Here is a 71,236-nt window from a genome sequence, read left to right as displayed (position 1 = left end):
TCTGGCTGTCAATCACAATAAATCATGGAGTGCCTTATTATACCAGCTTACACCACTGTATTTTAGCAAGGAAATTGTACTGTGATGATATTAAGCTGGTGTTTTTTTTATACTGCAGTGAAACCCTACACATACCCAAAGATCCCTATGTCATGAGACATAGCAAGAAGCTGAGTTAAGGAGGAGGAAACCACAGAAAAGGAAGTCATTCTTCCGATACAGTGAATTTCTGTGTGTGTTTTAGTAGACTGAGACATCAGAGTGAATAAGGAGAAGGTGCTGATGAGCACCGCAGTGTCTGAGCTGTCCCACCAGCAGTCCCTCAGCCTGTCACCAAAGGGACCGGGAGGTGGTGCACAGGGAACAGCAAATCTGTTATGAAACCATCCTTTCTCAGCACAACTCAGCTTTCAGAAGTTGGCTGCTAGATGCATCCTTCTTGAATTTCTCTAACCACTCCCCAGACCTGTAGACTTCATCCCTCCATTACATCCTGGGGGGAACAAATGCCACTGTTTCATTCTGCATTTCTGCAGGAGAAAAGGATCTCCTTTTGTTTGTGTGATGCTGAACTTTACATCGGGTGTATTTGACAAGAAGTTTGCACTGTCACCTGCCCAGGGGTTTCGCTGTCTGCTGTGGAAGGATGGGCAGGTCCCAGCAGCATCAAGGCGGGAGGCACCAGGACTGTGGCATCCTGCCCTTCTACCTGGCCCCAGCTTTGGCCACATGGAAGCTCAGAAGGTGCTCATCCAGCTCCACGCTAAGCTGCTTCATGGAGCTAGACCAGCAGGATAATATTCACTTGATTTGATTTCCAGCCTAGTGGGAGAAGACAGGATGGCCAAGGCCTGTCTTAGGTCAGTTTTAGGATGCTGTGGAAATGTAACTTTCATTCTACAAATGGGATAATCATTCCCTATCCACTTTTTTCATGCCAGTCACTTTTCTGTAGACTAATATCATCTCTCTCTCACTTGCCTGTGTTCCCACTGGATGCAAATAGATGTCCAAACAAAATTCTTCTGTAGGGACATTGCTGGTTTAACCTCAGTGCAGTGCTGCCAATTTTAATGACCTTCGGTCCCACATGCTGAAAATAGCCTCCTGAAATCAATGGGATTCCCTGCAGAGTCACACTCTCTCCAGTGTTAATCAAGATCTTATTGCAAGTGCCACAAGCAACCCCGGACGTCCGGCTGCATGACCTCCCTGAAGCTGGTGACGCAAAGCCAGGGGTGAGCCCTGGAGCTCTTTCTGCCATCATTGGTGCTGTGCTGCCAGGCTGCATCATTGCTGCTCCAGGGAAAATTTGAAGATGGGCTGCCACATGTGTGTTTAAGAAGCCTCTTGGCAGCAGAGTCTCCATTTTACAGGTGTAGGGGATAGAAAGAACCCAGATGGTTCTCAGTCTCATTTTGAGCCTGCAACAACTTTCCTATCCTCCCCTCCATCTTTTAAATTATGAAAAGAGAAAATCTGCTGTGGAGGTAACCCCTTTTAAAATCACAGGGTGATCTCCCAGATTTCCCAGTCTTTCTCTGCAGTAACTTTGTGCCCCAGAGCTCAGGGCAGCTGGATGGAGAGGAACTTTATGAACTCCAGGTATCAGAGACCTCCCTGAAGCCTGTGTGTCCCCATAGTCTTATCCCCTGGGTTTTTGTTTTTTTGTTTCAGGAGAGTTTTGCCAGATCTTCTGGACCAGGGCCTGTGGTTTTGGAAGAGGAAACATTATTTTCCTCATAATACAGACATCAAATACAAACAAGGGAGCTGCAGTTCCTGGCATGAAAGCTTTTTGTAGCAATTTACTATCTAACATCCTTATAATTAATGAGGGCTATAACCACTATTTTTAGTACAACTAAAATGAGCTATAAGTTATTAGAGAAAGACATGTTGTGTAATATGTGACTAATGCATCATTCTACCAAGAATTTGTATTTGATTGCTGAAAATTGCAGGGAAATGATTTCCAGAGTGTTCCAACTTCTCTGGATGCTCTTTGAACGTACAGTGGAAAGTAATCTGCAGCTTAGCTGGCCTGGCTGGCTAATTATGTCAAAACCTTCAGAAAACTAAATTACTGTAATGTAAATCCAGTCTACATCTTGCCAGAAAGATGTGTCCAAATGTATATTTCAGGTGTGACAAGATTGAAGTCATTGAAATTAATTAGGGCAAGTGGTGGGAAATGGAAATAGAAGATTGCTGATGGCAGAACTGATGAAATAAGATGTTGCCTGCAATGGGGGGGATGAGCCTGGCTGTTAGATCCTGTCTAGGGCGTGGGATGGCCGGGCAGGACCCGCGCTCCACCTTCCCCCCACCCGCCCCGCCGACACCCCGGCCTTGCCCCGGGCATCTTCCAAGGGTGGAAGGGGCGGGAGGTGCCAGGAGGGGCTGCGGAGGTGGGAGGCGTGTGAAACCCGGGTAGGTACTAGGAGAAAGCCTCGGTCAGGGCATACATTGGGTTTGTTCAGCGTAGGTGTCGCCTTTCTGCCGCTGCTGAGGTAGCCGGGTGTCTCGCAGGATTTACCTCTTCAATGTGCCTTTGTTCAACTGCACTGGCACACATTATTTATTCAGCATCAGGTGCCCGTCCTGGAAAATGGAGAGTCAGAAATCCACCTCTCCTGTTGTTTGACCCATCGTTTCAGCATCAACTTCCCAGATACATGCAAAAAAAAAAAAAAAAACCCAACCAAAAAATATCCAACAATCCCCCCCCCCCGGCACTAAGTAACACTCTTCTTTTAAAAGAAGTAGCATATAACTCTTCTGCTCTTCTCTCAAGATGGGGCACATTCTTCCCTACATAAAGATGTTGTTTTCTTGTCTGGCAATGTTGTACACACTGTCACAGCTATTTGCTATGCAATTCATAAAAGTCAGCAACCTGTTGAAGTGATTAGCCATATTTACTTAAGAGACGCCCAGTACTGGAATTGCTGGGAGAGTGCATTACAGGTCAGAGTTACAATATTGACCAGGATCTGGGGGAAGCTTGTACAATCACATTAGCTATTCCTATTTATGACTCCTAACCTAGTTAACCTAAATACAGCTACTCTCAAGAGATACAGGTGGGAAGTAATTCTGTATAAACTGTATACAGTATAAAGTTTATGTGCAGCCAAGCTGAAGATGGAAAGATGGGTGAGTGGATCCTCGAGATGCAGATTACTTCAGCTGCTGAGCAAAAGCACTGGCGCTGGCTGGAGCATCAAGTGTCCCAGCCCAGACATTGACATGTTCTTGAGGGAGTGCTCCAGCAAGGAGTATAAGGTCACCAGCGCTGGCTTGGTGCCTCGCTGCCTGGAGGATTTCCATCAGTGCCTGCAGGATTTTCATCTGCATCTTCCAGGCGCTTCCCAGCCAGGTGGCACAATATGAGGCCAGAGCACGTTTGGCACAGGTGTAAGAGCCAAAACACGCAGGGAATCTGTGTTGCTCTTTACCTTCACCAGAAAATAAGGCAAAGATAAAAAGAACAGGTATTCATTATGGGAGAAAAAAAAGTCTCTGTGATGGTGCGCAGCCCTCAGAACACAAACTGGACAATGGAAACAGCAGTGGGATTTTTCAAAGCGTGAAAGTAGCTTAGTAACATGTGTTTATTTCCTGTTTTAGAAAAGGTGCTATGAAGGCATGAATTCCTAGGAGATGAATCATATATAAAAGACACACATTGTTTAGCTTTGAAATTGCACACAGAATACCAGGGAGATAATTCAGCATATACTCTCCTCCATTCATAAAGACCTGGCATGTTGATCACCTAGCACATGTGCATCTGAACACAGAATGAAGCTGGAAAGTCCTTGTGAAAGAGCATTTAATGTCTTTCCCTTCACATTTCTGTTAGTGGCATAATAAGTAGCAGGAATAGATGCATCTTACAGAAAAGTAAATCCCATCCAGGAGATTATATCAGTAGATGAGAAAAATTAAGTAAGAAATCTCCTCTGTGTTCCTAGTTTAGTAAGTAATCAAGTAATAACCTACTTCCAGGAGTCCAAAATCTAAAGAAGATACTTATTATAGTGTTGTTTCTGTTTGGGAAAGTGTAAAGCTCAGTGATTCAGGAATTATGTTTCAGTGAAATCAAAAGAAAATCAAACTTTACTAAGACAATTGCCAGTTTTTTCTTTACATGAAAACCTTTCTACTTTCACGGCAATCTTCAGTTTTCATAACCGGCAACACTGTTTCTGAAAAAAATCAAGTCCGAGTGGGCATAGTTTTACAGATTGCATTGATGACATCTATTTTTCAGCTATAAGCATGAGATCTTTCATGGTCTTGTGCAAGCTAAACTCTATAGCTCTGTCCATAACCATACAAACATTTTCACCTGTGTTGAAAGATATTTATTGACACTTAGCAATTTATATGAGGTCATCGAGCTTTCAAACAGGTCTCTTGTTGAAAATTTTATTGCCAAGTTACATTGCTTGACTATAAATAATTAACTTTCTACAACATCATTTAATGACACTGCCAAACTACCAACAATAAGGTGAAACAGACCTGTGAGACCTTAGAAAACTCTATCTCCTGCTCATTGAGCTTTTTTTGGAAAAGAAAAGCAATTTAAAAAAAAAACCATGAAAGTATAAAAATATCCTAGTTCTATTCCTGACAGATTTGTATGGTCCAGTAACTGCAGTATCCACATTGCCTCCTAATCTTTAATATATTCGTCCTCCCAACACCTTCGAGAGAGAGTGAAAGGACTTTTTTTCTTTCAACAGATGGATATCTGAGACACGGAATAAATAGGAGTGGACATGGCGTGGACCTGGACTGAACTGTGGGATGCTGCAGCCATTAGTATAGATAAGCAGGAAAATGTTCTAGAAAACAGATCTTGCAGCAAAATGCTTGGGTATGTAACTAGCTTTTTACCCCATAGGCAACAGTCAAATCAACTCTTGATAATTCCTTATTGCTAAGTGGCTTGCTTTCCCTGTCATGGTGATTATTTAAAAAATGCATTTATCTACCCCTGCAGCTGTCTATACCTGGATGTATGTGGGCACACACTTAGTCCACTCACAATTTGCTGTCTGTGGCATCACAATGGGAAACTTCCCTGTGGCAAGCACTTGCTGGAGCTTTGTTGGAAGAACCAAATGCTGCTTATGGATAAATTACAAAGGAAGGAGTCACAGCAGCAATAAGACTACACTAGCAAATTTTAGCAATTGATAAAGAATAAATATGGTACCTTACAGCTAAGTGAGGGTGTGGAATAATGTTCTTTTCAAGATCTCCCGGATGGCTCAGCCTTGTTAGCTGAGTTGAAACACATGAGAAAATTAGGTCTTTTCATGTTCTCCCATTCCTCATAGTTTTCTTTGATAAACCTGTACTTAAAATGAAAACAGCAATTTAGCCTGTCTTTTATATTTACCTTCTCACTTGCAGAATTAATAGCCTGGTCTTAAGTAACAAAGATTCATCCCTCCTTTACACCTTCAGTTTCCCTGTGCCTGGCAGAACATGGGAGGTTGGTTCAGCCCAGGGCAAGAGGAATGACTGTTTCTCTTGTGTCTTTCCTTGCCCCAGGGCTCATGCCATCATGTGTGATGTGTGTCTGTAGCTCTGTATCCAGTAATAGAGCTCAGCAGCCATTTAGAAAATCAATTCCCAGGGATTCCGGCTTACTCAGTTCTCTGCAAGTTAATGTGCACACATTTTCACAGTGGATTTCAACCCAAGCCATTAATGATGGTAATAAATGTCTTCCAATTGTATTAAGTCAGATGTAATTGGGTATTTCAAAGAAACAAGAGAAACAGGACAGATGAGATCTATGAAAACAGGAGATAAATTTCCTCTTTCACTTGTAGCAGCCTTATTTCAGTGGCAGAATTGGTGTCTGGGTACTACTGATTTATATATATCTGTATTTACCAATAAAACAAATATCTGTGCATATATATAATAGACCTTGTTATTTTTAAAAGTAGAGTTTGCCTTGTTCTCGAAGGAAATGGGAATTCACCACTCTGTTCGGACGCATCCCAGAGAGAGCAGCAAGCACCTGGGAGGTGTTCCTCACTGCCTGTGCCCATCACCTGGAGAGCACATGCAAAGTGAAAGCTGCTCTTTTTGGCTGAGTTTAAGGGGAAGCAAATCCAGCTGCAGGCTCCACACATGTTCACAGGAGATGGACAGTATTGCTCTGCCTGTAAAGCAGGCTCTGAATGAAGAAGGCAGCATGTGTATGTGTGTTGGAGTGGGTATTAAAACTGACTTTTGGGTATTCTGGAGACACGCTGTGCCTCCTTACCCTGCCTGCCTAGGCCAGGAACCCCTTCCCAGTGACTAGGGAAAGTTCATTTTTCTCCTGAAAAACGAACTGCAGAGGCTCCAAAGCATGCATGTCTCCCAAGGACTAAAGCATTACTGACGTGAGAAATGAAAACAAGAACAAACGCGTGTTAACTTCAGGGCTGGCAGGATTTTGCCAGAACGTTACAGAGACAGAAGTCACCGAAGTAAAAGCATGAAACATTTATAATATGTTAATGGCAGTATTTCTCCACACGAGCCAAGATGGGATTGCATTTTGAAGGGGAAGGCTAATTTGACAGAATTCAAGAACATTGATATCTGTGCAAATGGAGACAAGGACATGCTCTGTAATCCCACTCAGGTGTCAGAAAAGCCCTGCATAGTGCCACATGCCTATGTACTTTGCAAGAGAGTCACATCTTAGACTCACAGAGCCATCCGGGCTGGAAGGGAGCCCTGGAGGCTGCCTGGCCCAGCCTCCTGCCCAAAGCAGGGCCACTGAAGCATGGAGCTGTAGGTAGGAATAAAGATCTGACAGATCAATAGCTTATTCCACTGAGGGTCCTAGAAGAATTAATATAAATGGCAAGTACAGCATGATAATAAATTATATTCTTTATTAGAATAATTTAAATTATTCAAAATCAGTGAAAGTTGAGAATTACTGAGCTTTATTAGGCTGAAAAATAAATGGAGCAGAAAGCCTGGCTGTTGCTTGAACAAGGATGCTGTACAACAGACTTGCAGATATCATATGCCACTCCACACCAATAACCTGCCCAAGTCTGAGTCCCCTCTGCTTCTGAAAAAGAAACATGAAAGTCAAAAATACTCAAGCAAATGCTCAGTGTAACTGCTGCATCAGTCTGCATGACAGTGAGTTGGAGCAATTGCTTTCAGTTGAACTGGCTGTCTCATCTAAAGGTAAGTCATAGCATCATCAAGCTTCTTTAATGTTCAAGACCGTGAATTATTTGAAAGAGTGTCACAGAAGAAAGTGAGGTTCCTGCAGTGGAGTCTGGACCATCCCCTGTCAAATCTGTTTTAGCATCCCAAGTTGGAAGGAGTTACCATCACTTACATTTTCCTTCAAAAAAGGACACAGGCTGAGGACTCCAGGTAGAGCTTGGCAAAAAATCTGAATGCCTCTAAAGCAAACTTGTCCCAGGGAGTCTAGAATCACTATCATATTCTGAATATCTGCCCAGCCCCTTGTAAGTTTTTAATAATTCAAATGTATTGAACTTAAAGGAGGAAAAGCTAGAAATTGTAGAACTATGGGTTTTTTTCCCCACCTTGCTTCATTTTGACCACTGATTTGATATGACATATGCACCAATTTGAAGTCAATCAATACTGAAGTCCAAAAGCATATCGATTTGTTTGTGCCCAGGATACAAATCCTGCAAGGTCCTACACTGAATGCAGATTAAGTAAAATTTTTGCAGTGAAAGAAAAAAAAAACCTGTAAGGCTGATCGCTTAAAAGACTGAATGTTTTGTTCCTCTTCCTTCAGCACAAGCTGCTCTAGCCAAGAATATTAACCCGAGTAACAAAAGGGATGGCTGAAGGGGAAGTGCAAGATGAGGCTTAACATCCTCCAGGCCTGAACCTAAAGTACTTACTGCAACCAAAGCTGCTGTTGTTGCTAAAGAGCCTGTTGTCAGTTCAGGGACACCGGAGCAAGCCTGCCTACATTGCTTGAAATTCAAGGAGAGTAAATTACTGGAGTTGCAGTGTGAAAAAGGTGTCTTGTCACCAGGGAAGACCCCGAAGATGGTCTGATACACACCTTTATGAAGGTCCATATTTTTCTAGATGTTAAGGATTCACTCCTTAGCAGCAAGTGTCCTTTGAAAGACCTGAAAATGTCTGAAGTTCACACAGTCAGGCCCAGCCATCAGACAGCTGTGCTGTCCAGAGCAGAGCAGCAAGCCTCACTGGCTTGCACTGCCTGGGACAGCTGAGCCTCAGGAGACTGCAGAGCAAAGAAAATGTCTCAGCTTGCACACCCCTCCATCCCCATGGGACAAGAAGTGCATCTTTCCATTTCCCATGGGTAAACTCAGAGCCTTTGCTCAGGCCCAGTTACAGCTTCATCAGTGCTAGGTGAAGTACCAAGCCAGCAACTAGCTGAAGACCTGCCCTGTGTAATTGCCCTGGCATCAGACCACACGGGCATTTGTCCCACGGTGCTCCCATGGTGAGCAGGCAGGGACCTGCTGAAACCCTGACTGAGATGCTGAACACTTCTGGGCTGCTCACAGACCTGCCGAAATGGGAAAAATGGTGACTCATACAAAGAATAGTTGACCCTCCAGTCAAAAAGGACAGTGGTTACCTGGCACAAATAGGCAACCTAATGCATGCACTTTTGTTTCCTACTGTCTGCCATGCACCAAAGGAGTGATTTAAGGCTCAGCAAGCATTTCCCACGAAGGCAGAGGGCAGTGGATTAGTGGCTTCCTTCCTTCCCGGGCTGTGGGCTGTGGGGGTCCCTCGGCCATGCCGTGGCAGGGGATGATGACGGAAGGAAGCAGATAACACAACACAACACACGTCTCTCCTGCACACACCAGGGGGTTGCAGAGGAAGAGTTAGAGCTTGTTAGCTGTGAATATCCGGGTTGGGGAATAAAAGCCAGGTGATATTGATCTCCAGATGGGGCCCAAGCTCCCCCCAAGAGCCACTGCAGGGTCTGTGGGAACTGCTCAGGAGCTGAGATCCTCCTGCCCCTCTCTCTGAGGCAGCGCCTGGCGTCCTGCTGTCCTGCCATCCTGCCATCCTGCCTCTGACCTGGGACATGAGGACAGGCAATTCAGGCTGGGGAAAACAACACAAGTCCAGCCCAGGCTTTAGCAGACCCCTGGATGCAGCAGGGTGGTTGCTTCATTCAGTGTTATGACAGGAAAAACCCAAGCAGGACACAGAGGGAGAAACTTCAAAATTAAGTTAATTAGTCAAAAGATGCTCCCACAAAAAAAAAAAAAAAACAAAACAGCCCAGGACACTAGTCAGATCCACACTGTTTTTCACTCTATCTATGGTTATATGCCTATTAACTATCTTAAAAACAAGTAGCATTGCCATGTCAATGTATTATTATCTTCTATACATAACCTTGCTTCTATGTTCAGCCTTACTATCAAATGAATAGGGAAGCAGCAACAGTCACTGGTTTTGGTGGGAAGCATATAGATTCCCAATATTACAGCTAGTCTTATACTTTAAATAATACAGAGAATAGGAAAAACATAATGCCCACTAAAACTGCAGTGAAAATTACAACCTAAGCATTATTCCAGTATCCAATTACACTGAAGTCAGAAGAAAATGAGAGAACATCTGGGTCAGGTGAATTCATCCACAAGACTCTCATTCACCCTGGTGGCAGGTCTTTCCCCAAAAATATACCAAATTAACCTAAGGTACATCTTAAAAGCAAGGATGAGAAACAAAAGAAAGTCTGTAGAAATGGCAGCAAATGGACAAAAAAAAAGGAAAGCTAGTAAGGTCTTGTGCTTAACAGAGCCTTCCACTGAGCCATAGTTTGGTGTGAGAGAGACGGAGAATATTTTTTTTTGTTATTCGTGTCGCTTGTGGTTCAAAGATGAAACACTGGAAACATCTGTGCTCTGCTCTACCCTGTTTAAATCACTTCAGAATAAATCCAGCTCTGTTTTAAGTGGGTGTAACTCTGTTCAAGCCAGTGGAGTTGCACCTGCTTACACTAAGGCGAAATTTGGCTCAGTTTGGATCCAAATTAACTCAACATTTGGAATAAAAATGAGAAGCTTGGCATATTCCAGCATTTCATCTGGAATCTAATAACGCCTGAGATTAGTTTATCTAATAGATTTACAGCTTGAAAAATATTTTATTTTGCTATCAACTCAGTCCAAAAATCTCCCTCTCCCTGCTCCCTTCGTACTTCCTCCCTCCTCTCCCTGGGCAGAAGGATTGGACCTGCCTTGGCCCATGCTGGCCTGCTGCAGCCAGTGGGGAGCACAACTAATAACAGCACATGCTTTTTCATCTCCAAAGTGCTCCACAGGAGAGAGAGAGATTGTTCCTGTTGGTAAGGCTGGCCCCGCTGCATTCATCTGCCAGCTTCTCCTCAGACCGTAAGGATGTGAGCGTCTGAGGATGAGGGACACTTCCTGCACCGGCACTGCCAAGGACCGGGCCAGCAATGTCTGGCATCACTGGGAAGGAAGAAGTCTGGTTTCCTCCCTTAATTACTAAAGAACTGGTACAGAGGCTTGTGTGGGGAGGAGAGTAATTTATCTTTTTTTTTAATTATTTTTGCAGCTTTGTACATCTATCACATTTCTTTAGGAGTCATAAGGGACAAATAGTTAAGCCTGGAAATCGGTAAGCATTTAAACGGGTATGTCTCAAAGAAATGAAAGCACGAGGAAATGTTGAAGATCCTCCACACCAAATCCACCCATTCAGAAAAAGCCTGAGTAAATAGATAGCCTGTGCAATGTGTTGGGAAAGTCAACAAACTCGGGCTCTCTCACATGAAGAGGGAAGTGAATTCCTGAATCAAGGATTCTCTCCTGAGGAGACCCTGCCCACAACCCTGGGAAGTACAGAATTACAGCCTGTTAATGCAATTTCTTGCTTAGCCCTCCAGAAAGAGTAGTCCAAGAAAGCACCCTAGAGCTTAAGAGAATCTGGCTCAACAGACCAGAGAGTCACTTGTGTTACACTTGGAAATGAGCTGCAAGACAGATTAGTCTTTGCATTATACATTTGTTATGTTTGAACATTGTTATATGTGCATAGCTATGTGTATGATACCCCAGCCTTGCAGGGACAACCAGGTAAGCACGCTGTCATGATCCAGAAAGGGCTGTAAAACCACTAGTAATGTTTGCAAAATTGGTAGGTGGTGCAAAATGCTGCTTGGAGAAGAGGAAAAACGCATGGCTCAGCTGAGAAGGTAGTGGTTTCCCGGATTAAGAACTTGCAGAATCACAGAGTGTCTGAGGTTGGAAGTGACCTCTGGAAGTCATCTGGTCGAACCCCTCTGCTCAAGCAGGGCCACCCCTAGAGCAGGCTGCCCAGGACCGTGTCCGGACAGCTTTTGATATCTCCAAGGTGGGAGATTCCACAACCTCTCTGGGCAACCTGTGTCAATGCTTAGTCAATACTGCCCTGGTAGAACCTCACAGTCCATCATCTCTCCATCTTTCAATCACAGGATTGCTGTTTCAGCCCTGTCTCAGTCTGGCAAGGAAACTGAGCTGCTGCCCTGCCTGTGTGAGATAGCAGGTGGGTCACCTGAAGAGTCAGCAAGGTGCTGGTGCCACCACAGGGCACACTGTCCAATTGCTTCCCTTTTCAGCTTCATATTGACATGAATACGTCCAGAACACAGCACAAACCACACAACGATTAATAATCCAGATTTTCTCCAAGTGGAAAGAAAGAAGCAAATCGAATGGAGGTTTATCTGTCTTTCATTAATAGACATGCTCCTGTCACCTCAGGCTTCAGAGCAGTGTCTCCTGGTAGGTGTTTGAGAACTGGCATTCTTACCACACCTCCATCTCTTATGGGAGGGAAAACAAGCACATGCTACAGCAACACTCCTCATCTAAGCCAATCTCCAGCCAAATACGAGTTGGTCAAGCGATCTACCTTGTCTTAGCTTATATGCTGCTTTTGTCACTGTATGTTTTTTACAAAGACTGTTTTATTAAGCCTTTTTTATCGAGCTTGTTGATAATATTGTCCGAGTCAAGATAAGACTGAACACATTATATGTAAAACAATGAGGTCTGGCTTTTCTGAAGGAAACTGGCAACAGTTGCCATTGAAGTTGTTTGAAAGAAATTGCTATTTTCCTATAACAATTTCATTGTCAATGAAGAACCTACTTTCAAACCACAAATAGCAATCAGCTCACCTTCCAGTTCCTTCTTGAGTCTTTCTATTTAGAGCACACTGTATTATTTCCTAGCAGCATGCAAATAACAGAGCTTGGATCAACAACAAGTTAAAGAAGAGCACTAGGAAACAGAGGACTACACCACCCATACAAGGGCAGCAAGAACCAAGAAACCTTCTATTAAAGCAGATATAAATCCCTGTTTGGTGAAAATCAGTGCTAACCTTGCCATTCATTTCAAATGGCTACAGTCTGATCCATAAGAGTTTGAATCTAAACACCAAAAAAAATATAGTACTGACAATTTGGACACCAAGGAGAACAAGATAAATTAGTTCATCAGCAGAAATGAGATATATCTTTTTTGGCTCTAGTTGAGATCTTTTGGAGGTGAGAACTTTTATAAGCATACTTGCTGTTATATTTTACTTTATGCAGGAAACAAGCTAGTTTTTATTTCTCCTTCAAATATTTAGAAGTGATTTTTACACTCAGTCTGCATTAAGAAGGGATGAAAAGTCAAGTCTGTTGTGGTGTGCCTTGGATGGAAGGTTAGCAAGGATCAGGAAAAAAATTTTGAAAAGCATTATCACATTGTTGATTCTATGATAAGTCATAACTGGGAACTAACTCCTGCCATCAAGAAATGAAGAAGTACCTCTTATTATCAGTTATTGTAGCATCTCTGATTTTTCTCCCTATCACATGGACAGGTGGCAAGATTCAGCCAGTGTAACTTGTAACAGTGACGACTTGTGTCACACTTCTTTACTGATATGTACAATCTAGAAAAAAAGTTGTTCATCTTGGCTTCTGATGGCACTTGTGTTGGTCATGTCATCTAAGTTGAGTTTAGGGTTTTTTTTAATGTTTCACAGAATCAAAATATGAAATAAAGCCACCAAGTTTCTCATGTCATTGGAGTCCAGGTTCCATTGAAACCACATATTTCCAAGTCTGGAATTTACCCAGAAAGCAGGACTAATTATGTCTTTCCTGCAGATGTCTGTGGGACAAGCCTATCAATCTGTACAGTTGCTTGTGATTCCACAGGCTTGTAAAAATGAGCAATTCTCATAGTTGCATGTGGTAGTTAATTGGTTTGTTTTGACTTCGTCTATTACTTATTTTCTTTTGTCTCCCAGAGAAAAATAAAATTGCCGATAAACAATATTACTGTGTGATATAATGTATTCAGAACTGTGAATGACAGAAGCTTGCAGGGAGGGGGAAATAACAGAGGGTAATTTTATTGTATCTCTTTGACCTGAAGCAATAATAAATGTGAAGTCTGTATGATCATGGGTGATGTTTTTATATACGTATCATATTTTAGATTGGTTTGGGAGAGAAACACATAAAATTGATTGACTGGTGATGTGGCAGTAATTATGCAAATAGAGCAACTTGACCATAAAACACTTTAAAGGGGAGAAGGTAGCTCAGTAACAAGTAAGCATAAAAAACATGGTTATTGTATCTGTCCTAATGCCCTGACGTATCTCCTGCCAAAGCACGCAAGGAATGGATGTTGTGTAACGAAATTAAAACTTTGTAAAATGTCAGATGAAGGTCATAAATAACTTGTCCTTATAAAAAGCATGTCTTTAATTGTCGACTGTGTCTCTGTTACAATTTTGTTCAGTCTTGGGCAAAGTTCAGTTTTATGAGACCAACCTTGTGCAGCAAACACACCTTTGCTCTGCTGGTTTACTGCAGTGTTAATGGTTCGTTTGCCTTTGGGGGTAGGGGAAGGTAAGCGCTGCTGTTCTAGCCTTTACCTTATGCTGCTCAAAAGAAAACCATTTGGTAAAATGAATTCATTGAATCATTTCATGAATTACTCTCAACTGCTGTGATAGCAAGGAAGAGCAGAGTATCCCCCCCACTGCCCATTCCACAGTCCCTGTATTTTTGCAGCTGCATGAATCATAAGTGTGGCAAAATGGTGGATGCTTAAGAAGGAGAAAAGAAAAGGAATTATGCACATTTTCATCCTGATTGCAAATGAAGCCTGAATAAAAGTACTGTCTTTTCATTTTTTTCTTTCTTGCCACTTGCTTTCTTGTGTCCAAGATATTTTGACCCTACACAAGGCCATATGTGTCTCTATATGTCATCATGACCCCAAACAAGCTCAACCCTGGTCTGCAGTGCATACACCAAATCCCCGCAGCCCTTCCAGCCTTCCTCAGCATCAGCCATGTGCTAGTGGCATTCTCCTTGGGGAGGAAGGTTTAGCTAGCAGCCACCTCTCAAGCAAGTCCCTGGCTGATCCGTAGTGATACCTGCAGTCAAACAGTTACTCCATTTCTATGGGCTTACTATATTTGTATTTGCCCCAGTCCTACAGGGTCAGGCAGCTGGTCAGAGCCTGAGGCATCTCTACCCTTTAGAAAAGAGCCTGGACCATCTTTGAGTGGAAACCAGGAGGCAGGGGGAAAAGAACACTCATCTGATCACAAATTTTGCCTTAATTTGACCTAGATTTGGGATGTGGGTGAAGAACTCTCCAATACCTGGGAAATCAGAGATGTTTGTCTCGAGGTAGCCATGGTATTAATTTTAGCAAAGCAGAAGCTGCCTGCAAGGACAGACTGGTGAGCAGTAAGCCAAGAAGGAGATGCAAACTTCTACAAACATGCAACACAACAGAGAGGGTGGAGAGCATTTCCCAGCACACAATTCCACCTAACCAGAGCTATCAGGATATAGCTGGGGATCCTGGAGAGATCCTCTTTTTTCGACTGGCACTTTGTCCAGACAGAGTTTGAACTACTCCCACACCAGCTATGGCATGCCCTTGGCCAACTGCCCTCCACAGCAGCAAGCCCAATGCCTTTGGACAGGTTCAATCTGTAGGACAGTCTTGCGCCTGTGCTCTTGGTCTGATGTTTTTGGATCTCCCTGAGAGACCTGCTGTGCACAAACAGTCCAGTTCTGCAGCACAGGTTTCCTTCTGGACAAAATCAGTTCTCTCCACTTTCTATCGACTAACTCTCTGGAGCTGAACATGACCTTTGTGTGTACCGCTCTGGAGGATGACCTAACACTGCATTAAGGCAATCATACTCCTCTCAAATACCAATAAGCAGTGTCAACACAACGTGGACAGCAAGCTGTTGGGGGATCCAGGTTCTGAGATATTAGAGACAGTCATTTATCAGAAGTGGCTTACAGGCATCAGCTGTCCACAGCACCCTCAAAAGATGACCTAGGGACCATCAGATGAAGCTAATAGGAACTAGGTTCATGACAAGCTTTGGCTTGAAGAGTGGTTCTTCTTGCAACAGGTGCTAGATCTGTACAGTTTCTTGTCAAAGGACCTTGTGGGTGCACACGGTTTACATGGGCTCAGGGGGGAACAGGGCAAGCCCTGGACAAGAGACCCATTGAAAGTTACTACGGAAATAAACTGCAGTGGCTAGGAAAGTCCAAAACATTCTGAGCTGAAAACGGTCAGAGTGTGCAAGGGAATTAAAGGAAAACATTATACATACTTGCCCTGTTCTCACGCTCCCTAAGCATGTAGTCAGTTTTTTGTAACCAGTTTTAGAGACAGAGTATTGGGCTAGAAGAATCTTTGGTCTGAACCAGTATATTTGCATGGATGTTCTCCCTACAATTGGACTGCTAAATGCTTTTTTGCCATCTAGGTAGGACATAATAAAAATACAAAATAAAAAAGAGGGATTAAATCTTGAACCTTTTACTCTCTTGAGCAGAAAGTCACTCCCACACCCACTATTTCACAACTAGTTATGGAGACTAGCTGAAGCCAAGATTGAAAGGTGAAGGTGAGGAATCTCAGCTGCTCTCAGCAGTGTTTTAAGGCAAGACCATAATCATGCTCGAAATGGTCATGATCATATAGTCCAATAGTCAGAATGAAATTAACAGATGTTGATTTCTCCCATGTGTAGAAACAGTGATTTTCATACTGTGTGATGAGGTAAATAGGTCATCAAGCAGAAAACACCATGTCATGGCTTGTGAAGTTCTATCTGCTCTGGGAAACCAGGAGCTCCTGCTCTGTACAGCTTTCATGGTGACTGTGCACACTTTTTTTTTTTTTTTCTCTTATTTGGTTATTGTGCAGGTTTCTGGAGCGCTTGTCAGGCATGAAGTCCCACAGACAGACAGCCACAATGGTAACAACTTCCATGGCTCCAGTAAAGACAATAGCTTAGTGTTATCAGGTGAGATGAACAGGACTTAGTAAGGCCATGCTTTGTAGCCCTAGTGTTGGCATCGGCATTTAGTCCAGTGTCCAACTGGACTAACACAGAATTAGCTAGAGATAGGAAAGATGTATTTATTCTCTAATACCAATAGCTGGTATACCCAGGAAATAGTTCTTCAACACTGGACACATCAGACACCAAAGAAAAGGCAACATTTCAGCCCATGTCTTGCAGCTAGCACAAGCACAGAAGGATAATTCCTGCTGGGGTCATTTAGCACTTAAAGGTAACTAGTAGGCAAGTGAGAAAAAAAATGTCCATCTCTGATTCAAAAACAATGCTTGAACTTGGCACAGCAGAAACAGTAGGCTATTTCCCAAGTGGAGATCAGGTATGTTTATTTTACTGAAATATATGGGTTTGTGATAATCAAAAGCACATGTTCATTAACAGGCAGAGGTGTAGGTAGGTTTCCAAAGCATAAAGCATGAGGAGGGCAAAGAGGCAAAACATACAATTGCTTGCACCTGAATCTACCCATCTCCTTAAATCAGTTTTCAACAATGCTTTTTGATTTTCATGTTTTTAAGTAAGAGCCATGGATGCTGCTCCAGCTAGCCTTACGGAACAAGTACTTTGGAGATGATTTTGATTCTTATTTCAGGATATTTCCCCTTTGTCTGCCTTTAACTTGACCTGGGATCTGGAACTAGATTTGAAATCTGATGTCTGAAGATGTGCAGAGCTGAGAGGCTTCTTTTATAACCCACTGCAACCTTCGGTCTGGAGCCAAGTTCCTTCAGAGCCTGTGTGTGCTCAGATCCCATGTTCGGTACAGAGGGATCCCCATGGACATGTTACTCTGTATATAGCTATTACGTGTCTCCTAACAGTTTGAATCTCCCTTGCTGGAGGTGAGTGATGTCACACCAGACCAGGGCAACCTTATTTCAAGCAGGAACTGTCAGCAAAATCAGTGCAAGGTCAGCCGCTCTCCTTGTTCCTTTCAGGAAACTACTCCTCCTACAGACACCCTTACACTAAACAAACCCCCTTAAATACATGTGCTGTAGCATTCCTCCATTCACTGGCGTCATGAAGACTGGCAAAAAAATGCCATGGCAGCAAATGTTAGCAGACTGCCAGACCAAATCAAGCCCCATTTTCCCTTGTACAAGGACAACTCCAAGATAACTTAGCAGTTGGCTGAGTTTCTCTTTCCAAACAGTGCGGCGGAGTATCAGAAAAAGAAAGTCTTGGGAGTGCTTCTGCCAGGGAAATTGAGGGATGGGACCTGTAACTCTATTCAACACACCAGCAAAAGAATTATTTTTATCAGCCGACCTTGAGCATGCCTGTAAGATCATGGGTTTTAATTTTTGCCTACAAGAGCGTCTGGACCACAGTTCCAAACCAAACTGAGATCTGCAAGTTACAGATCAGTCACTTGAGTGCTTTAAAAATTAAGAACAGACAAAAGAAACAGGGTGAGTTTTGACTCGTCAAAATTGCCCAAATGGCACTCTGCATTCACTTTCCTTCATCAAAAAGCTTGAGACACCTCTGTCCACCCACCCACGTGGTTCATGCTCCCAGAACACGTGCTCTCAGACCAAGATGGATGGTTGCCCACTAGACTATGCGGCCCACGAGTTATCCTCACTGGAAATCTTCATGAATCCACCTTGCAAACCAACTCTGAAGAGGAGGGGACCCATCGCCTCAGCTGCTTTATTTCAAGGATAATGGTCACAGTAGCAGAATCCTAGTCCTAACTCCTGCAAAAACCTTCCAGCTATGCAATTATACAACATATGATACCTTGTACATAAAAGGTAATAATATTGGCTATCTGAAGTGATAATGACTAATTAGAGGTCTAAGGCTGAGTCTTTGTTCTCATCATCAGAGGCTCCTGGGTTCCTGCTACCCTGAGAGGGAGGTGGCAGAAAGAAGCTTGAGGACAGCCTGGATAAGGACTCCAGGGACTCCAGTGGTCCAAGGAGCTCCTCGATGTGCCCCTACACATGGTGCAGAGAAGTGTTTTGGCAAGGTCAGGGAGCAATGGGCATGTAGGTCATTTGCCCACACCTGGCACAGACCTCGAGGCCATATGAGTGGTAAGTAGGTCTATCATCCACATCCACAGGGGATGCAGGAGATGGAGTTCGAGCTGCAGGGAGATCTCTGCATCCCCAACTCTGTTCTGCTTCCATTACCTAATCCCTGCACTGCAGACCATGGGACGGGGATAACAAAGTTAAAACAGGTAATCGACACCACAAACCTTATTTCACTGTGTTATGAAAAGTCACACAGGGCAGTCTTTATTTCCCAGGCTCAGCATTCAGAGCAAACACGCTGCTGTAATCTTTAGCAAATACATTTTTGCTTGCACAATAAATCTGTTCAGAAATCACACATTTCCATTCAAACCAGTCACTAAAGAGTCACGTGTTGGGGCCTATCTCTGCTTTCTGCTGACACTGCATAGGCAGAGAATCACGTGCCTTCATGAAAAAATATCCCCAGTCTTAAGGCAGGACTTGGCTCAGGGTCACATAAGACTCATCCACATTTCATATCATGTTTCCTCTTCTTTCTTCACCAGCCAGTCTTGAAATATGTCGCTTCTGTGCAAGCAGACTGACACACACCACAAACACACACCAAGTGGCTGTATCTATGCTGGGAAATAAAATGGGCCAGGGAACAGTCAAAGGAGGAGTACATAGCCTATATCCCTCCAAAGCAGGGGGGCAGCAATACAAACCAGGAGCAGTCCCTGGCCCAGCTGCTATTCCGTAACCACAGGCAGCAGCTGGGAAAGTGCTAGGTGGTCCCGACCAAAACCACGCCAAGAAGTCACCAATATGAGATGTCACACACCATTGCCCATGTCCTGGCACTGGTGAGATACTGCCAGAGTTCACCAACTGGAACATCACCTGGGACCTGGAAGACACTCATGAAATGCCTTCTCTATGAATGACTCCTGTGAGATTTCAGAGGCTTTCTCATTCCTGATTGATCCATAAAATGGGGATAATAAGCCCTACCATATATCTCAGTGGTGGAGGGAGGACAGCATTTTCCACCTTGTGTAGTAGTGGGAAAGCATGTGAGTACCCTGGCTGTACAACTGGGTTTATCCCATTGTGTTTGATAATTTTCATTGCAACTAAATACTGATTTAAGTGGGTCTGATTCCTAATCAGAACAGAATTTTGGTCAGTGCTTTAAATTACAAATTAATCCAGTTATCTGCATTGGAAACAGGCATATTTGAGGAAGACAGGAGTACATACATTCAAAATATAAAGTTAAAAATATTTTGCCATATTCTGAAATGAAGTGGTTTGCATTTTATTTCCTATTGGTATATGTATTTTTTCTTCTTTCATTTGTGTGAGTGAAAGATAATTATCCATTCTATTTCTATGACTTCTTGCTGTTATCTGGAGTGATACCACTACCTGAACTTCAGTAAAGAGAGGTTACCACTTCCTTATATCGAGGAACCTAATAAATGGGGTGGAAAAAAAATCAGGAAGTGGTTTTGTTCAGTGCTGTGAATTTAAAGATTTTTCCAATCCCTCAGTTGTCCAGAAATATATGGGAGACAGCCCTGTAGCTGGAAAGAAACAAAACAAAATGCACAGGATGAAACAGAGGGAGAGAGGGAGAAAAAGAGAAAGAGAAAAAGAGGGATGGAGAGGGAGAAGAAGGGAGGCAAAGCAAGCAAGAAAAAGGAACCATCCACATTCCACCGTAGCATTTACAAGGCTTCAGCTCTGCTGGATACAAAGCACCCCTGATTTTCTGACTTCAGTGCTGAAGATCCTCCAAATTTTGGAGCCCATATGTAGAGCTACATCGAGAGAGTATGCTTGAAATGCATAGTTTAGCTACAGTTCTTCCAACCTGCCTGGCCTTCCCCTTATACATACAGTAGATCTCCATTTAAAACCTGAAAGGTATGTGCCATCTATATTGCCCAGCCAAAGGCTGTATTTCCACTTCAGGGAAGGTGTAAGTGCGAGGGAAGCGTGGTGGAAAGCTGTTATTTTCTGAAGAGTTCACCACCCCCAGTAGGGCTTTACCTCTGGGTAATGTAGTCTGCATAGGTGTAGGCTCTCCTTTGAAATTCATGCACGAGACAGTCCTGTGAAAAGGGTTATGTGCAGCAGCAAGAGTTTTGCAAAGGCTGGTGTATGAAAGACTTTCAAATGCGTGGTCGTGGGAAGCCATAAATGCAAGACTACATCCTCTGCTGCCATGGGTCCACAAAACTGCAGTGATGCTGGTAGATGGAGAATGCTTGACACCAGGTGAGGGTCAACTGCAAAATATCTGTTTTTCCATGTGGAAGAGTTAACTGGAAAGACGGTTAAAGAACAGTATTCCATGACGTCAGTGGTGTTTATGACATGCCCTTTAATTACCCTTACCAGTAAATCAGCGTGTGCACTTTAGTACCACAGAGTAGGGCATACTTCAAAGAAAATAATAGCTCTGTTGCTTAGCTAATGAATATGCTATCAGAGAACTCAAAGAGCCTTTTTGCTATTGCTCACTTTAAATAATAATGCTAATTAAAAACATACTTCATGCCTCAGGTCCACTGCTCAACTTTTGAAACAATGGAACTCTTACATTCATTCTTTCAGTTATCTGCTCTGTATTTATTAATAGAAGGATGATGTCCAGTTCCCTGGCTACACGTTTCATTCATAGAATCACAATAGTACACACAGAACAGAGGAGTGAATCTAATCGTATCTGTGGTTGGAAATGAACCCCCCTTCTTCATAGGGCTGGGGAAGCCCTCTCCACACTCTCTGTCCAAGCCTTCAGGCGTTCACGTATCAGGTGCCATCCTGCAGCTGAGGGTGACACGCCAGAAATACAGCATTGGTGGCTTCCTTTTTCCCCCATTCATCCGCTGATGAGGCTGAAGACAACATGGTTAATGAAGTGATTAAGATAGTCACTGCTGTCTCTCCCTGGTGCTTGTCTGCTTCCATAGTGAAGTCCCCTCTCTGCTTAGAATGATTTTACCTAAAAGATCCACTTAATCTGGACTGGTTTTACCCTACACATCTCTAAACTCATATAGACTTTATGGGCCAGGTTCTGACCTTCTGGAGGAGTCTCTCTTGGCAGCAGCTGTCTTCAGGACAGCATACAGCCACAGTGTCTGTGGGTGCCTGTAAGTATTCTCTGAAGCAAGCAGAGCAAGTGCAGGCCATTACTGCAACAAGAAGTTTAGCAAATTGCAAATTTCCCTTAGTTCCACTAAGAAGTTTGCCATCCAAAAATGGCAAAAATTCTAGAGCATTTTCTCAATCAAAGAGGCTCTGCAAAATGTTTGTATTTGTATTAAAGAAGCTTGTTTGTGATGAAAATGAAATTGTTTTGAAAACCAGATACTTTCAACTCATGAAATAAGAACAATAAATGGAATTTCTTAGAAAGACCTTTGTTGAAAAGACTTGATCTTCTGATCACACTACAGCTTCTGGTTCATCCTGCTTTTCTCTTGTGCTGCCGCTGTCCTTAATCTTAAATCTTCTCCTTAAAAAGGTATATTCCTACAGCTTTCTGTTGCAATGCTTTTTATTTGCAGAGCTCCATCTGACTGTTATTACCTTGCTTTCCTCCCACCCATGCTGAGTAGGTAACACACACTCATTTTTTTTTTAACCACTGGGAGTATTTGTTCTCCTTTAAACAGGCCATTTTTGCTCAAGACAGAATTTCTGGGCCCAAAGTGCACGCTCTCTCAACAGCATCCCAGGTAGGCACTGCCCTCCTGCATCACCACTTGGGTGGTAGAGGTGGGAGTGTGATGCCTGATGACCCAACAGCAAGGGGTTGACGTGCCCCCCCCCCAGGTACAGGTGGTATCCTGGGCTTTTGATGGCCAAGATTTCCTGATAGCTCTGGCACCTGGCAAGCCCCTGAACCACAGGCTGCCCTGCTCAAACTGTCTGGGAAAGCTAGCTGAAGCCTGTCCTGAATTCCTCTGCCTTTTATGAGGCTCCTCCCAATGGCTGGGGCTTGATGTAGGTGGCTGCCTTAGGTAGTCTCATTAATTACAAAGGTGTCAAACACATACTCCTTGCCTTTGTAGCTAACACAGCTTTTACGTTGAACCAGACAGCTTGCTGCTTCCCATGCACTTGCCTGCTTTAACCAGCCATCATTTAGGGCTGGGCTCATCTCTTTAAAAGGTCCTTATAAATCAGAGTTCACCTCTGCCACTGAGCTGTGAGGAGTTTCACTCCTGACTGCAAGGGAAGAAAGAGCAGGTCTGGGGCTGGGACAGATATGGAAAATCTCAGCGCAAATCTGCAGGGATAGAGAGGCAAGGTTAAGATTTCTCAGAACTGTGTATGGCTGAAACCTCAGAGTTAATGTTTCACTCCCATAGGTTTCCCCATCAATGGAGTACATTGAATCACGAGTGAAGCATCCTGACCACCTTTTAGGTTGCCTGGAACAGGGAAAGCAAAATGTACGTCAATATCATAGCACCTCAGTACATAACAGGTGTGAAATACGAGTTTCAGCTTTTCCCTGAGTTTTTGATATGTGGCTCATTTCAGAAGTGCTAATCCTTTGCTTTAGATAACAAAGGGGTTTGCAGTGTGACAGATTTGACCCTGTCACACAATCCTGAAGCAAGCAGTCCAGCTCATACCCCTAGCTACTTGCACAAAGGACACATTAAAAACAGTGCGATCAGGACCGGTTTACACTGGAGAAGGGGTACGGCACATGGCTGTCAGTGCCTATCCGGTCTTGCCTGATGAACTCAGCCACAGAGAAATGGTAAGATACTGCTGACTTGATTATAAAGCCTGAGTCTGCTGGGATCTGTGCTTGAAGTTTCTTGCTTTTGCTGAAAACTGATCATGGAGACTTAGAAAGACAAGCTGTTTTTCCTGAATTTCCTGCTTATACAAAGCTTTCATTTAGTCCCAGGAATTTTATCACTACTCTAAGCAAAGCATAAGACTGGGTAATAAAGTAGGAGCTCTAACTTTAAAGATACCACTGGCCTCCTTCTGCCTAACACAGTTAATCCTAACAATGCTTTGGGAAAAATTATACCTTTTTTAATTTTCTGAGAGTCACTAAATTGTACAGAGTATAATTTCTCCATGCCTATTCTGACTGTATCCACAGTTCTTTTAAAAACCTTGAAGGAATCACTTGGCGGTTGCAATGAAGAATAAACATTTTGTCGGTCAAACTTTTAAGCAACACTTTTTTCCCATTGGGTAAAATAATAATGTTATTTTCCAGTCTCCAGGCTCTCACCTTGATCTCAAAAAAAAAAAAAAAAAAAGGCATGTCAAAGTTACTGGAAACTACAGGACATCATCTTGTTATAAGGAAGGGAATATTGCTGTCTTTGGGAGCCTGTTCCAGGCTGAAATGTTCATAATATTTTAAAATAAAATTAAATGAACCTTGTGACATACTTCATTGATTCCGTGAAGAACAGAGAGTATGGCTCATTGCTTGTCCAAGCCATGGAAATCCCAAGAGGTTCCCCTGCCCTGGTGTGCGCTGTGCCGGGGTAGGTGGGTCTGTCCAGACCTCACAGGTGCTGCTCCTCACCTCTGGCACTGATCTGGAGAAGGTCCATCATCTCAGCACTTCTTTTTGTAATAAACTTGGGTTCAGGTTAAATGGAACAAATATAGGTGAGTGTGGGTTACAGTAGAAGAAGGACAGAAGAGTAAAAGATCTAACTTTAAGAAAATTAAGGCACGTGCATAGACACACACACACATGCATAGAAGATGGATGTCCCCAGCCTGCCAGAGGTCCTTGCAGGCTCAGTGAAAGCCAGTTTCAGTTTCTTGATCCTCGGGCACCTCAAGTCACAGTGAGCAGAGGCTCCCCAGAAGCAGCTCCTCATGATGCTGCTACAACCCCGTTGCTGGAGTTGAGGCACAGCAGATCTCCCCTCCACCAGGCCTCCTTCCCTCTCCCCTCCGGAGGCCTCTGGCCAAATACACACACCCTCTCCTGTCAGCAAGGCCACTTCTACCTCTGGTGCAGGAGGCAGAGGACACACGTCTGCCAAGCTTATGCAAAACCGCTTCAGAGTGTGAATGCTCACCAGGATCTGCCCAGCTGGTCTTCAGCTCCTCTGTACTGCAAATACAGATAAATGACCAGCCAAATATACAAGGCACATCCTCTCCCTTTCGTGCCACAAGACTGGGTCCTCTGTAAGCAAGGCACAAAAAGCAGCATTATATTTTCATATGTTATTTATTCCCATGTGAAGAACAAGTACGATTTGGATCACAGTTGGGGTTCGGTGCACTACAGAAACCTACCATTGCACCCTCTTTTTTAAAATCATCACATTTGCATGATCTACATGCCTCTGTTCATTCTTCACAACATCAAAAGGTCACAGAGAGAAGACCTGCAGACTGCGGTCTTCAGAGGTTTCCTTCCTGCTTCTCCAAGAGCAGCAAGCTGCTTAGCAGCCTCTGCCTGTGTGCCATGCTGTAAGAGGTGACAGATTTTCAAGTCTTGTTTGTTCAACTTTGAAACACAGCCTTTTCTTCTGTGGAACTCAGGATGTATTTAACAGGAAACAATAAAGATGCAGGACGGTTTTGGAGAGGAAGTAGGACATTTTGGGTAGGCAAAAAATAATTACATATGCTGTAACTGGGTCAAAACACCACAGTGTTTACCACGGCTCTCAGGAAGAGTGCCATGGGGTTTTTAATAACGACAAAAATTCAAGATCTCAGCATTGGGTCTCATCCCAAAAAGCAATACGGTTTCAGACCAAATGGAAATTAATCCAACCTATAAATCACGATGCAGCAAATGTAACCCACTCAGTTAGAAGCCAGTCACTTTTTGTCAGTTACAGTTGATCTTCCAGCCATCTTTGTTGCAAAGGCATCAAGAGATTGAGCACTCATCTGCATCCCTTGCTATCACTGTCATCACTAATTATGTTCATTGTTTAAGCTGAAGCTAATTTATCTTTTGAATTAATCCCGCTTCACCGTCGGGCTGCTAGATCTTTTTATGTCTTTCTCTGCAAGGTCAAAGGCCTGTTAGTACCTACTGTTTTCTCCCTGTGAAGGGACTTATTACACCAGTCACCTTTTAGTTTTCCTTTGGATACTCTAAGCGGACTGTGGTCTTTAAATTTGTCCAGCCCAGACATTTTAAATAATTTCTGTGGTTCTTTTCCCTACCCTCGCCAATTTTTCAACATCCTTTTCAAATGTGGATGCCAGGTCTGGGTGCAGCATCCCAAAGTAAAATTATCTCCTTACTCCTACTCAGTATTTTCCTGATTATTTATTCAAGGAGTACATTAGCACTTTTGGTTACTACATTGCTCTGATAAGTCTTGTTTGACTGCACATCCACCTGGGCACCTAAATCTTACTCCCCTCCTATATGTTACACCAACTTTCATCAGCTATCTTTAAGGAAATATTAAGAAGTGATTCCAGAACACATTACAAACATGTAACAAAGACCACAAGCCTTTTGCAACATGCAGAGCAGAAGGCACTTGAAACTGCTCCTCAAGCCCTCAGTTTCCTTCTCAATGGCCCACTGCAATAACCCTTGCCCTATATTTTAATACTGAATTCAGTGTGTTTGACACAACCCTGGAATGTCCAGTGTATACAGATTTAGGAACTGGAGGATCTGTGAGGAATGAAGTTCAGGACAGCTGGATAAGGAAGAGCTGGAGCTGTGAGCACACAAGAAAACTTGAAGTCCATTTTGGGTTTCTGCAGCCTGTGCTCAACTAAGGCTCATGGTAGCCAGGACAGGGCATCACTCCTAAATCCCTTCTTCTCTTGGAAAGGATCGAAATTATACTATTTTTATGCAGGAACAGACAGTAAATTACCAAAGTTCTATAACGCAATTGTTACAGGGCTGGCGTGTGGTTGTCTCTAGCTTTGCAGTAAGAAAACCAAAACAAATCATCTATTTTGGATCCTCACTTCACACCCAGGTCCTTGCCTTCTGATCATCCACATGTAACAAAGCCCACCTGTGGTTCTGGAAACAGCCGGGCACCTCTTACTACCTTTGGGCAACCTGTTCAAAGCTGGTTCTCTCCGCTTTACCCAAGTCAGCAGCCCAAGCCCAGCTGTTGCACCCTCAGGTAGCTCCACAGCACTCATACCCCACCAGTATACACCCTCAATGCCATGCTGAAAAATACCACTCTGGACAACGGTAGGGATCTCAACTTATTTCAAGCTCTTTGAACAGAAATAATATGATTATGGGTGGGGGTGACAGAAACACTACCAAAGCAAAACGGGACCTAGGGAAGACTGGAGACCAGGGTAACACATGTGTCCAGGAGCAGTTTGGTCTTGAGGAGCCACCCAAGCAAATGTAAGCCTTCTAGTATTGCTTGGTGGGGAAGCCTGAAGCAGATGCCTTGAGACATTGTCTATTTAAATTCAGCTGTTTCCGGAGAAAAGGTGCTAAGTTGACAAGTAACCATATGCTTTTTTTCCCCCCAAATGTCAACTCTGAAGCTTTATTCTGGTACTAGAGGACACTCTGGGGTCAATCTGGCTTGCTCAGCCTCTATAGTAACCAAGACCCATGGTCGAACTCGTTCTTTGTTCTTTCTCAGACCATCCCAGGGCCTGTCACTGAAGAGAAACAGGGGTGAGGAAAGCATCTGGCCAGGCTGTCCATCAGTATTAGTACTATTGATGATGTATGAGCCAGAGCAAAGTCCAGCTCACACACTCAGAGCTGTGCCAGCTCAACAGGACTAAAAGGCAAAATTTAAAAAAAAAAGAAAAAAAAAAGAAGAAACCTTTATTTTGTCGAGCAGTAGCAGCTCCAGCAATCAGTACACTTGGAGGGCAGTTTTGGTGAGTAGGGAGGTACTGTTCTTGCAGTCTTTTTCTATGTAAAATCATAACACAGAACCTAACTTTGAGCTCCTCAGCATCTATACAGTAAGGCAACATGGTACTGCACCCTCCCTGCCTCTTGCAGAGGGATGAAAACCTGATTTAGTCCTGCTTCTGTTCCAAGGAAGTAAAGTATTTCATTCCTGATGCTTTTGCTGATAAGAAATAATGGGAAACACCTTCCCTACAAAATATTGGGTTTTTCTATTTTTTTTTCTTTCTTATATTTTTCCTGATATCACCTAAAAGAGCATTTTCAGCCTCACATCCAAGCGGAGTCTTTTCACATAGGGCATCTTTTTATGCCCCCTGAAAGACTTATCATCTACAGGAACCGCTCTAAGCCAGACCCCGGGTTAAGGTGGTGTTGGGAAGGGAGCAGGGCCTCCCGAGAGCCCTCTTAAATTGTGCCACAGCATTTCAAAGCAATGTGGCCTTCCACAGACCGCTAGCAAGAGCTTCAGCAACCAGCTGACTTTTTCTGCTGGGTCAGCAGCCCAAAACTAGGACACGCTGGTCTAAGCCTCCTGTTTTATAACTCTGAGCAACACAACTCTGACATACTCAGCAGTGAGTTTTGCGCTAGGCTTTTCAGAAGTGGTAGGCCAAACTTCACCCCTGTCAAGAAAAAAGGAAGAGAAAGAATGCCAACCCCAGCTAAGACTGAACACTCTTCAACACCAGTTGGCAACAGCTTTTTTATCCATTTTAGCGTCAACACTGGAAAATCACAGAAAAGGTCATTTTAGCCAACAAATGCTTCAAAAGGAAAGATATTCACCCTTGTCTCCACACCTTTTGCTTTTTAAACCCAGTGTTTCTCTGTGTGGCTCAGATTGCACTTAGATGGGGATTTATTTTTGTAAATCGCAAGATTCAAGCCCATGTGGCCCAAAGGCTAGCAGAGCTGTGGTAACTGGCCACATCAACCCCCAGGGACCAAGAACGTGAGGTGTCCCAGCACCAAGCCTGGTGTGACAGCCCCACCAGGAAGGGTGAGGGGTCCCCATTCCTGGCTGTATGGAGCAGCCCAAACCCCAGGTGAGGCTTGGACTGACCACTTTTTGCTAGAAGACGCTCCCCTCCAAGGGCTGTGCTGCAGCGTTCATCCCACGGTCCTCACAACACCCCCAGTGTAAGAAGGTGGCCTCAGCTGTCAGGGTTGGAAAACCAAGGGGCAGATTCTCAGCTGGTGTAAATCATCATGGCTTCACTGGAGGCCAAGTTCACCCCAAATGAAGGTCTGCCTCAGAGAGGCGAAGAGATGCATTGCAGCCACTCCACAGGTTCCTGGGTATGGAGGTTGGGCATCTCAGTTTCCCCGGCCCAACCGTTCTGTCGACACAGCTGGAAATCCCACCCGGTGGTAGGTCTTGCTCTGATCAGCCAAGCAATGCAGACGACTCATCCTCTGAGCCAGTGAAAGGTTTTCCACTCTGCTCCGTAGCTAAAATTCACCGTCTTCTCTTTTCAGCAGCAGCGCTTTGAGTTTTTGCTGCCCATCACCTTTGGCCACCAGAGGATGCCAGCAGGCATGGGATGGCTCTGCCACCCAGTTGGCCTTATGCAGTTATGCCTGCAGTGGGTGACAGGCAGATATTTGCATACACAGGGAACCTGGGTGAGACCCTTTAGCTATAGTGTGACGGCCAAGCTAAACCATAACAGTCCTCACAAGACACAGGATCAGTTCCCCAGACTTTCATCAGAAAAACCTTCTGCCTGCCCATGAGTGGCTTGTGTAGGTAGGTGGACGCCCTGGGTTTACACATCATCAGAAAGCGTAGTGAGGGGAGCTGCAGAAAAGCCACACGCAATGCAGATTTAGATAGCCAGAGCAGGCACTTCAGCTGGAGACCCTCGTTGCAGCCATCAGACATGCTGCCCGTATCAGATACCTTTTCATAGCATTTAATGAGGCTTAGCAATTGCATTGGAGGCAAAGGAGAAGGCACAGTGTACAGGAAAGAAGTATATATAACCCAAAATGATACCCTTTTATTTGTAAAGCTCTGATGAAATAACTTTTCAAATGACATCCCACTTAAAAACCAATGGAAACCAACCTAACTATGCGTCAGTCACACTATACAGATTGCATCCTACATTTTCAAGATGCCTAAATATCTTATGGAGTATTTACATATGTATCAGTTAGGTAGTAAAGTTTCATTACAATTTGTTTCTTTCCAGCACATACTTATTCAATGTCAAAAAAACCCCTGGGGATGCATTTGCATTTTTGTACAACACTTCCAAGCAAACAGCTAGGGCAATTTTCCTGAGAGAAGGCTTGTTCTTTGAAACTCTTGCTTTGACAACTGGAAATACAGAAGGTGGATGGGGGTTTTGTTGCACTAAAAAGCCTAAGGATGCCTAGTTAAGTTTTTCTTTTAAATTATTTACGTACCATTAAGTTAAAATGTTTACATTCATTCATTCGTATAAAAACTGTTGTTAAATCTTATGCAAATGATTTAACACTGATTGCTGCAACGCAAATTGCACTTCTTTAAAAAAATTATTGTATATATGGAAGAAAAATATCTGATTGCTACCCTGTTTACAAATTTCGACTGACTCTATACAGTTCAGCCAGAAAATACGAACTTTCATAAACCTCAGTCACAGTGTACTTTAAAAGTTATATCGCAGTCTTGCAAAGTGAGTAAATATTTTAAACAAAAAAAAAACAAAAACCAACCAACCCCAAATCACCTTCACAAGCTGAGCCTTGTGACACTTGTACCAAAAGTTGTGATTTCTTCCAGGGGCATAGCTGGGCTCTGAAGAGCAGAGCAAGGCACGCTGAAGATGGAGGGCGCAGGAGGAGAGGACCGACAGGGCAAAGACATCAAATGTTCGGTGCGAGACATCTGTGCCGACTCAAGCAGTATGCACTTCTGACACTTGTTAAAAAGTATCTCACTATCTCTAGTAATTAAAGCCTTTGGTACTCCCTCCCTGACACTTGACGACTTCTGCCAAATTCTTGGGGAAGAAGGCAATGAGAGAATGAAAACAACTATACAATCAGAAAGGCAGCACTGCTGGGTAAGTCGAGGATGTACTTCTGAAATCTATCAATACATCTAGGTTTCTCTCTTCTTTTTTTTTTCCTTTTCCTTTTTTTTTCTCTCTTTTTTTTTTTTTTTTTTTTTTTTTTTTAGTTTTCAGAGTGTAAGGCTGCATTAGCTATCCCCCGGTGGGCATTTTCTTTCCCTATATTTTTCTTGCATAGATGAGGAACTGGATGCTTTGACAGAGCCTCTTTTGGAAGCTGAAAAACACCTCTGCCACCAAGGCACAAAAACAATTTCAGAGGAATGGTCTTTGCCAGCACTCTCGCTGCCGCCACGACTGCTCCGCAAAAGAAACCACGCGCAGGCGTCTGGGGGCTGCCGCGCAGCGCCGGGATCCAGCTTCCCTCGCGCCAGGTCACGCCAGAGCCAGGGCACACCAGGGATCCTGTCTCACAGACGCCGTCACTTCGGCCGTGGAGGTCAGGCTGACTCCTGTGTACAGCCCGTCTTGACCTGAATACTTAAGGTTGCTGCTTTCGGGACTGGTGCTCTCTCCTGGGCCAGACATCACCGACGAGCTCGCCTGGAGAAGGGGGAAGAGCAAAGAGATATTTCATTGAGCAGATGAGCTTTGCACACACTGGGGTGTGAGTGGGAGCACAGTGGGCTCAGGGCACAGCCACTCTCCCAGGATTTCTGTGGAAAGCCAGGATTTGCTCTCTGCTTGCCCCTGTGCCTCAAAACCCTGAAACTGAAAAAATGTCTCAGGGACAGCCCACTCCTTCAGCCCTGCTGATGGGGGTGATATCCACATTTGGAGATCATCACGTGGTTATCTTCACAGCAAGATGGAAAAGAAATCGTGTCATGTGCAGAAAAACCTGGAAATTTGACCATGATGAAGGTAACGTGCGTGTGTCCCACTGCCCCCTACTGAAGGGGCACAGATGCCACCACCAACAATGTGATCCAGGAGTGGTGGCACCTTGAATTTTTCTCCCCCAGTGGAAGAAGCCAGATACATCCCAATTCTCCAGCAGGCTGTGGAGCACCGCCTGGAAATCGGCCTCCTTTGCGTCCCTCAGACTTTGAAATGCCTGAAGTCATTCCTCATCCTTCAAAACGCTAGCCACAACCACTTCATCCCTGTCAGACTGGCCACTAAAGGAGATGGTCTTTTCATCTCAAGTCGAGAAACACTATGCCTTTGAACCAGGAGCCTTTTTCTTCCATGACCTACATGCAGAAGACAACACACAGGGGAGCCTTGGTAGACACAAAGATGAACCTCTGAACCACCCTGGAACCAGTCCATATGTTTTAACAGAGAAATGGAGAGTTACAAAGACAAAGAAACAATCATTTTTTCCATGAGACTGAGCAGATCCACTAAAGAGGAAAAATTCGCAGTGCCAGACAGAGAAGGGGCAATGTTTTCACCTGATAAAGGAAATGTTTAAGAGCTGACTTCATACAAAATTAACTCTTGGATATGTCAACTTTAAAAAGTTAATTTACTTGTTAATGGATAGTCTTCGGATGAGATTCCTTAAAAAGAGAAAAAAAAAAAAAGGACTATCCTAAACTGTGACTGCAGAAGCTTCCTGCCTGCTGTTTAAGTGAAAAGTATACATATTTAATCATTTTACAAGAGTAGAGCTCTTGGCTCTCCTGGAGCTGTGCCAAACTAGCAGTCCTGACATAGGAAAAGCAAGATTTCATTTCTTCAAAGGTAATTTCCAAATGGTGCTGTGCAAGGTTCTTGTTGCTTTGCTTAACACAGGGAAAACCTCACCTTCTGAAAGAGATACTCATTGCCAGCAGTCACTTTTGTCTGAAATCACTCAGACTCCAACATTTTCTTTAGCTTTTATTAAAATGGTTGATGGCTGCTATTCTTCCACCCAGTCACCAATCAGGATCCTGCTCCATCAGTTGCAACCCAGAAATGCAGAGATGGAAGGAACAACTGCTTGCCACCCAAAACAGCTCTAAACAGAAGAACCATATTTTATAGCTCTCTGAAATACACAATTGCCAATCAGTGACAACGAATCTCCATATCCTCTTTCCCTGTGACTACACACAGAGAATTCAATGAGGGAGGTTTCATGCTAAACTTTGAGTCCCATTTGGTCTTGCATCAGCCTAGTTTTTCAAAAAAACTTTTTTTATTTCTAATACATCAAATAGACTCCTGCTAGCACAAAAGATATAATTTTTAACAGCCTGCATCTCCCCACAGTGGAAGAAGGGTTTAAATTATACTTGAGTGGTGTTTGCTCAACCTGAGCTAAAAATACTAGGAGCTGCTTTGAAAGGTTCCCGTTTGCCCATATTTGCTGCTGTTGTTCCGGTAGGCAAATATCTTATCGCTACCTGTTTTTTCCGGGCTTGGAAAGTGTAATTCACCCTTTTCCTGATTCAGCCCTACAAAGGTGGGGCACAGGGACCCGCGGTTTCCATGTGGGGTTATCGGCTACCCCTCCCTCGGGCACCCCAGAAGGGAGGACGCAGAGGCACGTCCTGTTTGAAGACTGCCCATCCCTGCCCAACCAAGGCCGGATCCTGGCTCCATTGAGCCAGGCAGGCAGGACTTGGGCAGGACCGCTGGGCCTGGAAACCCCACCCCGGTAATGTCACGACAAATGCAGGCAGCTCAGGCAGCTCCCAAAGTGAGACATGGAAAACAAACTTTAGCTCACAAAAAGGATGCGGCTGAATCACAGCTCTGCTCCTGAGCCTGCCTATGTCTGCTCTTACTTCTCTAGGTTTAAGGGATGAAAACCAACAGAAGTTACAGTTAGTTATTACAGGACATTTGTTAGCTGGAATAAATAAGCTGAACAATGCTGCCGAAGTCAACAAGCTCTTCTAATTCACAACAGCTGGCTCTATCAATAAAAAGGTAATGGATTTATTTTTATTGCTGAAATCTGATAATAGGATAGATAATCAGCTGAAGGTCAGCTTCCTGGGGAAAAAATGAATGAAGCCCGTTGGGAAGAGCTTGCCTCCCAAACAAACAGAGGAAGGTTGTGTTTGTATCTGCAAAGGTTCTTTTTACCCAAACCAGCAGGAGCTGGTCATGGGGCAGCCTGCAGGCAGGCTGTCCAGATCAGAGGTGGCCTTTCTGTAGAGGACCTGCCTGCCACACTCACCGGGAGAGACCTCAGCCAGAGCCACAGAGGAACTTAGACACCTACATCATACTGAAACCTGCCGTCACCACCCTGGAGCCAAATTCACCCCCACTAAAGCTAGCCCGGATCAAAACCAGGCTGCTCAGCCTGTGCTGGCTAGCACCTGGGGAACAGCACCAGCATCTCTGGCTGAAGGACTCCTGCTTTCTTCCAGCTACTCCTTCCTACACAGTCTGCCCACCACAGAGAGCGGGGAGAGGGGAGGGACACCTGCACCCTGCACCATCCTTCCCTCACACCTCCGCAGTCGAGAGGCAAAAGCTCTGGGCAAGGACTTGTGCTAAAAGCTTGAGTGAGTGGCAAGAGGCCTTGAACTAGACCTTTGCTCTATCAGATAGAACTTTGCTCTACCCACTTCGCAGGTTCAAAATGCTCCATGAATTTTGGACATTACGTTAAGTCTGTAGTAATCTGAGTCTCAGCTGACACTCTCTTCCTCCTCAGTTAGCCTCGTTTAGTTTTGCTACACTTAAATGATAACCATAGTCAGCTGAAGCACACTTGAAAAAAACTTCTTTTGCCTATAAAGTGTTGTGGCAAACTGTGGTGAAGTCCTTTATTTTCCAGCCTCGGCCTCCCTGGCATAACTGCCATCCCCATGAAGAGCACTTTCTCCCAATACTGTCACTCCCTGGTTTCTGAAGAGCAAGTCTCAGCACTGCAAAACCACAGATTTTTTTTCTGATTTAGTGACCCTCTTAGTACGCAAAGTTGTCATTTCTTGTTAGTCAAATTGATCCATTTGTTTATATTGCAAATGTGGAAGTTTATATATCTTCTAATCTCTGCTTTGTATTATAGCAACATAAAACTGTGGTTAATACTTCATTTATTTCCTAAGGGAGGCAACTTCCAGCGTGGCTTGGGAAAGCTGATGACCCCACTGCTGTCAAGGTCTGTATGAGTAATTTGCTTTATTGCTTTGACAATAAAACAAAACCAAGAAAAATGTATGGGTCCATATGCATATAGAAATTTTGGGTAGAACCAAAAATACTCTTTTTCCTTGTTTTTCGCTACTGAAATGAAAAAGCTGGATTGTTTTGTTCTGTTTGATACAAAATGAAATGCTCTCTTTAGGGTACATGTACATGGAGCAAAGAAAATAAAAGACTGAATGTATGAAACAAAGTGGGGAGAAGAAAGCAGCATCTTATTTTGTCCAGGAGTGAGGACTAATGCAAAAGAGGTAGGAGACCAAGAGAAGATTTAAATTGGAGTATCAGATCTCCCAGCATAATGCCCTGACTACCAGACTATTTGGTATTTTAGGTTGCCATGTTCCTCATGCCTCCTGTTGATCTTATTCCACCTGGTTTAGATAAATATTTACTCATACCAGGACTGAGGCACTGTCCCATTTTCCAGGTGAAAGTCCTACCAATCATGCTGGTGAGCCTTTCTCATGGAAACTCTGTCCCAACGGCTACGGAATTATTACCATCTGAAATCTTATCATCAGTAGTCTGAAGGACCCTCAGCCATTCAACTTTCCAATATCCATGTGACTAGGAGATTTCTTTAAGAGTTTGAATCTCTGATTCATCCGGACTCTGGGAGATACTATATGGAGGCTGATTCCCCTATAGCCTGCAAAAATGTCCAGGTTGTCAGGCATTCTGGGGACAGCTGGAAGTGCATTTTCCTGTTAGCTCACCACCTGTCAAGGCCATTTCGGTCAGCTATCTCGCTTTCCACCCTTCCACTGAAGAGCTGGTTCTGAACCACTTCTCAAGGTAAACCTCCAAGGGAAGTAAGCTCTAGTTTTACCTGCAAGGCAACTATCCTAAGTTGTTCTATGGTGTCTGATTACGGTCCTGAGAAATCTCCAGACTGGAGGCAAAGGGCACGATAGAGTCTTCTGGAAGAAAAGCTCCCCTGGTGCTGCTGAGCCTTTATTGACATCAGCCCTGGCTCAAGGAGCCTCCATGTCCTGCCATAAAAAGCAGATTTTACAGCAGTTTTCATACTGCCTTTTATCCTAATAAGGGAATAAAACCCTTCTGGTAATCACACTAGTTGGAGCCCCTGCATGAAAATGGATGGGTGTGCACTACAGCCCTTGCCCTTCGTTTAGCAACTTATTCTGTGTAGCTTTTCTCTGTACAGTTTCAGCAGCATCAAAGGGAGAGCAGGTATAGATGCAGATGCAGGCTGTCTGAAACCCTCAAATCTTCTTTTTATGGGGACGTAAGGCAACTTCATATATCATGCAGCTGGACCTTTTCCATATTAGTAACACAGGACACCCAGTACTTACACTGCTTAGGAAAACAGAAATAGGCCTGAATTCTAGGTCCAGATGTGAATTTGGCAAACAGCCCCTTTACAATGGGACAACGGAGTATCTCCGATCCAAACACTTCTGCATTTTGAGATGTTTGAAATCAACTTTGCACCCACAGCAATTCATTAATCATGTCTTTTAAATGTTTAAACTTCAACTAGAACCTAAAATCAGCATTTAAGGTTCTTGCTAATTTGTCTCAAAATTGGCATCATATAAGATTCCCTTCATGAAACGGATAGTCTCAAAGACATTTCCAAGACTAATCGCTGCCCTTCTCTTTTTCTGCCGTCCCCCTCTTTATTTTACTTTAAAAGAGATAAAGAAAGGTAGGGCAAAAAGTGAGTATTACTGACAAAACTGAATTCTGCTGAATTTCATTTCCATTAGATTTCTACATAACTGGGAACTCTTTTGGCAGCCTCCCATAAAGGGCATAATAAATTGCTTTTGTACCAGTAGAGGAACTCATTTTCTCTGTTTCTTTTAGCAACAACATTGCTGTGAATTTCAGACCACAGTTTCTAAAACGTCATCATATTTCTCTGCCTAATGTCAATTTGGCATTTTTCCCCGCTTCACAGAATAAAGGCTGGAGAAGTAAAAACAGAACAAAACAAAAACAAGTTGCCATGCCAGTTGTGTAACGTGCGGGGAATGAGCCAGGTTCGCTCTTCCAGCAGGTGCTCGTGTTTCGGCAATGTCACCAGCGCCACTGGCAGGAATTGACACCATTCTCATTAAAGCAACTAAATGTTACAGAGGCTGGATTCATCCACCTGAGGGTTTTTCCATCCTGACATGGCCTGGAGAAGTTTATCCTCCTTGTGCAAAGCCATTGCCTGTTCTAAGAATAAATACAAACCTTCAGGCTATCGATGGGTCAACTCAAATGTGGAAAAAAATAAGTAAGGAAAATAGAAGTCTAGCAGAGTATCTTTGCTTCAGCATGTGATCAGATTACAGGCTACCTCGTTCTAAAATGCTGACATCCCTTCACTCCTGCAACTTTCAATGGCCCTTATGAGTGCTCAGCCCCTCCCACGGGATTTGGGCCCATAAGAAATTATTTCATTTCCTTCACAGCTAGTGATCATGTTCCCAAATGATGTTTGGGGCAACAGGAGCCAGTCTCAACAGCCACCACTTTCTACTTTCAGCCTCCAGCCTCCCCTGTCCCCAATCCATTGAATTGCTGGTGCTTGGGCAAAGCCAGGAGCCCAAGGGAAGGATGTGGCCATACCCACGACATGCCCTGTCAACAGCTCCCCTGCAAAATACCATCCTCATTTACATACATTTGGGGCTGGGGTGCAGGGGTGGGAGATCACCAGCCCCTCATGTAGGTGGAGGAGAGTCAAGGGGATGCCCACATGTCTGGTCACTGCTGCAACCTCCCCGCTTCAGTGCATTTCACAGCCTCTCTCCATCGTTTCCCTTCATTTAAATTTTTCACAAGAGGAAATTTGCAAGTGCTTTGCATATGCAGGGTACATCTGATTGAATCATGGTGGGGAAAAAGGCTATGCAGATGTTACTGTGCTGCCTGCTGGATACAAGGGGACAGATTTCCCTGGGCCTCGCACAGGTATCCTCTCCCAGCCTGATCTACTATGGAAAAACCAGGGAGAACTGAAGTCCTGGCACTGGGGGATGCCTTCCTTTGTGTAATTAAGAGCAGCCTCAGGGTCTCCGGGAGTTGCCCTTAGTTGCTAACATCTCTCAAACAGTTTTTTGGCTCATGAACTGCACCCCGCCCACTCTCCTCTGGTAGCCACACAACTCCACCTGGCAAAAATATATTACAAAGGGTACTATTAACATTATAACATGAAGATTATTAATAAACAGGTTTGATATACTGTCCTAGGGAGAAAGGCTACAGAAAGGAAGACAGGCTTTAGCCAACCAAGAAAACAAGGGCATAGGGGAAATGGGATCTCATCTATATGGCCTCTCCCTGCCCGAGCAGCACACAGCTGTGCTGCCTCCAGCCTACACTGCTGCCTTGGCTGCAGCTAGGATTGTGCTTCTAATTCTGTCCATTGTATAAATCTCACAACATTCCTCAGGTAAGTAGTCCCACTTAGGGCAATCTAAGGAAAATTTAAGGAAAATCTGGCTGCAGTTTTTCCTTTGCAAGTATTAGGGGAGAGCCTAAAACAGTGCCTAGTAGTTCACTGGGGGAAGCCTGAAACCCAGTAACAGTTCACTTTTGGTTAACGTTCCTCTTTTTTTTATGTGATCTGTTTATTTTATTGGACTGACAGGGTTTTCTTATGTCAAAGACAAGCCCTTTTAGTAATATCCTTGTCTGGCAGCATCCAAACCCAAAACCCAGTGCCTCTGAAACTGGGTGGCCCTGTCAGTCCACGAACAATCGCATTTGCTAAAAATGTTTTTTTTCCTCCCCTTGTACAATGAAACTTTGTACGTCAGGAATTAAACTATTGAAAGGAATTTGGATGTGGGAACACCGAGACATATTGAAAAATAGTTATTATAAACAATGTCTTCTTTTTATTAATAAAGGAGTAGAGAAAGCCACATTAGGAAAGCTTTTCAAAGAAATGATGTGGCAGATTAAAGGATACAGAAGGCCTGAGGAGTAAGTGTGGATACAGATATGTGTAGCCAAGGGGTTAGAAATTAATCTATGTTAAGCTTCACAACTTTAGTGGTAGTATTTGTTATTACGCATGCTAACTGAGTGAAGGAAGGAAGTTTGAGACGGTTTGAGTACATGATGTAAAATAAAGATCAAAACTAAAGCAGGGGATGATCAACACTCCTCTGGGGCTCCTCTGGAGCTCGGTGCTGCCAGATGCTGAGCATCTGGCCCCTGAAGAGCCCCGTGCAAGAAGAGGGCAGATCCCCTACACACTGCAATCAGTGGGGTGCCCCAGCCTGGTTTCAGCTGGGTCTGAATCAGGGCTTAAAAGTGCACATCTTAGTTTAAAACAAAAGCCTTTATGTTTCCCTTCATACAACAGGATAACACTTTGCTGGAGTTTACCAGTCATTTGGGATAATGCGTAAAAATTCATATGTATATTAAACAGCTTTTGAAAAACGTGAGAGCAGCAGTGCCTTAAATTATAAATTCTTATCAGATCATTTCAGAAAAAAAGGGGTACATGCACAATTGTTTCTTGAAAGGAATAATTAGGCATGATTCATTGTCTTTGTTCCAAAAGAGAACCTTTGCAATGGAAGAACCTGAGCATTTCAAAACAAAATGTCTGGGGTTAAGCTATGGTTAACTTAATCATAAAAATTATATAGATCTTAATTAAGAGGTTTGTAAAGTACTTCAGCTTGTCATTCTGTTTACAGCTATATGTAATATCCTCCGAAAATCTTGTTCCAGTATCAGCTAACAAAACTGGAAAGTTTGTTTAGATTATTGTTCTGCTAGATAAGATAAAAGCTGTGATAACATTGCACAGTGATCTGCCTGCTTACAGATACGGACAGCGGCTTACGGCTTACCCCGGAGGCTGCAGGCTGTGTGCTGGGAGAAGCGGTTTTGCTACAGTCATCTGAGTTAGTAGAAGACGTGGATGTTGGAGTCATAGGAACCGCAGTAGTACTGTTACCTGAAAGATTGAGAACTGGTATTAAAAACAAATATTTTCCAGCCAGGTGAAAAAACTCTTGCAGCTCAACTTTCTTATCTTTTTATATTTACCAGAGCATGCCTTTGACTTATTTATGTTCTTAGGTTTTCGCTTCCTGGTCTGAATTCCTTCTTTTTTCATAGCAAGAGGTCGGGGAACCTGAAAAAATTAAATTTCCACACCAATCAGAGTTGTATATGTACTCTAATATCAAAAATCAAAATACACTACAAGATCAAATGGTGATGTTGAAAACGCCTGTACAGTGAGTCAATTTTTCCTGTGTCACAGTATCGATTCTGAAAAACCTTTGCATTTTATTTGGGCAAAGCAATGGGTTGTTTCAAGGGGAGTTTTAGCTGAATAAAGAAAGCAGGGGAACTTTTTTCTTGTTGTGAACTGAACAGTTTTTCCAACACCTCAGTCAGTCCACGGGTAAACAGCACACATCTAGGGAAAAACAGCCCCGTTTGGCCACACATCACATGAAATTAAATTGGATGGGGTATATCTGATCCTGGATTCCTTATTCTAGTTGGTTAGGAATTATCTCCAGTGGCTGATTCTGGAAAGTAATAATGCATATGAGGGGAAAAAATACTCCTCTTTCTGTGGACCAGCTATGCAAACCAGATCATCACCGGTAAGTGTCTTAGGACAGAAGCTTTAGGCCATAATCAACTTACTTAGTATTTGTTCTTATAAGCAGTTCTGCCTGTGATACAGCTTCATAGTATCCAAATTTATATTTATAGGGAAAATGTTCTCAAAAATAAGCTTTGTGTTTTGTGTCGTCACAACAATAGCCATGATAAAGAAAACATTGGCTTAAAATATATTTTAACTGAATGATAACACAAGTTTGGGAAAGACAATTCAGGCGTATGCTTACTATCATTATGATGTTTAAACCTGTAATATTATTTCTTTTTTTCTTGAGGACTAGACCAAGTCCCAATCACTCCTAATGCCTTCACTCTTCAAACACTTGTGCTTGACTGTAACTTAATCCACAGGACCATAACAGGCTCCAAGTCTCACCCAAAACATACTCCATCACTTTCAGGATAGAGCTATTTTCTTCCTCTATTATTGCCTAGCAAAGGCTGAAATGACATTTAAAGTTTTGCTGGCACAGCTATGTCTGTCCATGAAAAACTGTCTTATTAAAGGTCTAGGGTTTTTTTTTCCCCACTGAAGAGCTGGTTTAAATCCCAGTGGCAAAAACACCTGTACCACTCATCCAGAGGTGGTTTATTTGTACAAATCTGTCGGGAGAACTAAAACACCAAACACATAACTTGTCAAAAGCACAAAAGCATAACTTGCTAAAATGGGATAGCCATTTTCTAATGGCACGCATTTTTCGGTCATTTTATCCATTTTGTTCACCATTTTTTAACTCCGCCATCCAAACCATGAGCCAAGATCGTTAGCATCAACAGAAAGTTGCCACCCCCTGAAGCCACCGGGCGCCCACCATCAGAAGGACCACCCCTTCCCCAAAGGAACATCAGGGCCAGCGGGGAATGTCCCTCGGCAGAGCAGCTGCTTACCCCGTGGAGCTTCATGTAGAGGCCGCAGGCGTTGCAGACGGGCTCACCCTCCGCGTTCCTGCGCCACAGGGTGGTGGTCGTGGTGTGGCAGTTGGCACAGGACAAGCCCAGCCGTCGCGACGAGGGCTAGAGGCAAGTGTAGGCAAACACAGGCGTAAACAAGCTCGCAGGAGCAAATGATTTATGTCTTTACAGTTTATAAAAAGTACTTCAACATGTAGCGGGGACGGTAGGAGGGTTTTTTAATAGCATCTATCAGTGACATCGCAGAATTAAACCAAGATTGTCCTCATTTCAGAGACTGGAAAGCTGATGTGAAGAGGTACTGTGAGTCTGCAACTCTGGGCAGTCATGGCAGAGGCAAAATTCACATTTGGAGCTGCTGGCCTGGGTGCCTCTGTTCGGACCACCGGGCACTGGTTGTCCTCCAGCAGGACAGCTAGGAAACATCTCCACTGCAGCTCCATCCAGCTGAAGAGAAAGCACATCACTCCTGTGCTGCCTCTCCAGCTGGTTCAATGACCTCTCCCCTGTGCAGTGGGCAAAGAAGCAGCCACTGATACTCCTGCCCTATTGGAAAAATTAGCTGCTTTAATCACCTGCCCTCAGTGACACCACAGCTAGGGAAAACTTTCCCGGGCATCCCAGGGGTAACATGTACAACAGCAGCATCTTTGTAAAAAAAGTCTTTTTATCATCACCCATTTTATCCTTGTGTGAAGAACAACGTGCCTCGGGAGTGTGTTTTACAGAGCAGAGCTTCCCCTCGGCCAGCAGAAAAGCTGGTGGGTAACAACAAGGTCCCCACTGCAAACAAGCCATTTATGACACTCTTCCGTGGAGTTTGGAGCCAAGATGAAGCAACCTTGTATCAGAAATAACCATATAACCCAGAGCTTTATGGCTGCAGGCTGTATATCATAAGTGAAGGCAGTCCTCATAAACATGTGAAATGAAGGTGAATGGGTTATAAAAGTCCCTGTAACAAGTGGTCTCTTTTACGTTCATCACAAGCAAAGAATTCCAGCTACATCATAAATCTAGTCTTTTTCAAAGTATCGCATTGTCAAAAAAAATATAAAAAAATCTGTGCCTAGCTCTGTGTCTGGCAGCTGAACAAGTTTACATGCAGAAGTCAGTTTTAGAGGATTGCATTAATCTTATTCTGACTATAAAGCGCCCATAACTGAAATTACTGACTTAAGGGTACAATGCCCTTCCTCTTGAATCATTTACTGTTGGGCTGTTAGAAGTAACTCGGTCACCTTTGATACCTCAGAGCTGCCTGCCACTTGGGAAACCGATAAAAGTGTTTTGAGAATGAAGAATATTCCAGAGTAATAACCAAGTTTCTTGAATTTTATCTGTTCAAGTTTCTTAGCAGTAAGCCGTCATCTTACACCACAGCTCGGAAAGAACTCCAGATTAAATACAAATTTTGTAACTTTGAATCAGTAATCCATTATTAATTGCACAGCAAAAAAAACCCAGCCAAGTGTAATATAGGCTGAAGTACACACGTATGCTTTTTATTCTTAAAAATCCAGGTCTCATGAAAACAGAATTTGTGACCTGGTTATTAAATACGTATGCACATAGCGTCCAAATTGCGCTCCTCGATTCAATACAAGTTTTACATGGATTGGGTAAAAAAAAAAGCTGGTCTTAACACATATGCTTTAGTTTTTTTCTTTGCAAGTGAAATGCTGTCAGACATTTCACTCTGTTAAACCTTTCTTTCTTTTGTATGCAGTCTGGTATAAATCTTCATATATTTTATTTCAGTAGTTTTTGCTCATTCCCGTATCTAAACAAACGGGGGGTTTTGGCATGTTTTGGAGCTAAAATGACTTTTCTGCTGCAGGAATTTTATCAGAAACTTCGGGGCAATCTAAACATGTTTAGCATTTTTAAAACATTTTCCCTTCTCACCTACGTATTTCCAACTGTATGAACACACAGTCATGGCTGATTTATAGTTATGGCCAGGGTACTCGGTAGGGATTGTTACGCAGAGCTATTTCAGAGTTATTTCACCGAGGTGTCAGGCTGAAATCAGGCTGCAGTTTGACTCTGTTTTAGTCTCCTCACCCCCACCCCTCCTTCAAAAAAATAAGAAAAGAAACACAGAAATGCCAGAGCCAGGTATCAAATACTTGAAATCTGCATTGGGCCAGGGTGCCACAGCCAGATGAGCTCTGACACTTCAGAGAAGCGGCAGATCTATCCAGTCTGCTGCATTTGTCCCCGGTAATGAGATAACACCTCGTGTCATGAAATTCAGTGGACAACCAGATAGAAAAAACGGGCACCCAGCAGTAATTAACCTCTGGCTTAAATTAACTCTGTTTTTTTGAAGAAGGTTTTTAAGAAGAGGTGGGGGTGGTTCATGAGCACTTACTGTCTGCTCTGATCATCGCGCATTTGGTTTTTGGTTGTTTCCCCTGCTCCCGTAAGGGCATTAAATTCAAATGGTTGTGAAATAAAAGAATGGGACATGTTTTAACACTAGGAAAACAGGCATGGAGCGAAGCAGCTGGCGTGATCGAAAGGGGCTTGAAAGGCTGATGGTTTGATACACTGTCTCCATACACAAGGGTCCAAACATCAGCTTGGATTATACCGGCGTGATTTATTGTGGCTCGCTCAGTAACAGCCATTACTGAAGAGCATATTCTTTCTCTCTGCTGACCTCCACCCAGATTTGCTAAACATAACGCGCAGTCCCAGCTTGTTAATTTTCTCCTTGCCTATTCAGTGCCAGCCTGAGTTATAAACAGGGGTTCTGGTTTGTACTATTTATTTCCCCCCCTAGTTTTAGGAGTATATTTTTAGAAAAATCACCGTTCATTGCTTAAGAGCAAAACAAAACAAAGGCTATTATCATTGTTTAAACAATTGGTTTTCTTTGAATTATATACAAAACTTGCTTACATTCCCAAGGATCGAGCTCTCAGCAAACAAAGCAGGTCTGGAGAAATTCCTAGCTCTCTGAACAAACACTTTCCAACCTTGATTTTTTTTTGTTTTGTTTTTTGGGGTTTTTTTGGGTTTTTTGTTTTCTGTTGGAAACGTCCAACAGCAGCAGCACAAATTTCTTCCAAGCCACCAATGCCCCCTCACCAACGAGGTCCAAAAAGCCAGGCTGGCCTGTGCCTGGTGAGCAGCTCACGGGGGACAGAAGGCGATTTCACCAGTGTAGGGCTCGGAGGTGGGCCTGAAGCTGCACCCAGAGAGCTGCCAGCCCTGTCGCCCCTCACCGTGGCCTGCAAACCTGGTCAGGAGCCCCACTTTGGTTTTGCAGCCAGGGGAACAACTGGGCTACAACGCTCTGGTCGCGCTCCCTCATCCTTACTCCTGCTTTCCCCCCGCGGCCAGCGCTGACTGGGGTCTCTCGGGGCGCAGCTTCTCTCGCCCCCCTCCTCCCTCCATCCCCACTCACCACTCTCTTCTGGGGCTTGATGAGGGGCCGGCTGAGGCCGTTCATTTTTGTGTAGAGCCCGCAGGCGTTGCACAGATAGTTGCCGGTGCCGTCCCTCCTCCACAGCGGGGTCTGGATGGAGCCGCAGTTGACGCACTCCCGGCTCTCGGACAGGTCCTCCAGCAGCTCTGGGGGGGCAGGAGCAGAGGGGAGAGGCGGTGGGGCACGGCCGCCGGTGGGCGCGGAGCCCCGCGGAGCGCTGCCCCGGCCCCGCCGCGCCGACAGATCGGCCCCGGGCGAGCAAACAACCGTCACTGTTCAGTCCTCGGAAAAGCAATTCCCCAGCGGTGATCGCGGCCGTGCGGTCGTTTTTTACAAAATCCTATTTCTTTTTCTTTTTTATTTTTTTTTTTCTAATGTACCAGACTCGTTGCCGGCCCCGGCGCAACCTTTGCTTTACAAAGCAGAGCGGAGCCGGTGCTGCCTGGGACGGGCTGGGGGTACCGGCCAGACGGAGCGGTGACCCCCGGCAGCACTGCACTCACGTCGGGATTTGGCCCTTCGGAAATCTGGCTGAAGCCCTACACCCCCGTCGTGGTGTCCACCGAGGGGACGGGGGGGGGGCACTTGGCTTTGAAAGGGGGGCAGGGGGGGTTAGGTGCCCTTTTCCAAAGCCACCCTGGGAGCCGGACCCTGGGAGGGAAGGTTTTGCCCCAATATTGCCCCGAGTCGAGGTTGGGCAAGGAGTTTTTACCCCCGGCTCTCATTTTAAATGCCTCGCAACTAGTAGGAACTTCAAATTCAGGGACAGCGTTTGGGACGCTGGTGTGCCAAGGCAGCGACGGCGAGCGACCACTTCGCCTCGGCTATTTGGTCAAATTCGAGCAGGCTGGTAGGAAACGGAGGAAATGGAAAAATATGCCGTATTCTGCCTCCTGCTCTCATAGCTCCTGAACACTGGGGAGGGAAAAAAGGGTCTAAATGCACGGCAAAAAGTATAGAGAACCCACCTATAAAAGCAAATGCCTTCACCCCTGCAAGTCCTTATATTCTTGTTCTGATTCACCTCTCCACGTTTCGGGGAGAAAAAAAAATAAATAGGGATTTCACATATACCGTGCCACGTTGTGCAGAAATAATAAAAGGAGGTGTTTGAATTTCTACAGCAGCTTTCGAGAGGAGGCTGGGAAAAGCTGTCTCAGACTCAGAGCTTCGCTAGTGATTTTTTTGCTCCATCCATCTCCTCCGCTGCCTGCCTTAATTCATCACTGGGTTTCTCTTTTACCTTTCGCTTAGCACCTTGGCTCTGTAAAGCGAAAGAGCTTGTAACGTCAGGCAGCTTTGGGGAGAGCGCTGCGACGACACGGAGGGCACTGAGCTCAGAAAGAAACGGCCTTTTGGTCCGCACCCACCGAAATACATTTCTCTCCTCCCTGCGTTTGCAAATTATTAGGAGCTGAACAGGCACACGGCAGAGTCCAGAGAGCACAGTTCAACTTACGTTGTCAGCTTGTAGCTCTTAGCACATCGCTAAGATTTATTAATCTTTGCACTAAAAGCGCCACTGAAGACTGTAATCAGGAAAATGCTTAGGGCTTCAAGGACGCTGGAAGTTAAACAGTTATTTGTCTCAGCTATTTACTTTATAACATTACCTTCGTGCCTGCAGAAAGAAATTCTGCCCTCACAACATTTCTCGGGCATTTAAAAATATTTTTCCCCTTAGTGCGCGAGAAATATATTTATCTCCAAGGCAAGCAAAACCAAGTTTTAATTTTAGATATTGTTTTAGTAACTCTACGAGTAACGTTAAGAAAGCTGGATCAAACTGTCTAATGTTTTGCTATAAAAATATATCGCGGCAACAGTTTGCAACTCCTGACCGCTGACACGATTATTTGAAACGGGAACACGCGTGGCTTCGGCTTTGCTGCCGCCTTTTGCCTTGCAGGAGCCGAAAACTCGCGTGGCCCGGGAGCTCCGGGTGGCTGCTTTGCCCCACGTTACAAGGCGAGGCGGCTCCTCCGGCACACACACCCCCCGCCTCCCCGAAGGAATAACCCCTGCCCCGCCGCTTCCCAGCACGGGGGGCCGGAGGCACCGTCCAGGGAAAGGCGAGGAAGGCGGGACAGCGACGCGGCTGCCCGCGCTGCCTGCGCCTTCCCAGCCGGGCCGAGGCTCGGCGGCCCCGCGGGGAGGGAGCGGGAGCGGCCCCAGGCACAAGGCTGGGCGAGAGACCCCCGGGAGCAGGGGAATCTGCCGTCCCCCTCCTCGGCTGGCTTGGCTCTCCTGCCCCAGCCTCCTCCGGCGCCCTGCTCCTTCCCTCCTCAACCCCTTCTCCCCCGGCCCTCTCCTCTCCCTTCCGTGAGATTCTCCAACTCCACTCTTCTCCCGAAAAAAAAAAAAAAAATAAACAAACAAACCCAAACCAGGATTTTCTTCCTCCATCCCCTAGTTTTACACGGTAACTTTTGGAAATTGAGTTAAAAAACTCAACCTCCATGTCGCCCTGAGACGCGGCTTCTCGGCTTTGCTCTGCCCTTCTCCTCCCGCCACTACAACTGAGTCTTCTTCCCTCTGTCATGTTAGTAAACACCAAGTGGGAGGCTTAAAATGCCTAAATCTACCGGGAGACGGGAGAAGCATCGTGTGCACCCCTACAGAAAGGTGTAAAACCATCGCGCAATTTTCTGCAACACTGCACAGAAAGAGAAAATCACGGTGTATATATAAAATATACCTACCTGGTGGGTAGCTTATGATTAAAGCAAATGCTGATCAAATGTGTGTGTGCGCGTGTGTGTATACATACATATATTAAAATACATATAAATATACACAAATATATAAGTATACACGAATGTATATAAATATACATATACACGCACACCTACCCCCGGACACACACCTTTCTCTACATCTGTATTTATATATACATACATGTATTCTAAAACCGAAGACACTGCAGGAATCGTTAATCTTTCTACCTCTGACTAAACCATCGGAGCTCATCCTCCACTTCTACAATTAATTTAATGACACCGAGAATTTCCTAAACTAAAAAACAAGGATGGGACACCTCGGAAGCGAAAGTAAAATCCCATCAGGAGGTGCCGCATTTTAAGAGCGGTTTATAAACGGGCTTTCTCGTTCATACCCGCGGTTTTGTTTTGCTGCTTTTCTCTTTTAACGAAGCAGCGGAACGGTTTGTAGTTGAAATAATCCAACATGGGTTAAGCGAGCCCCTGTAATTTTTCCCTACGCTACAAGAAAGGTTAATTCGCGGTGAAGTTGTCACCATTTCGAGGCTCGGGAAGCAGGAACGTACGGAGCTGGGAAACTGAAAAGCGAGGCTTGCAGCGGGCCGTCCGTTTTGGGAACGGCCGGTTTGCAACCCCGATCGCCATACTCCGAAGCACGCCGCTTTTTTGGGGCGCGCTGTTCCCCTCCCCGCAATCCAACGTAAACGACGAGAGCCACCTCCACTCCAGGAAAGCTGCGGGCCCGGGCCCGTCGTCCTGCCACCGGCACCGGAGCCGCCCCCGGCGAAGCCCGCTCCGGGGCAGCCCCGCCGCCGCCCCCCCCGGGCCCCCCGGCACCCCCGCCAGCGGGCATCCCCGGCATGAGGCGGCCGCCCTGCCTGCCCTGCCTGCCTGCCCTCCCCTCCCTGCCCGCCCCCCCCCCCCCCCCCGCGCCCCCGGCGGCGGGTCCTACCTGCGCTGGGTGCCCGGACGGGGATGGGGGCGGCCCGGCCCTGGAGGCAGTGCAGCATGGAGTTCTCGAAGGGCGCCGTGGGCCAGGCGGGGGTGAGCTGCGGCCCCACGTAGGACGTGTAGTGCCCCGGGTAGGAGCCGTTGAGCGGCCGGGCCAGCGGGCTGTACTGGTCCCTGGCGCCCAGGCTGTTGCTGTAGGCGCCGGGCTCCCGGGAGGCCCCGTTAGCCACCGGCGGGCTGGGCGAGTAGGGGAAGCGGCCCGAAGGGTGGGAGCCGCCGGCGGTGCTGTACGAGGGGCTCTCCGCGGCCGGCTGGGACCAGACGGCGTGGCCGCCACCCGGGTGGCTGGGCTGGGCCGCCCCGCTGCCCTGCAGGTACGGCAGCGTGGGCAGCATGGAGCCCACGCGGGTCGTGGGCACGTAGACGGGCGAGCTAGGCGTGGAGTGCATGAAGCCGCCCGGAGATCCGTCGTAAGGCGTGGGGCCCTGGGCGGCCGAGATGGCCAGGGTCTGGTACATCTCCTCGGGCTGCTCGGCGCCGAGGGCGCTCAGCTTGGGGCCGCGGCTGGACCAGATCAGCTTGTTGGTTTGGTCTAGATCCGCGAAGAGCAGGATGTCCTCCCAGCTGGAGGGGTGGGGGGCTCCGAAGTGCACGTAGGGGGCGAGCAGCGACCTGCTCTCGGCGGTGGGGGGCGGCGGCGGGGCCGGCCGGTGGCTGCCGTCGGGCTCCGGCAGAGGAGTCTTGGAGGAGCCGCGCTCGCCCTGGGAGCCGCCGCAGGAGGAGGAGGAGGAGGAGGAGGAGGGCGAAGGAGGAGACGGGCGCGGCTCCCTGGTCGCGAAGGGGCAGGAGGAACCGCCGGCGCCCGCAGCGCACCGCTTCACCGTGCACCAGCCGCCTTCAGCCACGGCCATCCAGGTCCCCTTCTAGCCGCTGGGTGTGGATGGGGAAGGGGGAGGAGGAGGAGGAGTGGAAGGGGGGGTCCACAGGGCAGGGCGGGGAGGGAGGACACAAAAGAGCGGGAGGGGCGGGGGGGAGAGAGAGAAATAATAATAACAAAGTTAGCAAACAGGACAGCCCGTCTCCCTCCCTTAATGAGATTCATCAGGGCTTATCTGGACCCTCTGAGCGCTTAATCAGTCATGTCGCCTCGGCGCTGCTGTCCCTCGCCCCGGCGGAGTGGGATCAGGCAGCCCAGGTCAACACGGGCTGGGAGCCGCCGGCCGCGCAGCGCGGTCCCGCGAGGGAGGGCTGGGGGCTCCGGCCCCGGCCCCTCTCCCCGCGCCGCCGGCGGGCTGCGCTCCTCTCCCCCCGCACCCTGCGCTGCGGGGCTGAGCGAGAAGCACGCCTGGGGAGGGGGGGGAAGGTGGGGGAGAGGGGGGCGAAGGGGGAAGAGGGGCATTTTTCCCGGTCTGTACTAAAGCCCCTTCCTTGGCTGCTGTCGTTGTTGTTATGATGATGATTATTTCAATGAATGAGTCATTTGACTCGGTTCCACCGAGAAAACAATTAGTAAGGCGATCCCTTTAAGGTTACTTCTCCGGAGAGCGATGTTAGCTTTTCCGTACATCGCCTCGCTCGTTTGCTTATTTCCAGCCCAAGGTCACGGAAAGGAGGAGGAGGAGGGAAAGGCACCCGCGAGCCGGGAGATGCGAACGGGCCGGGCCCCGACGTGTGCGCGGCTGCACCGGGACACGAGGCAGGGGCCGGGCCGGGGGGGCTGTGCCAGTCGCGGGGGCTGGTACCAGCCGGCGTCCCTGGCCGGGGGGGCCTGCCCGTAGCCCCAGTACACCTCTGCGGAATGGCACCCATCCCACAGCCAGCCGGGGCTCCCGCCGAGACCGGCCGCATTCCGCAGCCGCCAGCATAAGAGAGGCCGGCCGGACAGACGGACACAGAGCCCCCGGTGCCCAGCCTCTGGGAGAAGGGGCAGAAAGCGAAAGGGGACGCAGAGAAGTGACAGCAAGGGAAGCGGGCGGCGAGGCTCCCCGCTCTCAACCCACCTCGGGCTCTCCAGATAACCACAGGCACATAAATAAGGACACACACAGAGTCCCCCCCTCGCAGATAGGCACCAAATACGTCTCTCTCTCCTGCGAGATAACTGGGAGATAAGGCTCCGGCAGATAAGGGCTCCAGGCACCGGCATCGGATGTTTGCCCACAAAGTCTCCCTCGGGCTCCCCCAGGCAGGCGCAGCCGCTCTCCTCCCGGCGCGGCCGAGGGCAGAGAGGCAGGAGCAGAAAAGCGGGGAGGAAAAAGGGAAATCGCGGCGGTTGGGGGGGGAAGGAAGGAAGAAGAAGCGAGGGGCCAAACCTGCTGCCGGTGCCCCGCATGGGGCCGGGGCTCGGGGCCGCGGCGGGCGGTAAATCCAGTGCGGCGGGGGCGAGCGGCGGCGGCGAGTCCGGCGGCTGCTGCCGGCGGCTCGTGTATAAAAAGGAGAGAGGAGGCGCCTCTCGCAGCCCTGCCGGAAAACTGCAGGCAGCCGGCCCTGATTGGGCTCGGCGAGCCCTAAACAAACACGGAGCTCCCCGCAGGGGTGCCAGTCCCGGCGGGCAGCCGGTCCGCAGCGCGGCCGCGCCGGGGGCGGGAGCGGGAGCAGCCCGGGGAAGGGGGCGGGGGAGCACCTCGGGGTGCCGGCAGCGGGGGGGCGCCGCACCCCCTGCTCGGGGAGCGGGGGAGAGCAGAGGTGGACTCACCCTCCCAGATGCCCGAGTCTTTTCTCTCTTTTTTTTTTTTTTTTTTTTTTAACACAGAAATAATACACAATTTCCCCCGCCCAGGATAACATCTTCTTTCGGGTGAATATTCACCTTTTATAAGATGCTTTTTTTTTTTTTTTCTTTTCCCCCCTCAAGTCCCGGCCTTGCAGCAGACGGCCTCTGGCTCGGGAGGATGCGTGCCTGGCTCTCGCCCTAAGCAACCAGGTGAACGTCTCACCCCTTCAATGTCCTTATTTTTTGCTCGTTAAAATCAGCTATCCGAGGGGAAAAAACGTGGCTCCTCCTTGAGTTGCCCCAACCATCAGGTGAAGTCAAAGCAAGCTGTGGGATGTGTCCACCCCAGCAGCAGGCGGTAGGCATTTTTCCTCTGTTTCTTTCTTATTCTTCCCCCCCCCCCCCCCCCCCCCCCCCCCGCCCTCTTATCTCAGCTGTGTACAAACTGATATGGTACTTAGCAGGAAAGTGACTGGAAATTAAAATAACTTCGTTCACCAGAGGTTATCAGCTGGATATCTGTCATCATCAGTTTGTACAGAAAGAGTCATCTGCGGCAAAGGGCTGGACTAGAGCAGAACCCGGCTCTCGGCAGCCGGCAGACATAAGCCCGCCCGACAGAAACCGAGCCCAAACCTGCTGATGCGCCGTACTGTCGCTCCTGGGATAGGCACGGCTTTTCTTTCCGTCTTTCCAGGCAAGGTGAGCGGGAGGTGAAGTATTTGCAGTGCTGGGGGTACGGTAAAACTCCGGCTGGAGCCATCCGCTCCGCCGGCGTGGGCGAACCGATTGCGACCTCGAAGTTTTATTGTGCTCGTTAATTTTTGAGGTATAGCGCGGCAGGGATTTGATCGGAAAATAAGCACTTTCCCGAGAAACCGTTTCTCTATTAAATTTTATAATTAAAGGCGATACGTCTTTCTTGTCAGTTCTCTCTAAAGAATATTGTTCTTTTGGTCACCCTGCCAGGTTGAAGTACTTTTTTTTCCTTTTTACTTCCAGATGTATTTTAGTGGGTGTAATATTAAACAGAATATAAGCTTTTGCAAACGAGGGCAGCGATTCGTTGTCTGTATACGCCCGCTGTGTCTTCCGACCCGAATTTGAAACGTAAAACGTTTTCCTGCGTTTTTTACCTGCAAAAGCGCGGCAAGAACAGGGGAAGCCACGGGTGTCTATGCCCACGCCGCTTCTTCCCTGCTTGGGTGGTGCCACTGCAAACTTCTGCGGTGAAAAGCGCCGAACTATCGGCTCTAAACCCCTCATTTCGTTTAAAACTTTTGGATGTCCCTTCTCGAGTGAAACCCGAGGGTATTTCCAAGACGTGTAAGGGTGGATATAATGCGAGAAATGCCGTGGTTTTGGTTTTGTTTTTTTTAAGCGACAGGCTTTGCTGGCTGGGAGGGTGGTGTCCGTGCCCATGTGCCCCCAGGGCGGGCGGCAGAGCCCTGCCTGGGCCGGGGGGGTGCCTGCCCGAGAGGTGAGGATGGCTGGGAAGAAGAACAGCCGCGCTGGCCTGGCAGGCGCCTCTTTCGCTGGCTCCAAAGTGACCTGTGTTTTACACTTCAGGCGCCTCGGGTTTTTTCTCCGCTGATTAGCCTGTTTACGTTATAGCCGGGCTACAAGTTTCATTTTATTTCCTCCGATAAACCCGATAAGAAAACCCGGCTTGAACTGGGACCGGGGTGGGAAACCATTCCCAATCACCCCTTTCCTCTCCACTCCTTTTCGTTTCAGGTTTGCGCCCGAATCGCTCAAATCATACAGCCTTCGGTTCCTAACTCTTCATGACGTCACTCCCTTCCCAAATCCCACTCTTCTGGACGTAACTTTCACCCCGGGGCCCTGGGAGCCTCTCGGGTATCTCCTGCCCCGGGGCCGGGGTAGGCACCCGGGGAAGCATCTTCAGGGGGAGTGCAAAGGCATTTTTGCGGAGAAAAGCCGGGCGGGGGGATCTGGGGAGGTGGGGAGGGGGTGCCAGCGAGGTAACTGCCGCTCCTGCTCGCTGTGGCCAAAGACGGAAGGAGGCAGATTGGGGAGGGGGGGGGGGGGGAACAAAAAAAAATAAAGGTTTGTATTCAATTAAGGCAAATTCCCTCATGGGCACTTCAACCTCCCAAAAAAGGGTTGGGGGAAAGCCGTGTGCTGGCACAGGGTGGCTGCTCCTTCCCCCACTCCCGGGTCTGGGGTGCATTAGGGAGAGGGGGAGGTCGCACCCCCGCCGCCCCCCCTCTCCCCGGCTCAGGCAGCCCCGGGAGCCCCGGGCATCGCCCGCCGGGCCGGGCCCCGGTGCCCCCGGGGCGCTGCGGCCGTGGGGGCTGGCGGGCTCGGGTGCGCGTCGGTCCGGGGGGTCACTTTGGTGACTATCGCAGGATGGAGTGTATTCTTTTCCGAGCCGTGTTTATGTAACTTAATGTACTTTAGAGCTGCTGGGGAGTTTAGGCCGGGCTGATAAGCGTAGCCGTTATTACCGGCGACGTGCCGGCAGCTCGCCCCCCGCCTTCTCCCGTTCGCTTATCCGCGCTACTTAAAATATACTTTTATCAAGGCCACCCCACTATACGGAGTGTTTCCATTCCCCAGTGGCTGTGACATTGAAGCGGAATTATCGATCGGGGCACGGGCAGCGCTCAGGCGCGTCCAGCCCAGCGGGGAGCTGCTGGCCGGGCGGCTCCGCGCTCCCCCGCGGCTGCTTGCCCCTGTCCGCCGCGCAGGCACGGGCAAAATCCGCACCAACCGGGGAAAACGGGATTTCAGCAGCAGCCGAAGGAGAGGGGCCTTTGCCACCTCCCATCACCTCCCCCTCGGGCCGGGCGCGACAGTCTCGGGAGCTGGGGCAGCGCTTCGTGAAACGCGACCCCCCAGAGCAGCAGGGTCCTGTATACACCAGAGCAAAGGGGTCGGGCACTGTGGGGGTGCCCTTTGCCAGCGATCAGATGTGTCCCGTGGTGAGAGGGGAGCCCCCAGTTCCCAAGATGAGGAGGGATTAATTTTTCTTTCCCCAAAACTCCTAGAGAAGGGCTGCCCGGGTGCGCAGAGGCACTCAAAGGCACTCAAAGGCTCCAGCCTTTCTTGCTGGTTGCAGACGGCAGGCTTCGGGTCCCCCCGGCTGCCCCCGCCCCTGGCAGAACCCCCAGCCCCGGCTCCGGGGAGCCTTCCCCGCTCCCGCCGGCGGCTCGGCTCTCCCCCCGATTGAAGCCGTGCTCGGCGGCGAGGGGGAGATGGGAGGTTATTCCCCCCTGCAGTAAGCGGCCTCCCCGTCACTGGTGACCTGCTGCCGCCGTGCTTTTGGGTGATTTCCACGGTGTCTTTCAACCCTTGACGCTCAAGCAAGCAGCAGGCAGCAGAGAGCCCGCACGGACTTTTATGCAATAGGTGGCTAAGAGTGCGGGGTTTATGGGCTTTTTGGTTTTGGGTTTTTATTTTAAATAATGATCTGCAGCTTCTTTTTATTTGCCCTTCCTCCAGTCTCCGAGGTCCGCCTGGTTAATAATTTCAGCCTTAAAAAAAAAAAAAAAAATTAAAATCAATGAAACGCGCGGAGGAGAGGCTCCTCTTGCCGCATAACCTGACTCCCGGAGCCGGCGCTCCGCCGTACCCGCACGGTGAACCCCGGCGGGGCGGACAGGGCGAGGACGATGCCCTCCAGCTCTCGGGGTGACCGGGAGCAGCCGGGACCCCCGCAGCGCCCTAAGAAACACGGTTACGATTTAGCTGCTTCTGTCCAATGGGCGCGTATGCACTTTGTCTCTTCCCAACACGTACACAGAGGCGCTGAATATGAGGAGCTATGGTTTTATTCTCCGCTTTTTTAAAGCTTTTTAAGGGCCGGTGACTAAAAATGGCCTAATTTTGATGCTTTTACTAACGGCTACCTCAATGCCCTTGCTCCGAAGAGGTGGGGCTGTGTTTCATTGTATTCCTTGTGGTGACGAACACTATATTATCTATTATTTTTAACTGCAGGGTGAGGCCAGAAGGAAAGCCCCCTCGTCCCCCGCAGGGCCCTGCCGCCTCACCGCGGGGGACAGGGCCGCGGGGGGGGGGGGGGGGGGGGGAGCCGCCGCCGCCCGTGGCCGCGGGGGGAGCCCGGCGCCCTTCCCGCCGCCGCGGCTCCCGGCCCGAGACCGTGGGGGACCCCCCTCGCCCCGGGTCCCTGGGTGCCGGGGAAGGTTTTCAGGGGTTCCTTCTGCTGGATGGGACACGGAAACCCCGGGGGAAACTTTCTCGGGCTTCTTGCTGGGAGAGCCTGTTGTGGGAGAGAGCTGGAGCCGGAGTGGACGGCGGGGCCCACCCCCCACCGCCTCAGCCTCCCCCCCGTCCCTTATCTCGGATGTTAGGCAATATCAAATCCGATCTGCAATTAGCTATCCTGCCTCCGCCCCCGTCCCCACAGCAAAGGTTGCAGAGACTTCATTCTTTTTCAATTAAAAAAACCCCACAAACCCCACATAGGCAAATTCCCGCCCCCCCCCCCCCCCCCCCCCCCCAGTATTCTCTGGGCCGATTGTCGCCACTAGCGCGCACCATGAAGGAAATACCGTTTTCTGCATCAAAACCTGCCGGACAAAGCACCTCCGCGTATCGTTGCCTTCTTAGTTCTCTGCCCAGGAAATAAAATAAACCATCAGAATGGGTCAAAACCTTCCAGCGAAATGTTTTCCACAGGGCAACGTGAATCCGTCCTCCTGGAGGCATTTTGCGGGAGTAGCTCCGTTTCACGCGTGGCCATGCCGAGCTCCGGCGGAGCCGCACCGTTTCTCCGGGCACCGTGGCAACCCCCTCTCCTTCCCTTTTGAAACCGTTTTCCCCCACCATTTACCTGCCTTACCGAAATGTCTGAGACCAAATTAAAAAAAAAAAAAAAACAAAACAAAAACCAAAAACCAACAAAAACGAAATTCCCAATCTTAGCTAAGCAAAACGCTTCCCTTGATGCGAACTCATAATGTTTTCAGTGCTGCTTTCGTGAGAAACGACAAAATTTGGGGACTTTGTTCCTGCTTGGGATGAAAGTTGATTTTAAATTTTTAAAATAATATCTCCCAGAGCGAGTCTGACCAGTTCTGTAAATGAGAGTCCTACCGGATTGGAAAAACAAATCAAAACAACCACATCACAGAATTAGAGACATCAGAGTTAACAGCTCGGAGTAATTAGATAGCCTATTAATAGCCTCGCTCCTCACTGCTGTAAAAAGGAGGTGGATGGCTCCTGCCTCAGAAGGTATGCGCAAGCATGCCAAGCGAGCTAGGGACAGAGACCGAGGATTCTGACTAGACGTGGGGGGCCCCACCGACAGGCAAAACGCGTGTACCCCCCGCCTTTGCTTTGCCTGCCCCCCGCGGACGCCAGCCTTTCCCTTCATTTGCTATATGGAGGGCTGGGAGGGAGCCGCGGAGACAGGTCCTGGTCAGGCGGGTCCCATCCCCACCGGCCCACAGATAACAGATGCTGCTAAATCACCTCTGAGGAGGCGACGCCTTCCTTCTCTTTTTGCTTTTCTTACCCTTTTTGTTGGTTTTGGGGTTGGGTTGGTGGTGGTTTGTTGTGGGCTTGGGTTTTTTTTTTTTTTTCTATTTCCCCTCGCTGTTAATGGCTTCGCGGACACAGCCCTCTATTTGCAGTTAAAAGTATAAATATATACGTTCGCCGTGTGAATACCGCAATTTCCATTTCGTTCATGTAATCACTGGCAGTGTTTATCCATTTCGCTTAAGCCTCCAGGACCGCCGAGGCTGTGCAAATAATTCACACTTTTCGATTACTTTAGGAAAAGGTTGGTTTTGTACTGCCGTTACTGCTGCCTAGGTTGAATTTATAACTAATTATTAAAGGTATTTTGAAACATTAAAAAGAACAATTAAAACGCTGATTGTCCCGAAAGATGCTCCTAACTAGGTGGCTATACTGCATTGTTTCACTGCTCTTACTGACCTATTTTAAAAGGTCACAGATGACTGAATTTTAAGGAGTCAAACGACTTCATTTTAATTCCGATTAGATGAAAATAGGCAAGAAGTAGTGTAGTCTGATATACATAAGGATTTTTTTTAATGATGTAATAATTTCTTATGGGTTTTTACATACATACATCTTACACACATAATTTCTTAATTTATCTTCCTTGATGGGTGTAATAGTTTCAGTATTTAACGATGTAACACAATAGTAGCAAAGTAGATGGGAGCAATCCCAGTTACTGTTTGCTGGGGTTTTTTCGGTATTCGTAATATGGATAGAGTTAGCAGCCTTTTTCTGAAGAAACTAATTCTCGGAGTAAATCAATGTGATGGGAGACTCTAGAGAAAATAAAAGGACCTGGGCATTTTCAGTAAACAACGGAATACCATGAAAGAGGATAACCTCAAGGATTTGCTGCTAACATCCATCAGTAACCAGGATGGTATCTGGATCATGCATTTAGCATTTACTGATGACAATCAAACACACGACTGTGAAATAATGAAAAGAAAAGGTTTCACTGTAAACTTACATATATTATTTGCTTTGCAGCAGTGCATTTTCACTGCAATATCACTGTAGGTGGGTTTTCCCCATAATGAATCACACACAGCTTCTAGTGTGGGTGAATCAGTGCTTACAACGAAGTGCTTCTCTGTCTCCACTCATTTATTCAGATCCTAAAATGGTCTAAGGCTACTCATTCAGCTGGAATTTGTCCTCGTTCACGATGACCCATGAAGAGCCAGTTCCACAGACCTCCATGGAAATACCTGGTGAAGCAATAAACCTTGCTAATGGATCAGTTCTGAGGTTAGCAACAAGAATTGCCACTTGGCCCTTCAAGTCCTGACTGCATCTTAACCAAACTGGCTTTAAGCAGATCCTGTCCCAAAAGCTAGGTGAACATTTGGACAGCTAATGCAGAGCTTTCTGCTGTCACAGCTTGGAAGCTTTTGGTCCCAAACAAACCCAATCAGCCCTAACTCATCAACTACCATAGTTCCTGTAATGAACCTGACAATGGTAAAGGTAATGTAGATGCTCTCTGTGTTTTATAGCAGGCTCTGTCAAGTTTAACAGCATCTCTTTATGATGTACATGCCATGACATTGCCACTAAAGATGACATTAAAGATGGCAGATTCCAGCCCCGTGGCCAGCACAGCCCTCTAAAACTTACATTGCACTTACTTCTGGGGGCTGGTGACTGCAGCAGAAAGGCAGACAAGAGCAGTTACAGCAGTAGCGTCTCATGGCATCACAGCTAAATCTAACAGAGACAGACTATCAGAGCCCTGGGAGTGCTGAGAGATGAAAACTCAGCAGTGCTCAGCTGGCTGGAGGGCTTTTCTCTAGCTATTTTCTGCTTTCCCCCAAATGCCCCTAATGTGACACCCTATGCAGTACCACTCCTCACAGGCTACCAACTGGTCTGTAATGACCACAGCTTTAGGTAAAATTACATAAATCAAAGTGTTTCAGCTTCTACACTAAGCCAAACTCTTTCACTCCAAAAATGTTCATATCCATCAAAACATTTCCTTTTATCCAAATTAAAGTTTTACACATTGTTTTTGAATTATTTAACCCTTTAAAGAAAAAGATCAACTTGGACACAAATTAGCAACAAGGTTGATCTTGAGAGGGCAGACAAAGTGTTTTGCATTTTCCTCTGTCTTTCACTTTGGTAACGGGGTCACACATGATGTGGTAGGAAAGGTCTGTCACACCTGGACCAGAAGCTATGATCTCAGCACCTCATCCCTGCTCAGCTACCAGAAACTGCAGCAAAACCTCTTGTTTTCTACCTCAGCAGGGTACAGAGGAAGCAGTAGCCCCTGAACTGGCTTAAACTGCTGTCTGTGCTTTGGGTTTAAGGTTTTAAAATTTTTCTATTGGAAAAGGTAGGGGCTAACATGAATATGGTCCAAGATATTTCACTCATGGAACCGGAGGAGGCTGTAATTCAGCCTAAAACCAGAATTTAAGCTATAATCTTATTCTAGTTCTTGCTACCTACAAGAATAGTTACTATTCATCTCACAAACTGTGTCTGTGATATGTGCTGTTTTCAAATCTGTTTGGTTTTGCTTTTGATAGCTGCAACAGAATTGTCGAATGACATTTCCTTTAGCGGGAGTTTTCCAAACAAATTAACTTCATTTCTGCTCGCAAGAAATGGAAAAAAACATATTTTGCTTGAGCCTGCTTGGAACTACATGTGCCTCTGAGGTCCAGAAGGTGACACATCTTCCACGAGTGTTTCCTCTAATAAGCGTAGGGAGGAGAAACTAATGGTTGTGAGCTGTAGTTACTAGAAGGTTAAAAATATTCTGTACAGAAATATGCTAACCATAGCTCAGCATTTGGAATTATGGAGCATAAAGCTGACTAGGATGAATTTATGGAGAGAATCAGAAAGCAAACAATTAAACCTCAGCTGGAAAAGGATGTCCCTGAATTTAACAGGATTGGACCAGATGAGCAGGACTGGCCCTAGAAGAGCTTGGCTGAACGTTAAATGTGAGTATTTCGGCTGAATTCTTTACGTTGTCTGGGCATTTTGGATACAGCCAACGTTATTACAGGAAAAGCAGAATATGTTAGCCATTTTGTTATGACTGAGGATAGAATTGGAGAGAAATGTTAAGTGGATGGGAAGGGAGGTGCTGATGGGGACAATCTCTGTCAGGGCTCTGTGACTGTTTTCAAGTGAACAGAAGAAATACCAGCCTGGAGTCAGCAAGTTGGTGCAGCAAGCCAGAGCTGTGGTAACAATGTGGGGTGCCATTGCTCAGGTGCAATGCAAGGGGAGAAGGAACTACCCACCTCCTTGCTGCCTGGAAAACAGAGTACACACCCCAGCCCCTGCACCCTGGGCCAGCAGCAGGGCCCAGGAGGTAATAAGGCCCCCAGATGTGCTCTTCCTCCACACAAGGAAGAAGTGCTGTCCTGGGTCCATACTCCCAAAGTAGGCACGGAGCTGTGGCCAACCACCCCATGGGGTTTCAGAAACTGGCGCTGGCTCACAAGCTGCCTTGAACCCACCCAACTCTTTGCATAAAAGCAGAATCCAGCACACCTAGAATTACACTAAAAGGAATAACAGCATATGTTCTTTATGGTATTCAACATCACAATGTTTCCCAGTATCTGTCAGTTGGAATGTCAAAAATACACAATTTAATGGATTAAATTATCTTATCAATCCTCTATTTGGAAAGCAGAAACCTGCTGTCTAAAGCTCAAGAAGTAAATAACGTCTAACGGTGAAGGACCAAACTCCAGTGGGAGTTTTGCTGGAGAAAGGCCTGTGCAAGTTGACCTGTTTAATTAAAATGCAATAAAATACAATTTCCTTTACATCATTACACTCTAGTGTCAACCTTAGTGTCACAAATTTGTTAAAAGCTGAGCAAAGTGGTTCATCCGTGGTTACCTCTTGGTAAAAAAAATGCAAAAAATGCCTTTAAGGAAATGTGTTAATAATTAAAAATAAATTTAATGGTCTAAGTGAAGAATACTGACAGTATTAAAAAGGGTAATGACTTAATTATTTTTGTTGATGTCAGTTATTCATTTGTGGGCCATCAAGCTATAAACCAGAGTAATTTATTGACTGCAATATAAACTGGATATGTGCCATATTATTCAAGAAAAACAATACACTGCAAAAACAATACAGAGAAGAGGTAATTTGTACAGAGTTCATGAGACAATTATATCATCTAATTACAAAACAGACTCACTATGCCCTTGGCTCTATTTATTAGAAGAGAATTGAAGGACATACTAAACATACTGAAAGTCTAGTAATTTAAATTTAAATCCTGCCTGTACACCCAAGAATCTAGGAACTGGTGCAATCCAGTGCATGGATCAGGAGTCCTGAAGGAGGATGCCTTGATTTGGGACTCAGGATACCACTTCATTTTTCTGCGTGCTGGAAATTAAACCACTGCCCCATTTTGCTGAAAAATGTTTTGAAACTCAATCAATATCACAGAAAACATTTAATAATTTTAATAACACCGAAAAAAAAAAAGTAATTTATTACTTACTTCAAGACTTAACAGCAGTTTGAAAACTGTCTGTATTTTACGTGCTTCATTGGTGCAGTGACTCTTGAGTAATCCAGCAGAAGCATTTGGATGCAAATGGATGTGTTTCATGTTCAAACAGAAGGAAATCATTGAGGTGCCTGAACCATAAGACATAACCAAGGCTCTGCACATGTAACTCACTCACAGCGAAGTTCATCAAAGCACAGAAATGACCAAGACCAAAACAAAAGCAAGTTGCTGAATTATTCTGCGAATTTCCAAATTGTAGCTGCGCTACAACCTTTTGAACTCTTTTCAGATGTTTTTCCTTGAACTTTTAATGCTATTTAAGGAACGTACAAATATTTTCTTTGTTGATCATGTAATGAACTTCATTAAATAAAACTGGGTTTTTGCATATCTTCTGGTGGTTTTTATTCTCAGTTTACTGTGCACTTTGTGTTTGAATAGATTTTAATGAGTGACATCTAGCCATACTATAGCAAATTGTGGAGGAGGCTAATATTCAGAATGATTATAAGGAATATTTGTTTATAAAACAGGAAAAAACCTCAATGTCTCTTTCTTTGTTTTTATTAATAATAAGTTGGCTTGTACACAATACTTTTTAAAATGAATGCTATGAGGATCTAGGAGACAGAATAGCAAATGGAGAGCCTGGGACACCTGGGTCTGTCTTTGACCCAGGTAGGGAAGGCATAACTCTGCATGTTGGAAGATGCAATTCTACAGCACATTGGCCCTGGTGCAATCCTGGTTTAAGAAATCCTCTCCCTCTGCCAGGAGGGACTCTTCTGCCTGGAGGAGTCATCCTGGTGCCAGCACAGCAATCCACCGCCTTCTCCCAGTTGCGTTAATGAAATTCCTTGTGGGACCACACTGGAAGAAAGACCATTGAAACAATTACAACTAAAAATAACTCTCCCTTTCCTCCTCCCATGAACAGTTTATTTTTAACTTCCATCACTTCAGTGCTCTGATTCAAGCACTGCTCTACATGCAGTTGTTTTGGCACAACTGAGGAGGTGACAAACCACAAGCCAGAGGTGGGAACAAGCATCTGGGGTAGGAGCTGGTTACAGCAGCTCAGCTGCCAAAGGCAGCGTATCATGGGACTATGGTATGATAGTTCATTGTATGAACTTAAACTTTGCCTTTCCTGACTGTTTTCGTAGCCAGGTAGCATCTCTGCTGTAAATCCCCAGTACAGAAGTGCTGGACCAACAGCGTTGTTTTCCTACCCCAGCCTGGTACATTTACATTAGAGATTTGCAGTCACGTGAGTTATATCATGGAGAAACACAGTGTGGGCGAAGCATCAGCCAAATCATGAGGCCTATATCATTAAAGACATTTATTTAGATGTCCAACTTCTAGTCAGTGGAAGGCTTAAATGGACAGGGTTAGGAGCAGACATATAGTCAGGGACAACACCTTGGCCATAGAGCAACAGCCACCTACATGCCTCAGATGTGTTCCCTTGGGGATCTCCGATCACAGCCTTATGTGTTTTACTTACAGGCTAAGGATCAACACGTATATGTGATTCAGGACTGAGTAAGAACTTCTGTCATTTTGGCCAGGATTTGAGGCTCTTCCATCTTTTCTTAAAGCACAGGCCATGAGTCACTTGCTGAAATCTCCTTTCTTATCTCTCCAACTTCCTGTCATTTCACGGACTTCAGGTGATGGTGACCCTTTGATTTCTTCTGTCCTCTGCCTGTGATTTTTGTCTCTTGAGGACTCAAAAACTACAACCTAATTTGAATTTTTGGATACAGCTGTGTAAGCACTTGGGCAAACCTGCATAGCCTTTAGCATACAGGAGGTCAGATAATATCTAATTTTTTCCCCATTAGGGTAAAAGTATGTCCCTAGCACGTTATTAACCAATTCATTTTAGAGTAGAAAACAGAGGACATCATATAACACATTCTACAGTTCCCTGTATTAAAAGCAATGATCTGCCTTGTTCACGTGTGACAGCATCACAGCATGACATCACCCAGAACCCACTGAAGTCAATGGAAGAAATATCAGCTCAGGTGGGTTTGGACCTCTCCTTTAATACCTCAGGTGACTCACCTTACACATCACAGTGTGGGTTTTGAGTCTCTACTGTGTTCGTCAGCCATTATTTTTCCTTCCAGTCTTGACCTAGACTAGGTACCTAGGAGATTTTGTTACTCATGACTGGTACTTTGAGCAGATTTAAGATTTCAGTGTCAAATTTTTCAATAAGAAGACCTTGTTTGCCTGTGCAAGCATATCGTTTCTCTTCTGCTCCACATGTATTGTTTCAGTCCTTCCTGAGGTTAGTAGGCCTTCTTGTAATGCAAATAGATTTAAAATAAAATAAAGTCACAATGGCTCTAAAAGAGCACTTCCATGGCACTCTACTGTATCTTGATGGCATAAACAAAATACCTAATGAAAAGTCACCCCTGAAAATTATCTGGCTCACAAAAGTGTGATTTTGTGATGGAATGGGGTGGCCCAAGCTTGGCTGGACCAGATTGAACCATGAGGACCTGCAACCCTTCAAGAGCTCTATGGAGCTTTAGTCCTCCATTGTCTGCAGAATTAGCCCTGGAACCATTTCTTCAAACTATGGTGGGATATAAACTTCCTTATGTGTTCAGCTACTTCATGTTTATCTGTCATTTCTAAACTCTTTCCCATCACACAGGTAGGACAGGCTCTCACTGATTTCAGTGACTTTACCTGTGCTGGAGTATTTTTCTGTTTGTCTGGAACCTCATTCATGCCTTTTCTGTCCTCATTTCCCAGAGGTGTAGCAGCAGACAGAGTATACAGAATCTACATGTTTGCTCTGGAGAACACAATATATGGTATGTAAACAATTATTTTTTTTTAATAATGTATTTTCCTAGTAACCCTTACATATCCATCAAGGTGGCAGTTATTTCAGAGAAGACTCATGCTACTCATAAAAAGCCATTACCAAAGTCAGCCAAAATTCCAAGAAAAAAATTAGAAGGGCAAGCAGGTAACTAATTCATTTTGGAGCTGTCAGGTTGTGACCCGAGGCATGCTTTCAGAGGAAAGGCAAAAATCAGATTCTTTCCCAAATGAGGAACAATATGATGATTTAACTATGGAAGGGTAAATGATGAGCATGCAGTTGCTGCCTGCACAGAAAACATTCCCAAGAAGAGGACTAATCTGACGTAGTCACAGTGGATGGTTACAAACTGCCAGACAGGCGGTATTGACTCAGAGCTCCCACTCCTGCGCTCCCTTTCCTGGCTGTAGCTTATGTAAAAGACTAGAAAGAAGGAAAACCCATGGAATAATGAAGATGAATGCAATAAATATACCTGAGCCTGTCTACTTGTTTTAGTGGTTAATGCCACTAGAGAAACCCTGCAGGGCTTTAAGCAATTATTAGTGATGAAGATTTATGAAGACCTTTTGAAAACTTCATTAAGGGGTCAAAGAGATTTAAGTGGCCTCGCAAGCTCTGCACTGAGCCAAGAGATTCACTTTGCAGAAACTCAGTCAAAGGCAGCGAGGGGAGAGGTGGCTTGCAAGGACTCTTCACACACTCTGGCCTGGGAGGAACAATTCTGGGTACCCTATGGATCTGGACAGTACAGCCTGCTGTCAAAGTCCCAAGCAGGGTTGTGGAATGTAAGATGGTTAAAGGAAGCTGCTTAACAAAAGTAATTGCTCTGAATAGTGTTAAGGCCAGCATACTCTGGTAAGCAAGCCAAGTCTAGATACACTGCTGGCATATCTCTCTTCTTCCAGCTTCCCTCAGTTTGTCCAAAATATGGTAAAAGCATTTTTGTAGTTTGGATGTGTTTTCTTCTTTCTGATGACAAGGGCTGCCTGAATACCTACCTTCAAATAATAGCCCAGAATCTTACCTTCCATACTGATGCCTCCAAGCGGTTGTTTAGGACTGTGATTATTTAGATATAAATAGCAATGCTCATTAATCTGCCAGTCATTTACTCCCAGCTATGAAAATGCAAATTGGGTTGGCTTGTTTGTGTTTTCAAGAAAGAGAGAAGGTGGTGGTGGTAGGTGGGAACGGGAATGTTCCTCGGGTGCTGCTGTTATCACCCTTTCGTCTTGCAGGGAACGTTTCATCTGCACCCTGGAGAGCTTTGCTGGGCTCTGTTCCATTGACACCAAGGTGGGTGTGCATCATGCACATCTTGTAAAGGTGGTTCATGGACTGACGGATTGGGTCAACCCCATAAAAAAACAGCTCTTGGACTTTTTTTTTAATAGGCGTGCAGCAGAATAAGCTCTGGTAGCTGGCAAAGCCAGCAAACCTTGACAGAGCAAGAGATGAAGGCTGCTCTCATAGTGTCACAGGTAAAACTATCATTCCCCTTGGCTCGCTGAAGCTCTCCAGCCATCAGGAAGCAGCCATGATGGAGCAGACATCATGAGCTGTTATAAAATTCAGTATAAACCAAAGCAGCTGTGTTTCAGCTTAACTGCCCACCTGAAGCAAACACCCTTCACTAGATGGCTTATAACCCAACACAGGGTGCTTCAGATGAGGTGCAGGAGGTGTTACAGAGCCTCAGTGCCTAATGAGGAGGCGAGGGCCTGCCCTGGAGCTAGGAGGAAGGAAGGTAAAAAGAGAAAGGTAGTGGATGATGAAGAGAAGGAGACACCTGAGGAATCTTCAGTAAGAAGAGGAATGCTGGACTGAGCCCTCGAAGACCTCCCTCACCTCATATCCCATACCTGATAGCTGCCAGCAGCAGGCACTTACAGAAACCTCCCAAAAAAAGCTGTATAAGGCAGTCTCTCTCCTGTTTTTTTTCTCCCATCATCAACATGTTGAATATCTTCCATTCTAGATGCTTTCAGCATGAATTGGACTCCTGAGTTTTAGCAGTGCATTATTGGAAGGAGGATCTCATAATGGAGTCAGTTTAACAATCATGATTTTAAGGGAGCTTGTTCATACTAGCCCTCATTCAGGAACACACTTTTTACATTTGCAGAGCTTAAAGCATCTGCTTGACATTAAATGAGAGGGATAGAGGGAACCACACACTTGTGCACAGGGTTCCTCAATCAGGTTTCACGACAGAATGGCTCAAGCCTGGGGTAGCCTCCAGTAAGGGTTGAATTTCTGAATGATGCAACAGGTATCACTCAGTCGCCTCTCTGCATGACAGCGCTATCGGGCACTACTTTAGCATCTATTAGAAATGCATCATTGCCTATAGAGCCTCCAAATCAAGCTGTGGCAATGCTTCCCAGCTATTCAATAAACAATTCAATATTAATGAATAGCATAAGGAAGTTTATCTACCATTACCTCCATTCTGCAGAGCTTCTTAAAGGAGTAAAGGGCCTTACCTTGCTACCTTCATTTGAATACAATCATTTCTGATGCATTCCTGAAGCTAGCAACAAAGACAGGAGGTGTCCCATCTGCAGGAGCAAGCAGAGACTGGGTCGTGAGTGGAATTAGGCTGGCAGGAAGGAGAAGCCTCCTGCATGACAGTGAGTCATGAGATCTCAGTGTTGACAAGGAGAACAACTACAGAAGAGCCAATTGCGTAATATCCCAAAGAAAAGCAATTAAGTGGCTTCATTGATACAAGTTTTGCATGAGCTATATACTACAAATAGCAACTTCATTCAGGCCTTTTCAATGACACATGCTAGAGATAGGAAGAGCCAAGATAATAATGTTTTGCCATGGCATTTGGGAAACTGGAGATGAGGAATTTTTCCAGAGCGGGAAGCTCATTTTTCTCACTGAAGACTTTGTTTTGATTTCAAGCACTGCTGACTATGCACTGTTGCCACATTTTTTAGGTATCTTTTTTATTGGTCCCTGGATTGTAGGGCACAGGAAGATTTATGCAGTACACAAAAACTCTTTTGAGGCATATGCTATAACAGTGGGAGGAATCTGCTTCAGACCTTCCATAAATACAGGGTTTGCTCACTGTATCTAAGTGCCTCTACATCAGGAGCATTGCTCTTGCATATCCTGTGGAGACTGGGGATATAGGGTCACAAAGAGAAGCAGTGGGTGGCTCGGGCACCTGGTGCCTGAGTTCCTGGGTGCCAGTGTCAGCCCTGGGTGACGATAGTTGCCTCCACAGCCCTGAGTCTCTGATGCTCCTGGATGACTGTCACAGCTTGTGAGATGTTGCAGTAGCTCAACTAGGAGAGCAAAGCTGTCCTGGGGTGCTGCTATACTTAAGGCCATGTAACTCCAGTAGGTAAAACCTGACCTGTATGGTTTAGGGTAACAGCAACTGCAGAGAATAAAAGCACTTTGAGTGCTTAATAACTGTAGCAGAAAAAAAATTCACAGTGAAGTGTACCCTGATCCTTCATCTGGAGCCATATTCATAGGCTGCCAAAGTAGGAAATGTCTGAGGTGACAGGAATCCATGAATCAGGGGCCCATTTGCCATTGTTGTTTGGGGTTTTTTTCTATTTTCCACATGCAAAACAATACAGGTCATTATAAAATTATTTAGGGACCTGTGCTGATTCCCAATTAGTGCTCCTAAACCTCTGTTCAATTCAGGTTTGTGAGCAAAATAAAAGATAAACTGAAGCAGAACGCAGCCCTGCTTTTCCTTGAGCCAGCGGGAACTTTGCCAGCATTTGATTTTTAAAATCTGGTTTCCTCAGCTAATTTAGTCATGCAAAATTAGCAGCCTCAAGAAGGAAAGTGTAACTGTGTGTTACTCCTGTTATACCCAAAAGTGGGTTATGTTTCCCATCAATTCCCTCAAGCAAAACGTGTACACCTGTGAAGCACCATAATTATTTTTTTTCCTCTCTCTGTGGTGAGACTTTAGCTACAAGTGAGCAGCAATGTTTGTTGCAAACCTTCTTTTGGGCTTTGGGTGCTGTCATGCCTCTTACCTGGGGGCTGTCAGTTCAGCTGCCACATCCTCTTTCTGCAGAGGGGAAGGAGAACATTTCTCTTTCCTTCCCCCTCCATGTGATAAAAAGCCACAGGGAGCTACAGAGCTGCATCAGCCTGAATTGCCGTGACCAGATTTGCCAGGGAACTTTTCCTACCAGAAAGCAAAAGTGCCACAACTGCTCAACAGCCTGTGCATGTACCCCGGGCTGTGTGTAGAAAATGGGATGGGCAGAACTGCTCCTCCCCAGCACAATGCTGTGCATGGTCCCCCCCTACCATCCCGGCTCCGGGGGAGCATGGAGTACAAGCAGGAGAGAGAGCATCAGGCAGTGGCGGCCACCGCAAAACTGCCACGTAGGCTCAGATCCCACCTGCTGCATCGTCTAGAATAAAATTGAGTATTTTGGGGATGCCTTATCCAATGAAGGAAAAAGTAAGTGGGTCTTTAGCTACTGGGTTTCAAATATCTAAATTAGACTGCTGCAAAGAGAAAAGGCATGTTTTTTTCTCTGTTGGCAGACAGAAGTGATGGGCTGCCCGTTTAGCAAAAGTACAGGCAAAGTAAAAGGTCCTCCAGAGAAGAGTGGAGAATCCCCATCACCTGTGCTTTTAAGAGTAGGTTAAACACCTTGGGAGAAGGCAAGACACATGATAAAAAAGGACTGGGAGATCCCTCCCAACAGAATACCTCTCTGGCTCTGCAAATGAGCAATGGTCCACATCCACCAGTGGACAGCGTGGTCGCAAGGGAGAAAAGTTACAGTCCTCAAATAAATGACTCTTTGAAAATCAGCAACCAGCCACAGGAACAATCCACTATCAATGTTTTGCCTCAAACTTAGTCATGAAACCAAGAGGAGTTAAAAAAGGCATGGCTGTGGCTCAACAATGAAATCCCTTCAGCAATTAAACTCCACCAATAAATACTGGCGAGTGCTGGAATGAACCTTTATTTCTAGAAATGATTTTAGCTGTGGAAAATATAAACTGTGTCTTCCCTGCAGACACAGCCAAAACTAATCAAAATACTCCTCGTAACACAAAGGAAATACCTCTGGGCTGCGATAAGGAATATGAATGTAGTTCTTTTACGTCTCCACTAGCTAATAACAATAAGATGGGCTGGTGGCACTTGTTTTCAGCATGGAGATTAATAGTCAGGGAGAAACTGAGAAGGATAAAGTACACTTTCAGTTTTCTTTCCGATGGCTAATTAAAAAGCTCATATCTGAGAGGAAACGTGGTGGAAATGAGAGCCATTTGGATGTGCCTTCCCCCATATACTATCATTCTCTTCTGTGAGGAATGCTTTATTAATGCTAATCTCATCCCTGTGCTTTGACAGAAGTTACGGTTTCCTTCCTTTGTAGCCACTAAGGCTCAGTTCTATTACGGGGTTTGTTTAATGGGAGCTTTATTATTTTACTAAATTACCTCATCTTCTGGGAACAAACTTAACCTTGAACTACGAAGCTAAATGGCTTTTTAATGATGCAAGACTGTTTGGAAATTGTGCTTTGATGACTAAATTTTCTTCATTCTGCATGTTTAATATGTGCAATATACACAAAAAAGTGACTCATTTCCGCAGATTTTCCTGATTCACTATTTTAAAATCAATTTGCTGCAATTATTAGCATTAGGACAAGTAGGAACAAACATTCTTAATGGTATTCAGGCATCAGTGAGGAGCCCCTTGCATCACTAGGGATCCCACTTTCAGTAAGTTGGAAAATCTTGCCAACGTTGATGTTGAAATATTCAATAGTGAAATGTTTAAATACTGAGATTATTTAAATATCACTCCTAGGTGTATTCTGGGATGAAGCCTTCTTGCGCTGCCATGGCACTCGATGAGAAACTATGAGAAACAATGAGAAACTATCATTAACCCAAATGAGACAATGATTCGATCCAGAGTTTGTAGTCAGGACAAATGAATGTGATTTTCTAGGACAACCCATGGGATGGTGGATCTCTCTGATCCCAGAGAAAATAGGCTTTTGCTCACAGGGCAGTTGACTTGAGTGCAGAGGGCGAAGCATATTACAGGGCTATTTTGTTAAGATCTGATGTACACTAGAGGAATTACTGTCTTGGTTCCTGGTTGATTCCCTCCCAAATGCCTGCAAGTTGCTGCAAACCCACACAAAAGACTTCTTGACTCTAGAAAAATGTATGTCTGTGTTTAGGGTGTGTGCAGTTTGGATACTTCTGAGACTCTATTGCCCAGAGGTCACCTTTGGGCTAAGCTGGGGGCAGTGTTTTTTGTTTGTATCAGACTTGAGTGGGAAGAAATACATGAAAAATCAAACAGAAATATGCTGTTTGCTAATGGGGTAGCTACACTGTGATGACCTATCTATTAAGGAATATTGTTAAAGCTTGTGAACTTCTTTCCATGTCTCCATTGAGAAGAGCCCTGCATCTTCCTGCACTAGGAGCAGAGGGCTGAGCACTGCCTCCCCTTCCTTATCCTGGGAAAAATGGTGCAGCCACCTGGAGTGATTAGGGAACCAGCATTGGAAAGGTTGATCCTTTTGGGAAGCAGCAACTTTTTCTCAGTCATTAAGTCTCTGAGGGAAAGGGACCCTGAAAGAAATGGCAACTGTGGGCAGGTTGCAACACCAGAATAGATCATCCAGACTGCCAAGAGATTCCCAGGAGAAAAAGCTAACAGGGCTGGGGGACTGGCTGGATAAATTGTTCCAAGGGCTTCAGGCAGTCCCTTGCCTACATCAAGCTTCCAATTTTGCCCCACACTGCTGACAAATTCAAAACAGGGTTGTTGTGAACAGGTCACTTCTAGCACATTTTTCCTTCTGCCTTTCTCATCCTACAAAACAGTCCTTGCACATCATGCAAAAACAGGTATCTCTAATGACAGCCTCAGAATTGGCACTAGTTATTTCGTCTGTTTTAGACACTCAAAATCAGCTAAAAATTCTTCAGAAGAGAAACCAACAATTCTGATACCTGGTTTCCCAGTTCACAGGAGTTACTAAGCTGCTGTCTGAGCTTTGCACTCAAATTTAAGAGCAGAGCCTCTTTCCCTGAATGCTCTCATCAGATGACCCACTTCTAACATAATGCATTCAAGTCGCTCCAGAACAAACTCTTCAACCTTTTTTTTGGTGCCATCCCAGTAAGATCACCTCTCATTCTCTTAGTGTAGCTTTTTATATAGAGACCTCTGCACTTGCCACAGGGAATGGTAGTTAGTTCACCTAAAGAGACCACAAACAGCCAAGTGCCCCTCACCTACAAACTTTTATTCCCTCCAGCACTGCCATTCCTGTAGTAGTCTTGGGCTCCCACATTATTATGAGTCTCTGTGAAAACTCTCGCCCTACAAAGCAGGATGGCCAACTTTCCCCCAGGCAAACTTTCATAGCTATGTGTCAAAATCTTTTCCAAGTGAG

At 45.8% G+C, this 71,236-nt stretch overlaps 1 protein-coding gene and 2 long non-coding RNA genes across 5 annotated transcripts; 1 reads left to right on the top strand and 2 right to left on the bottom strand.

Moving 5' to 3' along the window:
* Nucleotides 1–29,325: 29,325 nt before the first annotated feature.
* GATA6 (GATA binding protein 6) lies at nt 29,326–50,586 on the bottom strand. The gene is made up of 7 exons (XM_074879376.1): nt 50,489–50,586; nt 48,178–49,106; nt 44,485–44,651; nt 41,043–41,168; nt 39,558–39,645; nt 39,359–39,465; nt 29,326–30,959 (listed from the first exon to the last, which is right to left on the bottom strand). Exons 2-7 carry the CDS (start codon nt 49,085–49,087, stop codon nt 30,792–30,794), a joined length of 1,566 nt encoding a protein of 521 aa, XP_074735477.1. The 5' UTR covers nt 49,088–49,106; nt 50,489–50,586; the 3' UTR covers nt 29,326–30,791.
* Nucleotides 50,587–50,689: 103 nt separating this feature from the next.
* LOC141947820 (uncharacterized) lies at nt 50,690–61,316 on the top strand. 3 transcript variants are annotated; one of them, XR_012630280.1, is made up of 3 exons: nt 50,690–51,247; nt 51,354–51,591; nt 57,531–61,316. It is a non-coding gene; the product is annotated as an uncharacterized LOC141947820 (long non-coding RNA). The 3 variants fall into 3 exon arrangements; XR_012630277.1 differs by lacking the exon at nt 57,531–61,316 and adding an exon at nt 52,627–52,830 and having other exon boundaries at nt 51,391–51,591; XR_012630274.1 differs by lacking the exon at nt 57,531–61,316 and adding an exon at nt 52,627–52,830.
* Nucleotides 61,317–61,477: 161 nt separating this feature from the next.
* On the bottom strand, nt 61,478–66,363 carry LOC141947831 (uncharacterized). The gene is made up of 2 exons (XR_012630281.1): nt 66,275–66,363; nt 61,478–61,798 (listed from the first exon to the last, which is right to left on the bottom strand). It is a non-coding gene; the product is annotated as an uncharacterized LOC141947831 (long non-coding RNA).
* Between the last annotated feature and the right edge of the window lie 4,873 nt (nt 66,364–71,236).

This window comes from Strix uralensis, chromosome 1 (assembly GCF_047716275.1).
Source record: "Strix uralensis isolate ZFMK-TIS-50842 chromosome 1, bStrUra1, whole genome shotgun sequence".
NCBI lineage: Eukaryota > Metazoa > Chordata > Aves > Strigiformes > Strigidae > Strix > Strix uralensis.
This window is presented reverse-complemented; position numbering and strand designations above follow the sequence as displayed.

What these genes read in the sequence shown, in the direction of transcription:
- GATA6 (XM_074879376.1), bottom strand. Translation starts at nt 49,087, where the DNA reads ATGGCCGTGGCTGAAGGCGGCTGGTGCACGGTGAAGCGGTGCGCTGCG. An exon ending in TCAAGCCCCAGAAGAGAGTG is followed by an intron (nt 41,169 to 44,484) that starts GTGAGTGGGGAT and finishes ACTTGCCTCTAG; the next exon opens with CCCTCGTCGCGACGGCTGGG. An exon ending in TAAGTCAAAGGCATGCTCTG is followed by an intron (nt 39,466 to 39,557) that starts GTAAATATAAAA and finishes TCAATCTTTCAG; the next exon opens with GTAACAGTACTACTGCGGTT.